The sequence below is a fragment of the Nelumbo lutea genome, chromosome 1, assembly GCF_056320005.1.
Source record: "Nelumbo lutea isolate HS-2025 chromosome 1, American lotus-T2T, whole genome shotgun sequence".
NCBI classification, from domain to species: Eukaryota; Viridiplantae; Streptophyta; class Magnoliopsida; order Proteales; family Nelumbonaceae; genus Nelumbo; species Nelumbo lutea.
Window position 1 is genome coordinate 187,270,687 of NC_142684.1, and position 72,089 is coordinate 187,342,775.

At 36.7% G+C, this 72,089-nt stretch overlaps 1 protein-coding gene, 1 long non-coding RNA gene and 1 other non-coding gene across 5 annotated transcripts; 1 reads left to right on the top strand and 2 right to left on the bottom strand.

Moving 5' to 3' along the window:
- Window positions 1-17,254: 17,254 nt before the first annotated feature.
- On the bottom strand, window positions 17,255-17,361 carry LOC148879879 (small nucleolar RNA R71). Its single transcript, XR_016106224.1, has one exon. It is a non-coding gene; the product is annotated as a small nucleolar RNA R71 (small nucleolar RNA).
- A 28,748-nt stretch (window positions 17,362-46,109) lies between these two features.
- Window positions 46,110-49,827, bottom strand: LOC148879880 (uncharacterized). 2 transcript variants are annotated; one of them, XR_016104379.1, is made up of 3 exons: window positions 49,481-49,827; window positions 48,331-49,285; window positions 46,110-46,412 (listed from the first exon to the last, which is right to left on the bottom strand). It is a non-coding gene; the product is annotated as an uncharacterized LOC148879880 (long non-coding RNA). The 2 variants fall into 2 exon arrangements; XR_016104378.1 differs by having other exon boundaries at window positions 48,901-49,285; window positions 49,481-49,826.
- A 464-nt stretch (window positions 49,828-50,291) lies between these two features.
- LOC148879881 (protein DETOXIFICATION 35-like) lies at window positions 50,292-61,707 on the top strand. 2 transcript variants are annotated; one of them, XM_088961607.1, is made up of 8 exons: window positions 50,355-50,898; window positions 52,998-53,623; window positions 53,733-53,789; window positions 54,089-54,327; window positions 55,037-55,155; window positions 56,046-56,132; window positions 57,445-57,558; window positions 61,396-61,707. In XM_088961607.1, the coding sequence occupies exons 1-7, from the start codon at window positions 50,587-50,589 to the stop codon at window positions 57,514-57,516; spliced, it is 1,512 nt and encodes a 503-aa protein (XP_088817733.1). In that variant the 5' UTR covers window positions 50,355-50,586; the 3' UTR covers window positions 57,517-57,558; window positions 61,396-61,707. The 2 variants fall into 2 exon arrangements, with proteins under 2 accessions (XP_088817732.1, XP_088817733.1); XM_088961606.1 differs by lacking the exon at window positions 61,396-61,707 and having other exon boundaries at window positions 50,292-50,898; window positions 57,445-57,755.
- Window positions 61,708-72,089: the final 10,382 nt, after the last annotated feature.

Below are 72,089 nucleotides of genomic sequence, written 5' to 3' on the forward strand. Positions count from 1 at the left end.
ACTTAAGGAAGCCACTGTGCACTGGTAGGTTTATCCTTTACCATGGAAAACTAGTGTGGCTCTGATTTTGTTACAAACAGCTTCCACACATCTACATCAATTGTGGGCTAGTTGGACATATCTAGAACAACTACAAACGACTAGACACATCAATAGAAGATCACCGCCAGCACTTCGAAGAAAGAACAATAGATTACCCTGGCAAATGGCTTAGGGTAGAATACAGCTCTATTTGGGGACTACTGCAACTGTTGCAGCCACGGCCATAGGAACCGTGGAGTTAATTTTTAGAGAATGAATAATTGTACTGAAAGATTGTCTTTATGTACAAAATTTAAAGAGAAATTTGATTTCTGCTTCAAAACTGTGTGCAAATGGTTATTCTATCTTCTTTAGTAATACGATTGCTATTAAAAGAAATAACAGATTCATCGCATGCGGGGAACTGGAGAACGGTGTCTATGTTCTACATCATTCTCTAGAAACTAACATAACCGAAACTACATCGGCTGAAATCCCCAAGAAGAGAGCCCGTGATACAGTTAATCCCACATGTCTGTGGCATTACCGACTTGGCCGCATCGATGTTGACCGAATCACAAGGTTGGTAAAGGATGGTCCTTTGGATTTTCTAACTGTAGAAGATCTTCCCACCTGTGAGCCTTGCCTACAAGGCAAGATGATGAAACGACCATTTAACGGTAAGCCTGAAAGATGTACAGGCACACTTGACCTAATACATACTGATGTATGTGGTCCCCTGAGTGTTAGGACACGAAATCAACACGTGTATTTCATCACCTTCACAGATGATTTCTCACAATATGGTTATGTGTACCTAATGATACACAAGTCTGAATCCTTTGAAAAGTTCAAAGAGTTTAGACAAGAGGTCGAGAAACAGTTAGGGAGAGAAATTAAGGCCCTTCTATCAGATCGAGGTGGCGAGTATCTCTCTGACGAATTCAGGGACTACTTAAAGGACAATGGGATAGTATCACAATTAGCTCTTCCTGCTACACAACAACTTAACAGTGTTTCAGAGAGGAGGAATAGGACCTTATTGGATATGGTCCGGTTGCTTCTCATACACTCAGAATTACCCACATCCTTTTGGGGTTACGCATTAGAGACTACGATCTACGTGCTGAATCGGGTTCCAACCAAATCGGTTCCGAATACTCCATATGAACTTTGGACCAGAAAGAAACCAAGTGTCAGACACTTGAAAATTTGGGGTTGTCCAACACATGTTAAAAGAACGAGTGCAGACAAGTTGGAATCCAAAACCAGTTGTTGCCTATTTGTAGGCTACCTAAAAGGCTCTGTAGGTTACCTATTATATGACTCAAGTGAGCAGAAAGTGTTCTGCAGTCGAAATGCACAATTCTTGGAAACCGTACATCTTGGACACCCATCATCAGGAAGTTGTTCTTGATGAGGAGAGCTCAGGAGCAGTGGGAGATGTCCCACAAGTTCCAGGTAGTGACCAACCTAGAAGATCCACTCGGGAATCTAGGCCACCAGTCCGTTATGGTTATGACCAGGATAGTTACCTGGTGGAAACCTTGACTAGTGAGGAGGATCCCGTGACTTATGCGGAAGCTATGTTGGACATAGATTCCCAGAAGTGGGTGGAGGCCATGAGAGCAGAGATGGTCTCAATGGAGACCAATGGAGTCTGGACTCTATTAGAACCACCCTCTGGGGTAAAAGCAATTGGTTGCAAATGGATTTACAAGAGGAAGAAGGGCCCCGATGGTAGGGTTGAGACCTTCAAAGCTCGTCTAGTGGCGAAAGGGTACACTTAGAAAGAGGGCATTGATTATGAGGAAACCTTTTCGCCTGTGGCCATGCTTAAATCCATTTGAATCCTACTAGCTATAGCAGCATACCATGATTATGAGATTTGGCAGATGGATGCCAAAACTGCTTTCCTGAATGGAGATCTTACTGAAGATATCTATATGCAGCAGCCGCAAAGCTTCATTGCTACGGGTTAGGAAAACATGGTATATAAACTTAATAGATCCATTTATGGACTTAAGCAGGCTTCTAGGAGTTGGAACATCCGTTTTGACTCTGCTGTCAAATCGTTTGACATCGAGCAGAATCCGGATGAACCCTGTGTCTACAGGAAGTATAGTGGAGATAAGGTTACCTTCTTGGTTCTGTATGTAGATGACATTCTACTCATTGGGAATGATGTAGGAATGTTAATTACGGTGAAAGTATGACTTTCACAGCAATTCTCCATGAAAGATCTTGGAGAAACCTCCTATATACTGGTCTTCGACTCTATAGAGATAGATCGAAGCGGATAATAGGATTATCCCAATCTGCTTACATTGACAAAATAGTCAAAAGATACAGCATGGAAAACTCCAAGAAAGGAAATGTTCCTTTCAGGCACGGAGTCACTCTCTCCAAGAAGATGTCTCACAAGAATTCTGAGGAGATTGATGGCATGAAAGACGTTCCCTATGCCTTTGCCGTAGGGAGCATCATGTATGCCATGCTATGCACTCGTCCTGACATTGCTCAGGCAGTGAGTGTAGTAAGCAGATTTCAGGCCAACCTAGGGCAGGAGCACTGGACTGCTGTGAAAAACATACTTAAGTATCTTCAAAGGACAAAAGAGTTTTGTCTAGTATTCGATGGTAACTCACTACAGATCCAAAGGTATACAGATGCCGATTTTCAGTCGAATCCAGATGATAGAAAGTCTACATCTGGATATGTTTTCACGATAGGATCGTGTGTTGTTTCCTAAATGTCAGCAAACAGGGGTCCTAAGTAGCAAATTAATAGTCCACAACCCAGGCCAAACGCATTGCTGTAAGTGAGGCTGCCTTAAGAATGAAGGAGTTCATTCCTGGATTTAGAATTCAGCACATCACCCATTCCACTGTTGTATGACAACGCTGGACCTATGGGAGGATGATATTATGAGGTAGCATCAGTGGAGAATGTGGTAGACCCATTGACTAAGCCACTGACACAGAAAGTGTTTATGAAACACATGGAAAGTTTGGGACTCCGACTTGTACCTGATTGGACCTAAGTGCAAGTGAGAGCTATCAAACAGTTTTGTATGCCCTTAGCTTCAATCAAGATGATATACTTTATGAGTTTATTATAAACGAATAAAAGTGCATATTTGATTCATGGTCCCTTGGTATGTTTCTGTGTAAACTCCTTAAACTGGACACATAATGAGACTCGTGTTAGTTTAGAATGTCCACAGCCAGTGGATCAGTCTGGGGAGACCTATCCTGACAAGGCTGGCACTTTGGTGCCACCAAGTCGGTTGGGGTGGCTTGTCTCAGCTGCCAGGGTGAGACCCTAGGCACATACAGTGTAGGATTGATTGAATCTATGAACTGGACCAGATTTCCAGTATTGCCCTGGACCTTGGAGATTGATGGGCAAAACTGGAAAGTTACACCCCACCCCTAGACTCGATTATGATACTGCACTAGGTGTCGGACTGGGCTGTCTTTGATATACCAATCAGTGAGATCCTTAGCGGGGGTCAAAACCTGGGTATGTTGGGACTGTCTGAGAGTTCATCTGAGTGGGTGATCATATGACAGGATCAACCCCTTTGTCGGACAAAGGTAATGATCGGGGATGCACTCTCACTAATGGAAACCAAGACTGCTGGCAATCGATTTCAATCGTTGAGATTTGTTTTGCAAAATATATTTTATATGAGATATAAAAGTATATATATTATGGTTTCTAAAAGGTTTGCAAAAGGTTTTAATTCCTGAGATCCATATAACCAGAGAGTGCAACACTGTTCCTTGCAGCCGAGGGAGAGGTCCTCTATTGTCGGGCAGTGTATGATCATTATGAGCTGAGAGGTTAAGTGTAAGACCATTGAGGATAATACTTGATGGGCTAATCTTGCATCTGCCCACAGTCCATGGGTGTTATAAGGTGGCTTGGCCCAAGGACCACTTAGGGTAAGTGTTGGGCCCTTAGAGACCATGAGATGGTTTTCAGGGGGTGCACTGTCCATAATAGTGTATTCGACCAGGCCTTATAACAAAGGCTAGGCCGAGCCCATGTGGCTGATGTATAGGGTCCCATGCCATACAAGGAAGCCCAACGGGGCAGCAGTTTGGAAGGCTAAATGAATATATAACCTTAAATGGGCCTTAAGCCCATTTCGAACTGGGCTAATTTGATTAGTCACTTAAAGGGGCGAATTCTGAGATGGATCAGCTGATAGGATTGGGCCAAGACCCTATCCACTTAGAGAGTCCAAGATCTAAATCTTATTTAGATCTAGAAGCCTCCTAATTAGATTAGGAGATGGGTGATCTGATCTGCAGATAAGATAAAGGTTATCCCTTATCACTTAAAGGGACTTCCGATCCAAATATGATTTGGATCAGCAACTCCTAATAGGATTAGGAGGTAATCCCTTTTGAGACTATAAAAGGAGAAGGGGGCCACAGCCTTTAGACATGCAATCCACATTCTTGTCTTTAGAGCTAAAATCACAAGAAGAGAGAATCTGCACCCTGCGAATACTCTCTTACCGCCTTCTTCCTGCAGCCACCGCCTCCAGCAGTTCGATCTCCAGTTCTTGGGAGAAATCAAGATTCGATTTTAATACCAATCTTTTGGAGTTGTATTCACAAGCCATCCAGTTGATTCTTGCGAAAGGTCAAGTTTTTTTGGAAGAACACTGTTGATTCTGCTCCACCCTGCACTACGCCATCTTTAGTGGAAGCAGATTTTGGATCCTTCCTTGGGCATGAACACCTCCATTGGGAGATACTGCTTCTCTGTATCAGGTATTATCCCTCACTACTCCTTTTGGTTCAGATCTGGTTCAGTTTATGGTTCAAGAATGATCATTGAAAATATGATTTTCTAAATAGGGAATGCGATTCCCAGTTGAAGGGAGAGAAAAATTTTTGAAATTCGCCCCCTTATTCCGCAATCTTTGGGCGTCCATGAGATACAGCTTTGGTTCTACCGGGTAGAGCAGGAGGAACCAGGACTTAACTGGGACCAGTTCAAGTCCTACTGCCTCCTCCGGTTCGGGCCCCCATTGACAAGAAACCCATTGGGGGAGCTAATTAATCTCAAGCAGACTGGAACCATAGCCAAGTACCAGCGGCAATTTTAGACCCTTCTCGCCAGAGCCTCCTCAGTGTGCCCAAATCAGCAGGTGGATATGTTCACCGTTGGATTAGCCGAGCCCCTGAGAGTCGATGTAGAAAAGCAGAGCCCTCCCAACCTAGTCACTACCATGAACCTAGCTCACGCTTTCGAGCGCAAGCTACAAATCAGCCGAGGGTCTTTTAGCATGGGGCGTTCAACGACTTCATGAACAAACCCAAAAACAACTGGAGGAGGGTTTTCTTTGGCAGCCAGCAGGGTACAAAGGCTTCACACAGGTAGCACTTCCAGATGGGCACCCAGCATCGGAAGCACCATGACGACACCTCCCATCAAACGCTTATATAGAACTGAGATGGCAGAGCGCCAGGCAAGAGGCCAATGCTTCAACTACGACGAATTGTACTCAGATGGGCACTGATGCAAGCGGCTATTCTCCCTCCTGGTAGACGAACTGGAGGAAGACGAGGAGGAACCCACAGCACTAGAACTCGAGATCTCCCTCCATGCCATCACCGGGATACATAACTCTCAAACTGGCAGGAAAACTAGTATGTATTCTAGTGGACTCGGGAAGCATCCACAATTTTGTCAGCAAGCAAGCGACACTTCAACTGAAACTACCGGTGGAAAGCAAACCACAACTTCAGGTAGCCATCGCAAATGGGGAGAGAGTTCACAGCCCTGTAATCTGTCGAAACATCCAAATACAGGTCAAATCCGAACCCTTCTCCACTGATTTATTTGTACTGCCCCTGGACGGGTTTGATATAGTGCTTGGAGTTAAGTGGTTCATCACTCTAGGCCCTATCCTATGGGACTTCAGTGCCCTAACCATGTCATTCCACCTGAATGGAAAACAAGTCACCTGGCAGGGAACCAGGGTAAAGGAAAAAAGACTGCAAGTGCATACTCTCCATGGTGAAGTCATGCACACCGCAGAGATGGAGAGACTTCTCACCAACTTCCCGGGCGTGTTTCAAGAACCCAAGGGACTCCCACCTACTCGATCGTGTGACCATCAGATTCCTTTAACACCAGGTTCAGAACCTGTCATCGTCCGGCCATACCTCTACCCGCATTTGCAAAAAGATGAGATAGAGAACCTACTCGAAGCATGACAGCACTTGGAGGTTTTGTGTGGATTACAGAGAACTCAACAACGGAATTGTCAAGGACAAATTTCCGATTTCCATGGTAGACAAACTACTGGATGAACTCTACGGGTCTCAGTATTTCTCAAAGCTGGATCTCAAATCAGGGTACTTTCAGGTTTGGATGGCCCCCGAGGATGTGGAAAAAACAGCCTTCCTGACACATCATGGCCACTTCGAATTCCTAGTCATGTCGTTCGGCCTCACCAACGCTCCATCCACATTTCAGTTATTGATGAACGAGGTATTTCGACCCCACCTTCGCAGATTCATCCTAGTATTTTTTGATGACATCCTAGTTTACAGTACATCATGGGTTGAGCACGTTCGTCACCTACGAACTATTCTGGAACTACTGCGCCGACACAAACTCTTCCTGAAGTGGCCCAAATGTTCCTTCGGGGAGCGTCAGGTCCTTTATCTGGGACATGTAATCAGTGGGCAAGGTGTCTCGGTAGATGGCTCCAAAATCCAAGCAATTCAAGAGTGGCCCAAACCTCAGTCCACCAAGGCTCTCCACGGGTTCTTAGGACTGACCGGATATTACCGCAAGTTTGTAAAGAATTACAGACTCTTGATTGTCCCATTAACCAAGATGCAAAAGAAGAACGCGTTCCGGTGGGATGAAGCAGCGGACGTCGCCTTCGCAAACTTAAGGGATGCACTCTCCTCCACCCTAGTGCTGCAGTTACCAAACTTTGACCTAGAATTTATGGTTGAATGTGATGCTTCCGGTATAGGCATTGGAGCAGTACTACAACAGCAAGGGCACCCCATAGCCTTCTTTAGCCGCAAATTAGCTGACCGGCATCTAAAGCTACCGGCCTACGAGCGCGAGTTGATTGGACTAGCCAAGGCCATACAACACTGGAGGTCATACTTGTGGGGAAGACCCTTCGTCGTCAAGACGGACCACTACAGTCTCAAGTACCTTCTGGAGCAACGGCTTACCACTCCACCTCAACAGCACTAGGCGAGTAAGCTGCTTGGGTTTGAGTTCCAGGTAGACTATAAGGCAGGGACCTTAAATCGGGCCGCAGATGCACTGTCCAGGCGTGATGAAGATGCTATACACATTTGTGCAATCTCTTGGCCCCGCGTCACCCTATTGGAAAGCGTTAGAAGTATGCTGCCCCAATCACCAGAATGGAGGGACCTTGTTCAGAAGATACAGTCCAGAGCAACCAACCCAAACTGGTCCATTCATGATGGGCTAATACTATACACGGGACGGGTATATCTCCCAGCCGATTGCCCATTAATTCCCTCTGTCATCTCCAGCATTCAGAACTCCACACATGAAAGCGTTCGGAAGACATTGCACCGCGTTCACACCAATTTCCATTGGCAAGGTATGCGGGCTTCGATTCGGGATTTCATCCTGAATTGCTCCATGTGTCAACAACAAAAATGGAAAAACTTACACCCGGCGGGCCTTCTCCAGCCTCTTTCACTTCCAACACAAATCTGGGTTGATATCTCCATGGACTTCATTGAGGGCCTACCCAAGTTCGGCGGAAAATCGGTCTTATTCACGGTGGTGGATCGTTTCTCCAAGTATGCTTATTTCATTTCCTTATCCCATCCGTATAGCGCAATTTTGGTTGCCCACATCTTCTTCACACATATTTTCCACTTGCATGGGCTACCCGAATCCATCGTCAGTGATAGGGACCTAGTTTTTACTAGCACTTTCTGGAAGGAGCTATTTCGATTGCAGGGTACAACCCTAGCCTTTTCCTCCGCCTACCACCCGCAGACGGACGAGCAAACGGAGGTAGTAAACCGTATCATAGAGATGTACCTCCGTTGCTTTGTGGGTGACCAACCACGGCGTTGGGTGGATTGCCTTCCGTGGGCTAAATACTGCTACGACACGGCCTATCACTCTTCTCTTGGCATGACTCCATTCCGGGTCATCTATGGTGGGAACCCCCCCACCTATTGTCCTACGAACCCGGTTCGACATGGCTGGAAGAAATTGATCGTAGTCTACAAGACCACGATGCCCTCCCGGCCGAAGTCGCTCTCCGCTTACAGCAAGCTTAGACACGCATGAAGAATGGCTACGATCAGCACCACAAAGAATTAATTTTCGAGCCCGGACGATTCGTGCGGTTGAAGCTCCAACCCTATCAGCAACACTTTCTCAAAGGAAGATCTCCCCCTAAACTGGCTCCCAAATTTTATGGGCCCTTCAATGTGTTATGGCGAATCGGGAAAGTTGCATATCAGCTTGAGCTACCAAAGCACAACAAACTCCATGATACCTTCCACGTGTCCTTGCTCAAGCCATTTACAGGTACTCCTCCTGATGAGGCACCTTCCCTACCACCCTTAAGGGACGGCAGACCCATTCTCCAGCCTCCTCTAGTCCGATCCCGTGACAATCGGGGTACTCTCGAAGTCCTAGTGGAATGGGACGACCTACCATCAGCTGAGGCCATCTGGATCCCTTGAACCGTTCTTTAAGATGCCTACCCAAATCTTGAGCTTGGGGACAAGCTTGTCGCCCAGGAGGGGTGTAATGTTGTGGATGCGTTCGTGGGGAGGACGTACAACCGTTGGCAACAGCAGTGAGGAGGGGCCCACAAGGCGGCAACTTATCTTATCAGCTCTCATCTTATCTTATCTTACCCTTAGTAGTTTTCCTTATCTTCTAGAGTCTGATTTATCTATTAGAAGTAGGAGTCTGATTGATCTTAAAGTGTGATTTATCTTTATCTATAAGTAGTCGATTCTACAGGGAGTCCTTCCCACCTCTTGTAATCTACTATTTAAGGAGATGTGAATTGAGAATAAAGACATTTAGTTTTTAGTCAAGGAAAGAGTTAAGAGAGTTAGGGTGATCTCTTGAACAAATCACCCTTAGGTCACCATGATAGGGTCTGCACGCAAAGGGAGGGACAAGGGGAAGCTAGAGGTTCTCCCTGTGGACTGACCCGTGACGAGATCCTATGCCCGGGCCCATAACAAAACTCCAACGCCCTCTACAAAGTCAAAAATGGCCAAGTCTCGGAATTCTTCATGAGTCAGGTGATATCACCTGAAAGCCTTCTAACCAAAACTACAATCATATGCCCATCCATGACACATTTGAATAGCCCATTAGCTACGGCAACATTAACAAAGAGTTTCTTCTTCGAACAGTTGACCACCCCACAAATGGTAGCAGCTACACTTCCAATGAGTCACTGTGTAGAGGACTACGTCTTCACTGATCCGGATACACATCTCCTGCCAATAACTCCATTTCACTTCACGGACCAGGTACTACAACCTCTATCTCTCTTTTATCTTACCATTAATATCATAATTTTATTTATTCAGCATTTGACCAACATCATGAAAATAATATCATGGAACACCCGCGGATGTAATGATCCGAAAAAAACCATTGAGCTAGTCAAGCTCTTCAAGAAAGAAAAACCAGACATACTCTTCCGATCCGAGACCAAATTGTCAGCAAACAACAGCACCAGTCTGGCCAACAAATTGAAAATAAAAAATTTTGTCTTCCATGAAGCCATCGGCCTGTCAGGAGGTCTCTTTTGCTGCTGGATTGATTCACTGAGAATCAACCCACTCTCTGTATCCAACCACCTGATCCACTTAGAAATCGCAAATCACCTTTTGGAAAATACATGGCAATTGCTATTATACTCTGGGCACCCAGTTCGAAAACAAAGAAAAGAGTTGTGGCAGCAAAGAACCCAAACCCAATCGACAACCTCAGTACCTTGGATCCTAATGGGTGACCTGAATGACATATACAAGCAAGAGGATCACAAGTCATTTAAGAGAAAGAAGCCCTCTCTCTCTAAACATCTTCAATAAATTTGAACCAGTAGATTTTGACTATGTGGGACCACCATTCACCTGGACCAATAGACAACATGGGTTATGAAAAGTGATGGAAAGACTGGACAGATCCCTGGCCACCACCAACTAGTGCCAAATTCTATACTACTACATCATCATCCAATAACAACTTTAGATCACGGGCCCATCTCAATCAGCACCCTCCCAACCTAACCAAGAAGAAAACCCCATTTTCATTTCTTACATTTTTGGACTGAACACCCTCAGTGCAAGCAAATCATTGAAGAATCCTGACAACAACAAATTTATGGTTCCCCTGCCCACCAAGTTCTCACCAAATTAAAGTCCTGTAAAGCATAATTAAAAAAATGGAACACAAACCAATTTGGGCAAGTCCAGTCCCACATCCAAAACCTTGCACAACAGATATCTATTCTGCAAATGAAAACCTCGGAGGATGACCAACAAAGGAAACTACTGTCCCTCCTAAAACAATATCAATATTGGCTTCTCAAGGAGGAACAACTCTGGAGACTGAAATAAGGGAACTCTTGTTAAAAGAGGGAGACAAGAACACAGTTTTTTCATCACATTGCAAGCCACAAAAACCTCAAAAAGAACAACCTATAATGGCTTCAGACCCCATCATGGACATCTAATAGAAAAATCATAGCCAAAATGTTCAAAGAAGCCATCCTAGACATAAATGGCCAACCAAAAAACTTTGATCCCAACCAGCTCAATGATGTGCTTCTCCCCACATTCTCAGATGAGCAATAAAACCTACTCCTCTCCCCACCTACATAAGAAGATCTGGCGTCAATGGTCAAACAATTCAACCCTCACAAAGCACCATGTCCAGATGGATTCACAACTTTTTTCTACCAACGTTTCTATGAGCTAATTACACAGGACATATACTCCATGGTTCTCACATTCTTTCACACTGAGTACCTACCAAAAGAGCTCAACAACACAAACTTGGTCTTTGTACCCAAAAACAGTGCCCCAACTGATTCTGCAAGCTTTCAGCTTTTCATCCTATATAATGTATTGTACAAAATAATCTCCAAATGGTTGGTGCTTAGATTGCAACCAGAATTGTAGGATTTAATCTCTCATTGCCAGTCAGGTTTTCTCAAAGGAGGGCAAATCACTAATAACATCTTACTAGTGACGGAGTTATTGCACAAGATGAAAGATCAGAAGAAAGGTAAAAAGTACATAGCACTCAAGATAGACATGTCCAAGGCCTTTGCTAGAATGGGCTGGTCATATCAATTGCAAGTGCTAAAAAAGATGGAGTTTCTAGAAAAATGGTGCAATCTGCTACATCAGTGTATGCCCACAACTACTTTCTCCATAAAACTAGCAGGAGAAACCCATGAACATTTCAAACTAAATAGGGGGGGGGGGTAAGATAAGGGGATCCTATATCCCCTTACCTTTTTATCATTGGAATGGATGTATTAACCCAGTTGCTCAATCAGGTTGAATCATCTGGACAAATTGAAGGAATTCAGGTCAGCAAAGAAGCAGCTCCAGTCACCCACTTATTCTTTGCAAATGACTGCATTCTATTTGCAGAGCAGATCTGGTGCAAGTCAAGGCCTTGTTAAAGGTCCTCAACACTTTCGAATCCATGTTAAGGCAAAAGATAAATTATTCTAAATCAATTATCTTCTTCAGCAAAAATGTGCCTCAACATCACCGCAAGTTTCTCTCACATACCTTCCATGTGAAGAAGTCATTAGTGGGCTCCAAATATCTTGAGAACCAAATTGGTACAAACCCTTGTTTATGTTCTACCCACAAAGAAGTCATTAGCAAAGTATCAGCTAGAATAAATGCATGGAGCTCAAAGTTGTTGTCCCAAGCAGGCAAAACCACCTTAGTCGAATTAGTGTTGTAGCCCATTCCAACATACTCCATGTCCACAACAATCTTCCCAAAAGCCACAAATTCAAATTAGACAAACTCAAAGAAAATTCTGGTGGGGAGATACAACAGGGAGAACCACACACAGTATTTCTTGGGGCAAGATATGTAGGCATAAACAACAAGGAGGATTGGGTTTCAGATCTATGGGATTATGAACAAGGCTATATTTGGGAAACAAATATGGAGGCTCTTAACTGATAACAAGGGTATCTGGAGCAAGGAAATAAAAGACAAATACTTTCCTCACACCTCTCTATTTGCAGCTCCAAAAACCAGAAGTAGCTCATACCGGTGGCAACAAGCTCATTCCATGTTACCGCCGTTAAAGCCAAATTTACTATGGCCAACCAAAGATGGCTGAGACATCCTAGCAATTACTGACCCGTGGATACCCACTTTACCGGGTCACATTCCAAATCTGAACTAATTGATATCTGAACCTCAAGTTAAGAACCTCAAGGTTTCAGAACTTCTCACCCCAGAAGGTTCTTGGGATACTCCCAAACTAAACCTTCTCTTCCAGGAGTCTACCATCCCTCACTTTTTATTAATAACTCCTGAGACAAACCAGTCAGCAGATAAAGTAATTTGGAAGAAGAACAAATCGGGTACATATTCGGTGAAATCAGCCTATCAACATTTCTCCTCATTTAAAGGCTCTAGTTCTAGTTCTCATTTCAACTGGAAGGCTCTACTAACAGTAGAAGTTCGAGACTGCTATCAATCTTGAACCCTAATAGATTTTAGGTTCGAAAAAGGAGAAAAATGTATAGAGGAGAGAGGAGAAAGAGTAGAGAGAGAGCAGTAGAGCACAAGAATTGAAAGGAAGGACAGAATCTGAATGCTCTGCTGCCGCCACTTCTATTTAGTATTTATAGGTTATGCTAGTTACATGAAAGGGCAAATCTGCCCTTGGTATTTACATAACACATAAAATTGAAATATAAATAACAACTGGAATAACAGATTGACCATCAGCTAACCCTAGGATGATTAGAGCACATTCTACCCTATGAACAGAGTGGGACCACAACTATGGGGACCACATCGGTGTTCTCTACACTCCCCCTCAAGTTGGGAATAAATGTTTATCATTCCCCACTTGGATAGATCCGCCTCTAGCTTCTTTCTTGATACGGCTTTAGTGAGGATATTTGCTAGTTGCATACTGGATGTGATGTAAGGGAGGCATACTTCTTGAGATGAGACCCTCTCTCGTACAAAATGTTGGTCAACTTCAATGTGTTTGATTCTGCCATGCTGCACTGAATTATGTGTTATATTAATAGCTGCTTGATTATCACAATACAGCATTAGGGGCTTCTCATACTCAATACCCAACTCCTCAAATAGTGATCTCGATGAACTTACAATTTATCTATAATTTTTGAGGACTTTAGCATGGATTTTTATGCTGGTTTTATTAATTTTTGCCTTAATTTAGCTTAATGCTAAGAATAAGTTCAGGGATAATCAATCCAAGAAAAGGAAGGAAAAAGGCAAGAAAAGAAGGTTCAAAAAGACCAATTTCAGTCCAGCCCGGTCATGGAAGCAAGAGAGAGCACTTCGGCCCAAAAAGAGCAAGTGAATTCCTTGAGAAAACCCAAGAAAATAAAGCCTAGCTATGAGGAGAATTCGGCCCAGCAAGGAAGGCCCATTTTTAGCCCAAATAACAGCCTAGAGTGTAGCCCACATGAGCTCAAAAGCAAGCTAAGTTGTAGCCCAAATAGCAGCCCAAAGGGAGCTAGGGGCGGCAACTTCTAGGAGTTTCTTGAAGAGAAGGAGGGAGCACTCTAGAAGGTTCATGAGGGGTGTAATACACCCCATTCTAGAGGCTTCAAGAAGGGGCAAGAGCCCCCTTGAAAAACTATATAAGGAGGCCTCTAGGAGGGGAGAAAGTGGTTCAATTGCTTGAGAGGAAAGCTCTCCCACTCTTAGAGGTTCGGCCACCTTGAGAGAAGAGAAGAGAAGAAGGCTAGGCGCAAGGAAGAAGAAGAAGAAGGGCTGAAGGAAGTTCAAGACAAGCAAGCTAGAAGAAGAAGGTGATTTCGAATTGAGAGTTTGTGATTCAAAGATCTTCTGTAATAAATCATTTGTAGTTTCATTCTCTTTTGATTTGAATTCAGTTTCTTAGTTATATGTTCTTTCTTCTTTCTCCTTGTTTCCATTCTTCCTTGATGTATTTCAGCTTGTAAAATTTCAGTTCAGCAATCTAATTCTTTTTGATTCATTCAAATGGTCATGCATTGTATTTGAAGTTTCTTGAATAAGGGTGTGATTGCAGATTAATTCGGCCAACTAACCTTCAAAACTCAGATCTGAATTCTCAGATCTGAGATTGCAAGATCTGAATTGCTTGAAAGAGAATTCAGATCTGCAATTTTCAGATTGGGCGAATTAATCTACAGCTTGGAATTCCTAGAGTGCTTGAGAGAGACTCTAGGAATTCAGATCTACTATTCAAGAACTGAATTGAGTGCAAGGTTAGAGATAACTTGCACAATTCAGTTGGTGATCAATTCAGATTTGAATTGATGCCTTAGAAGTGTTTGAAGAAATGCATGCATGGGGATTAGATTCTTGCTAGAGATAGAAGAACCGTCACTCATGCATAGGATGAACATGCACTTGAGAGAGGCTGTTCATGACCTTGGGGTTTCACCAAACCAAGGCTCAATCATGATTCATTCGAATGATCCAAATTGATAGATTGCTGAATTCTGAGATTGACATTTACTGCTTACTCTTCTAACCTGAATTGAAGGCAATTGGACCAATGATTTAGATAGATTTTAATTTAGGATTTCTTAGCTTTCATTAGAGTTTTGATTTATTTGTTGATCAGATAAGAAATGTTCAATTTAGTATTGGTAATTGTTTCCTAAATCCTCGTGGGAACGATACTTCACTCACTACTTTATTACTTGAACGGCTAGTGCACTTGCTAGTGTCACAATGAGCCACACATCAAGTTTTTGGCACCGTTGCCGGGGATTTAGAGAAACAATATTAGGAAACATTGAGCATTCTTAATCTGATCTCATTCAGCATTGCATTCATAGTTGGGTTAATTTGCTAACTTTTTCATTTCAGCTTGGATTGCAACTACTGTACTACTGTAGTTATGTTTCTTCTTTCTTAAGTAGATTACTTTCTTTTTTTTGGTTTCAGTTTCATTTTAATAAAGGCATATTTGATTTCTATTCAATCTTGATGTTGTTCCCTTCAAAAAGAAAAAAAAAAAAAATTCACATAAACATGAGTGTTGCAGATCTGAGTTGCATTCGGCACTCAGATCAGAAGATTTCAGATCTGCAGCACTCAGCCGAAAAGAGTTGCTTGTGTTTCAGATTTTATTATTCTTTTCTTTCATTACAAAAAGAAAAAAAAAAAAAACAAATGAAAAAAAAAGGGGGAGATCTTTTGAACAACCAGAGGAGCAATTGAGAATTCGGATCAGAACTCAGATCTGAGTTCAGATCTGAATTCTGCTATTGCAGATCTGCAACAGTTCAGATCTGAGTTCCTCTGAACTCAGACCTGAACTGATGAAATTTTGAGGGGAATTGGGTGTCATCACCACCCCAATTCACCCTAGGGCACTTCTGCTATTCCCCAAAAACAATTTGGTAGCAATAACTGAAGGTAAGGCAATTGAGAATTCAGATCCAAACTCAGACTTGAGTTCAGATCTGAATTCTGCTGTTACAGATCTGCTCAGTTCAGATCTGAATTCCTCTGAACTCAGATCTGAACCGATGCAAGTTTGAGGTGAATTGGGTGCCATCACTACCCCAATCCACCCTAGGATACATCCAACCTGCCTCAAGGGTGAATGGATAGCAAGGAATGAGAGAAATTCAAATCTGAAATGCAGTTGATATGATGTGAGGACTGAACTGATACAGAGCATACTATGAATTCTGGGTGGACTGAATTCTTGGCTTTACCCACTTGTAACCGAGCTACATTAGCTAAGGAGGTGTATGTTTGGATTGAATAATTGTTATGCCTCAGATATTTAAGAAAAATTAGCACTTTCCAAGTATTTCTTTTAGCATTCAGATCTGTAGCAGGGCTGCTATAGTGCAACAGTTAGCAGACCTGATTTCAGATTTCTACAAAAGTTGTATGGGCCGAATAGCTTGCAATACCAAACATTGCAGACCCAATTTTCAGGTCTTAGCAAGTGTTTGATATGCATCAGCTATACAGGTTTGAGCTTCAATTGTAGAGTTTTTAACCCAAGCCTAACTCAGGACTGGTTTTAGTTTATTTCAGATCCTTTTAAATTTTTTTTTTTTTTTAGATCAGATCTGATTTCAGCCCTAAAGCATCACAGAATTGATTCCAACCTTAATGGATGTATATTGTAGTGTATACCAATGAGTGTGTATGAGATATCCAGCTCAGATCTGAATTATTATTTATTAATTTCTCTAGACTAACAATACCAAAGACTTGTAGATCTGAACTCAGATCTAAATTGGGTCTGAATTCAGATGTTGCAATCGATGGATGTAGATAAAGGAACCTTGAATAAGATGATTGGTTTAAATCTGCTTTTAGTATAATCGGCTTCATTTATTCATGATAGGATGTAGGTTTTGTATTCCAATACTTCACTTTACATTTTCAGTGTGATAGGATTAGTTATTTATTTTCTTTTGTGAATATTGGCATTTTTATTGCTTTGACTTTAACAATTTATGACAAGCAGACCTGAACTGGAAGAGATCCTTTACGACCCAGAGATTGAACGGACTCTCCGTGTCCGTTTGAGAGCTGCTAAGCAAGTCAGACAAGAAGCACAAGAAATGGCTGAACAAAGAACTATGATGGATTATGCCAAGCCTACCCTCACCGGGACTGTCTCCAGCATTATCAGGCCAACTATTGCTGCCAATAACTTCGAAATTAAACCGGCCATAATCCAAATGATACAAAATACGGTTCAGTTTTGTGGTATGGCCCATGAGGATCCGAATGCCCATATTGCTAACTTCTTGGAAATCTGTGACACCTTCAAACACAATGGGGTAAGTGATGATGCCATCCGGCTGAGGTTATTCCCATTTTCTTTGAAGGATAAAGCCAAAGCTTGGTTGAACTCATTACCGGCAGGATCTATAGCCACATGGGACGAAATGGCCAGCCGTTTTCTCTCTAAATATTTTCCCCCTTCTAAAACTGCTAAAATGAGGAATGACATCACTACTTTTTTCTAGCAAGAGGGGGAATCTTTATATGAGTCATGGGAACGATACAAGGAGCTGTTAAGGAGAGTTCCTCACCATGGCCTCCCCATTTGGCTGCAAGTGCAGACTTTCTATAATGGTCTTACTGACTCAAATAAGACCATATTAGATGCTGCAGCCGGAGGATCCATAAATAATAAAACTCCTGAGGTTGCCCATGCACTTATTGAGGAAATGGCAGCCAACAATTATCAATGGCATTCGGAAAGGACTCAAACTAGGAAGCAGCAAGGCTTGCATAATGTTGACACTTATACAGCACTAGCTGCACAAATAGGAGCACTCAGTAAAAAAATAGATGAAATGCAGATAGCTGCCATGCATGTGCAGCCTCTTAATTGTGAATTGTGTGGGGGAGGCCACATCAGTACAGACTGCCAAGTTGGCAATCAGTTCAGACCATCTACTGAACAAGTTGACTATGTCAGCAATTCGTCAAGACAGCAGGGTTACCAGAGTCACCATACTTTTCATCCAGGATGGAGGGGACATTCAAACCAGTCCTGGCCAAATCAGCATATTTCCAAGCCGTTCCACCAGACTTATCATCAGCCTGAACCGAAATCCAATTTGGAGGAACTGATGACAAAATTTATAGCAGGTGCAGAAACTAGGTTCCAGAACCAGGAAGCCTCAATCAAAAACCTAGAAAACCAAGTGGGGCAATTGGCACAATTAATCTCTTCCAGACTGCCGGGAACTCTTCCAAGCAACACTGAAGTGAATCCACGAGAGCAGGTGCAAGCTATTACCTTAAGAAGTGGAAAAGAGTTGCCTGAGGTAGAAAAGAAGAATTGGGCTGAACCCAAGGCAGAAACAAGCCTTGGAACCAGACAACAGAAGACGGAACAACCAGAAGCACAACAAGGGATGCACCAACAACCACAAGTTCCATTCCCTAACAGGCTGAAGCAACAAAAATTGGAGAAGGAATTTGGTAAGTTTCTTGAAATATTTAAAAGTTTACATATTAATATTCCTTTTTCTGATGCTTTAGCCCAGATGCCACACTATGCAAGGTTTTTGAAGGAATTATTGGCAAACAAAAGGAAACTGGGAGATGTGGCTACAGTTGCATTAAATGAGGAATGTTCTGCTATCCTTCTGAACAAGCTGCCTCAGAAACTCAAAGATCCAGGGAGTTTCACTATTCCTTGTACCATTGGCAGTTTAAAAATTGAAAACGCTTTATGTGACCTGGGAGCTAGCATCAATTTAATGCCATATTCTATCTTCAAGAAATTGGGGTTGAATGAACCCCAACCCACTAGAGTGGCATTACAATTGGCTGATAGATCCATTAGACATCCTAGGGGGATCATAGAAGATGTGTTAGTTAAAGTTGACAAATTCATTTTTCCAGTTGATTTCATTGTGTTAGACATGCAAGAAGATGTGGAGGTCCCGCTTATCCTAGGGAGACCTTTCCTGGCTACCGGGAAAGCAATGATTGATGTCCAACAAGGACAACTCAGCCTTAGGATACAAGATGAGGAGATAATTTTTAAAATGTCTGATGCTATGAAACATGCACCCTCTAGTGATGATTCTTGTTTTATGATTGATGCCATTGAATTGACAATTGATGAATGCTTCCAGGTAAGTAGAATAACTGATCCTCTTGAACTCTGCCTCCAACAGGGAGAACTTGAAGAAACAGAAAATGAAAAAATAAACCTCATGATAGCATACCTGAATGATAAGCCTCAATTCAAGGGAAAGGGGTTTCTTAAATTAGAGAACTTAGGCAAATTGCCCGGACCATCAGGAAAGCCATCACCCCAAGAACCCCCCACCCTTGAACTGAAGCAATTACCATCCCATTTAGAGTATGCTTTCCTTGAGGAACCATCAGATCTCCCCGTGATAATTTCCGCAGTACTGAATCCCTTACAAAGAGAAAAATTATTAAGAGTGCTGCGGGAACACAAAAATGCTATAGCTTGGAAGGTAGAAGATATCAAAGGCATTAATCCATCAATCTGCACTCACAGAATTTTGATGGAAGAGGACAGCAAGCCTTCCGTTCAGCCCCAAAGGCGCCTGAATCCCAACATGAAAGAAGTGGTAAAGGCTGAAATAATTAAGTTGTTAGATGCTGGGATCATTTATCCTATTTCTGATAGTTCTTGGGTAAGCCCTGTGCAAGTTGTGCCCAAAAAAGGGGGTACGACTGTTGTTCCAAATGAGAAAAATGAACTCATCCCTACTAGAACCATTACCGGATGGCGTGTGTGTATTGACTATAGAAAATTAAATGAAGCCACCCGGAAGGACCATTTCCCTCTCCCATTTATGGATCAAATGTTGGAGAGGCTAGCCGGGCATGAGTATTATTGTTTCTTGGATGGATATTCAGGGTATAACCAGATACCAATTGCACCAGAAGATCAAGAAAAGACCACTTTTACTTGCCCATATGGAACCTTTGCATACCGAAGGATGCCCTTTGGGTTATGCAATGCCCCAGCAACCTTTCAGCGATGTATGATGTCTATATTTTCTGATATGGTTGAAAAATTTATTGAGATCTTCATGGATGATTTTTCAGTTTTTGGCTCTTCATTTGATGCATGTTTGAATAATCTGGAACAGGTGCTTACTAGATGTAAAGAAACACATCTTGTGTTGAATTGGGAGAAATGTCATTTTATGGTGCAAGAAGGCATAGTGCTTGGACACAAGATCTCTCAAAGAGGTATAGAAGTCGACAAGGCCAAGGTGGAGGCAATTGAAAAATTACCAACCCCAACATCTATTCGTTCTTTGAGAAGTTTCTTAGGACATGTCGGATTCTATAGAAGGTTTATTAAAGATTTCTCAAAAATTTCCAAGCCATTATCTACCTTGCTTCAGAAAGAAGTGCCTTTTGAATTTTCAACTGAATGTCTTCATGCTTTCAACATCTTGAAAGACAAATTGATCCATGCACCTATCATGATAGCACCAGATTGGACCCTCCCATTTGAATTGATGTGTGATGCGAGTGATTTTGCTATAGGAGCTGTTTTAGGACAAAGAATGAACAAACATTTTCAGCCAATTTACTATGCTAGCAGAACCTTGACTGGACCCCAACTCAATTACACCACCACAGAAAAGGAGCTGTTAGCAGTAATATTTGCACTTGATAAGTTTCGTTCATATTTGATATTATCCAAGGTTGTTGTCCACACAGATCACTCGGCATTAAGGCACTTGCTTACCAAGCAAAACTCAAAACCAAGACTGATCAGGTGGATCCTTTTATTGCAAGAGTTTGACATTGAGATTAGAGACCTGAAGGGTGCTGCAAACCTGGCTGCTGACCATCTCTCCCGGTTGGACACGGTAAGCTCAAAAGAGGAGATAACCAGCAACATTCGAGAAGAATTTCCGGATGAGCAGTTGTACTCAATACAGAAATACTCATATCCTTGGTATGCTGATTTTGCTAATTATCTAGCTGCACAAGTCCTTCCTCCTAACCTTTCATATCAACAGAACAAGAAATTCTTTTCTGATGTAAAATACTATCTGTGGGAGGAACCCTTTTTGTATAAATTGTGTGCAGATCAGATCATAAGGAGATGTGTCCCCGAGGAGGAGATGGAGTCGGTACTCCAATTTTGCCATGATAAAGAAGCAGGAGGTCATTTTGGAGCTAGTCGCACAGCAGCCAAGGTTTTGCAATCAGGTTTTTATTGGCCCACACTCTTCAAAGATGCCCATCGGTATGTGTCCACATGTGACAAATGCCAAAGATCGGGAAACATTTCCCGACGGAATGAAATGCCCCTTTCCAATATTTTAATCTGTGAAATCTTTGATGTTTGGGGTATAGATTTCATGGGACCTTTCCCGAATTCTTTTGGGAATAAGTACATCCTCGTTGCAGTTGACTATGTATCCAAATGGGTAGAAGCCATGGCTTTACCCACAAATGACTCAAGAAGGGTAGTACACTTCCTAAAGAAGCTATTCTCCCGATTTGGCACTCCGCGAGCTATAATTAGTGATAGGGGAACTCACTTTTGCAATAGCCAATTTGAGAGGTTAATGCAGAAATATGGAATTACACATAAATTAGCTACCCCTTATCACCCTCAAACCAGTGGCCAAGTGGAGTTGGCTAACAGGGAACTCAAAAGAATTCTGGAAAAGACCGTAGCATCCACCAGAAAAGATTGGTCCATCAAATTAGATGATGCATTATGGGCATACAGAACTGCATTTAAGACACCTATTGGCATGTCCCCCTACAGATTGGTCTTTGGTAAAGCATGCCATTTACCAGTTGAATTGGAACACAAGGCCTATTGGGCTCTTAAATTCTTAAATTTTGACATTCAGGCCACAGGGGCTAAAAGGCGGTTGCAATTGAATGAATTGGATGAATTTAGACTTACCACCTATGAGAATGCCAAAGTTTATAAAGAAAGAATAAAAAACTGGCATGATAAGAACTTGCTGAGACGGGACTTTTATGTAGGCCAACAGGTATTGTTATATAATTCCCGTCTCCGCTTGTTTCCAGGTAAGCTGAGATCCAGGTGGTCTGGACCCTTTACCATTTCACAGGTTTTTCCCCATGGGGCTATAGAACTCACCCACCCAGTTCAGGGCACGTTTAAAGTAAATGGTCAGCGCCTGAAACCATATTTAATGGGCAGTACTGTACCCCCTCCATCCACTGTTTATCTAGATAACCAATAATCTCTTATGCTTGCTCATGAACAAGTTAAGGAATCTTTTTGTCATTTATCTTTTTAGAATATTAGTTAGTAAAATAAAGATCTTTTTCTCAAAATTCCAATTCTTTAAGGACTCAGTTCATCATTTTCTTTTCTTCAGTTTGCTCTAGCAAGTGTGACTCCCTAACACTACGAACATTGAGGACAATGTTCATCTCAAGTGTGGGGGAGTGAGCCCGAGGCTAGGGTATGGGGGTTGAAACCATGCACCTCATGCACCCCAACACACATATGCAAGCAATGACATCACAAAAAAAAAAAAAAAAAAAAGACTGGAACCCCTCAAGTTCATTACTATTTATTTGATGATTTTTTTTAAGAAGGAATTCAATGAGTTGAGGGAGACTGATGTACTTGTTAAGTTTTTATTCTTGTGAATGACCCAATTTGATTTATGCAGGAGAAAAGGGGAGATGAATATGCCTTTCAGCATGACTAGCCCTAACTTCCTTCATGTGTATGGAAGCCCTTGATTTCATTGTTAATGGTCAAGAGAGCTAGTGCACATCTGAAGTGCTAATTCTTGAGGTTCAATAATTGCAAAGAAGGACAAAAGCCCAAATTGACTCCGCTATTCTGAGCTGAATAGTAAAACTAGCAGCTTAGAACATGAGTCCTATTTACCTACCTCAAACAAGTGACCAGTGTGAGATGGAGCATAAGATGCACTCACACCAAAAAAAAAAAAAAAAAAAAAAAAAAAAAAGTGTGAGATGGAGCATAAAATGCACTCACACCGAAAAAAAAAAAAAAAAAAAAAAAAAAAAAAAGGTGAGATGGAGCATAAAATGCACTCACCCTTAGAAATAAGTAATTGTGGTGACAACCGAGGTTCAAAGGGGCACTCTAAAGTTGAACTCTCATAGAGATTTAGTTATAGATGTGAAACTTAGTGAAATTTGATTATTAACCTTGACAATTAAGGAGCTGATTTATATATGAATTAGGAGTGAAGGCTAGACTATGATGAAATTCATATTCTCCTTTCCTCGGATCTGATACATATCTTAAATGGTAATTTACAAGAATAAGAGTTGAGCACTTACAAAAGTTCCCCGACTACTCAATGCATTTCTATCTTAAAAAGTTCACCAGGTAAATGGTGAGAACAGAAGGGGGGAATGTTAAGTTTATGGCTGATGTCTTTGCTTGAGGACAAGCAAAAGCTTAAGTGTGGGGGTATTTGATGAACTTACAATTTATCTATAATTTTTGAGGACTTTAGCATGGATTTTTATGCTGGTTTTATTAATTTTTGCCTTAATTTAGCTTAATGCTAAGAATAAGTTCAGGGATAATCAATCCAAGAAAAGGAAGGAAAAAGGCAAGAAAAGAAGGTTCAAAAAGACCAATTTCAGTCCAGCCCGGTCATGGAAGCAAGAGAGAGCACTTCGGCCCAAAAAGAGCAAGTGAATTCCTTGAGAAAACCCAAGAAAATAAAGCCTAGCTATGAGGAGAATTCGGCCCAGCAAGGAAGGCCCATTTTTAGCCCAAATAACAGCCTAGAGTGTAGCCCACATGAGCTCAAAAGCAAGCTAAGTTGTAGCCCAAATAGCAGCCCAAAGGGAGCTAGGGGCGGCAACTTCTAGGAGTTTCTTGAAGAGAAGGAGGGAGCACTCTAGAAGGTTCATGAGGGGTGTAATACACCCCATTCTAGAGGCTTCAAGAAGGGGCAAGAGCCCCCTTGAAAAACTATATAAGGAGGCCTCTAGGAGGGGAGAAAGTGGTTCAATTGCTTGAGAGGAAAGCTCTCCCACTCTTAGAGGTTCGGCCACCTTGAGAGAAGAGAAGAGAAGAAGGCTAGGCGCAAGGAAGAAGAAGAAGAAGGGCTGAAGGAAGTTCAAGACAAGCAAGCTAGAAGAAGAAGGTGATTTCGAATTGAGAGTTTGTGATTCAAAGATCTTCTGTAATAAATCATTTGTAGTTTCATTCTCTTTTGATTTGAATTCAGTTTCTTAGTTATATGTTCTTTCTTCTTTCTCCTTGTTTCCATTCTTCCTTGATGTATTTCAGCTTGTAAAATTTCAGTTCAGCAATCTAATTCTTTTTGATTCATTCAAATGGTCATGCATTGTATTTGAAGTTTCTTGAATAAGGGTGTGATTGCAGATTAATTCGGCCAACTAACCTTCAAAACTCAGATCTGAATTCTCAGATCTGAGATTGCAAGATCTGAATTGCTTGAAAGAGAATTCAGATCTGCAATTTTCAGATTGGGCGAATTAATCTACAGCTTGGAATTCCTAGAGTGCTTGAGAGAGACTCTAGGAATTCAGATCTACTATTCAAGAACTGAATTGAGTGCAAGGTTAGAGATAACTTGCACAATTCAGTTGGTGATCAATTCAGATTTGAATTGATGCCTTAGAAGTGTTTGAAGAAATGCATGCATGGGGATTAGATTCTTGCTAGAGATAGAAGAACCGTCACTCATGCATAGGATGAACATGCACTTGAGAGAGGCTGTTCATGACCTTGGGGTTTCACCAAACCAAGGCTCAATCATGATTCATTCGAATGATCCAAATTGATAGATTGCTGAATTCTGAGATTGACATTTACTGCTTACTCTTCTAACCTGAATTGAAGGCAATTGGACCAATGATTTAGATAGATTTTAATTTAGGATTTCTTAGCTTTCATTAGAGTTTTGATTTATTTGTTGATCAGATAAGAAATGTTCAATTTAGTATTGGTAATTGTTTCCTAAATCCTCGTGGGAACGATACTTCACTCACTACTTTATTACTTGAACGGCTAGTGCACTTGCTAGTGTCACAATGAGCCACACATCAATCTCAGCCATAGGATTTCAGCCACTTCGTTGGCCATTGACCTGTATTCTGCTTCAGCACTAGATCGGGAGACAACACTTTGTTTCTTACTTCTCTAAGAGACAAGATTACCTCCCACAAGAGCACAATATCCTCAGGTATACCTTCTATCATCAACACTCCCAGCCAAATCGGCATCCGTATAGACCTCCACCTTCATGTGGTTATTGTTCTTGAACAGTATACCCCTACCCGGGCATCTCTTCAAGTATGCTAATATCCTTTCTGCCGCAAGAAAATGTGTAGTTCTAGGAGAATGCATGTACTTGCTGACAACACTAACATCATAAGTAATATCTGGCCGAGTGAGGTAGAGATATAGGAGCTTTCTTACCAATCGCTGGAACATAGCCTTGTCTTCAAGAGGCTCCCCACTCTCTACACTAATCCTGTGGTTCTGTTCAATGGGTGTATCCGTAGGCTTGACACCTAACTTTCCAGTTTCTGCCAGCAAATCTAGGACATATTTCCTCTAAGAGATAAAGATCCCCTGTTTGGATCTATCAACCTCAATACCCAAAAAATACCGAAGTACACCAAGGTCTTTCACCTCAAATTCTTGATGAAGGAGCTATTTAAGGGACTCAACCTCATGGCTATCATTCCCTGTCACCACAATATCATCAACATATACTGCAAGTAGTGTCAAGGAGGACTCTACCCTCTTGATGAATAGAGTATGATCTAACTGGGCCCGTACATAACCGAACTTCACAAGGGCTAGTCTGAATCTATCGAACCAAGCCCTATGTGACTGTTTCAAACCATACAAAGCCTTGTTGAGCTGGCAAACCTTCTTACCTGTTTCTACATCATAGAATCTAGGAGGCAAACGCATGTAAACCTCTTCCAACAGGTCTCCATTCAGAAAAGCATTTTTCACGTCCATTTGGTATAATGGCCAAGTGTGACTTGTTGCAAGGGATAATAGGACTCGAATGGTGGTCATCTTGGCTACCAGGGCAAAGGTATCCAAGTAATCTATACCATAAGTCTGGGTGAATCCTTTTGCAATTAACCGAGCTTTATACCTCTCAATGGATCCATCTGCATTGTGCTTCATGGTAAATACCCATCTGCAGCCCACTGGCTTCTTTCATTTTGGCAGATCAACTAGCTCCCAAGTGTTATTTTTCAACAGGGCATCCATCTCAACCTGCATTGCATCTTTCCATTCCGGGACGGATAAGGCTTCTTGCACTGTTCTTGGAATATGGACATTGGCAACGGAACTAAGGTAGGACCTGTAGGTAGGAGATATGCGATCATAGGATAAAAACTAGGAAATACAATGGGTTGTAGATGTGGTACAATGTTGTTTCCCTTTATGGATGGCAATCGGAAGGTCAAGGTCATTTGCAGGAGGTGAAATAACAACAATAGAGGAGGTCTCTATGGGTCTTGGGACTGTAATACCTGGACTTAGAGCTGCAAATGAGATTGGAGCTGGCCTGGACTGCTGATGACCGGGATCAACCTGCCTGCATCGCCTGTGATAGACCCTCAACTCCTGATCCCTCTGACCACCCTCACCATTGCAGCTCTCATCGCCCAATGGAATAGGTAAAGGAACTGCCCCACTCTCACTACTCTCCCCCTGAAGAAAAGGACTCAAACCCCCACTCTCATTGCTCTCCCCCTAAAGAAAAGGATTCAAACCCCCACTCTCACAACTCTCCCCCTGAGGAGAAACCCAAGGATAATAGGGTGTTTCCTCAAAGAAAGTGACATCCATGGAGACAAACTTCCTCCCTGAGACAGGATCATAACAGCAATAACTCTTTTGAGTTTGTGCATAACCAAGGAAAATGCATTTGGAGGCCTTGGGTTTGAACTTGGAGTGATGGGGTCCGAGAAGTTGAACAAAGCATGTACAACCGAACGTTTTAAGGGGAATAGAAAACAACTCCTCACTTGGGTATAGAAGAGAAAAAGGAGATCTCATATCAAGGACCCGGGAAGGAACCCGATTAATAAGATATACCGCCGTGAGGATAGCATCACCCAAGAAGCGAATAGGGACATTGGAGGTAAACATAAGACTTCTAGCCACCTCCAAGATGTGCCTATTCTTCCTTTCTACAACTCCATTCTGCTAAGGTGTATGAGGGCAAGAACTCTGGTGTATAACCCCATGATTAAGAAGGTAAGATGCCAATGGTTTAGCAAAGTATTCATTTGCATTATCAGATCTAAGAACTTTGATCTTGGCATCAAATTGGGTTAGGATAATTTGGTGAAAGTTTTGGATCAGGACAGGAACCTCATCTCGTGAACGCATGAGATAAACCCACGAAAAACATGTATGGTCATCAACAAATAATGAGAAATATCTGTACCCACCCATGGAAGGGATGTGATAGGGCCCCCAAACATCAGTATGCACAATATCAAAAGAATTATTACTCATTTTATTACTCAATAAATAAGGTTTTCTACAATGTTTAGCAAACTCACAACTTTCACACTGCAACTGAGACAACTTAATAGACTCAAATAAAGCAGGAAACAAACTCTTAAGAGACCGAAAGGACAAATGACACAATCGGTTATGCCAAAGCATAACCGAACTCACACTCTGAGAAACAAAAGACATCTTCTCAACTGACTCTTCCTGATGAGACATCTCCCCGAGCAGATAGATCCCATTCGTCTCACGGCCAGTCCCAATCACATTCTTCGTCTCCAAGTCCTAAAAAACACATCAGTCAGGGAAGAAGGTTACTGAGCAGTTCATATGCTTGGTAATACTACTGATTGAAAGAAGATTAGTATCAAGCTTGGGAACGTGCAAAACAGATGACAGGGAGATAGTATCTGATAACTTAATGTTACCTTTCCCAGAAATAGGGACCAGGGAGCCATCAGCAATAGATACTTTATCCCTACCCGAAGAAAAATGGTAAGTGGTAAACAGTGAATGCAAGCTAGTCATGTGGTCGGATGCACCTGAATCTATTACCCAACAAGATTCAGTAGTACCTGGAACTGAGGCATGGTAGGCTGAAGGTCGAGTACCTGAATATGCGAAGTCTGATGTGGCAGGAGCTGATGGTGACTGCGGTGGAACTACCAACTTCCTTTTCTAACTGTATTAGGGCAGCCCGAACTATAGCTAAGGTCTCTAAAGGTGTTCCTCTTGTGCCAGATGAGGATGTTGAATCAATGTTCATGGCCACATGAGCATTGCCCTTCTTGCTTCTCAACTTTGCCGGAACCAAGTGGAGATGCAGTTTCTAACATGTTTCTTTTGTATGTTTGGGTTTGTTACAATGTTCACATACCACATCCTTTTTGTCTTCCTTCCTCCTGTCCTTCTCTGAATCACCCCCTGATTTGGGTTTGATAGCTACAAAGGCCAGTGTGAGAGGCTGAGGTTGCATCATAACTTTCCTTCTGGTCTCTTCACTATGTACTAAGGAGTATGCCTGAGAGAGAGTCACACTTTCTATTCAAAATCTATTGCCGCACAATATCATACTCTGAATTTAGGCCCGCCAGAAACTCAAACACCCGATTTGTCTCAACCTACTTTCTATATATCTGTGCATCTTTGAGACTCTCCCACTCAAGAGTCTCTAAATGATCAATCTCATGCCACAGAGACTGCAAAGTAGACAGTATACTGAAATCGGTTCCTCTCCTTGTTTAAGGTTTTTCATTTCACATTTCAATTCATGTGCTCTTGCAACATTAATGGGTTGGGAATAAGTTTCTTTCATAACATCCCATATCTCCCTAGCTGTCTTTGCCCACAAGTAATTTCGGCTAATATGAGGTTGCATAGAATTACACAACCATGTCATAACCAAGTAGTTTTCTTGGATCCACTTGGTATACGTAGGGTCTCCCTTGGGGGGTTCTTTCACATCTCCCAAGAGGTAACCTAATTTACCTCTTCCCCCAATAGCCATCACGACTGATTGGGCCCATTCCAAATAGTTTGATCAATCAAACTTTACGGTTGTAATTTGACCACCTATATCAAAAACACTACCATATCTGTTGTTCCCAAAACTACCTTCTGCCAGATTTTTAAACTTCATCTCGGTCAAGTCTCAAAAACAACACTTGGACTACCAATCACAATCAAAACAGTGTAGGACCTATCTGTATTCACAGTGTATGTGCACAAAACAGGTAGAAATCTGATCTAAAACCAACTAGCAAAAACAACAGCAGCTGTCCGTACAGCTTTCACCCCTTAAGAGAGTTCGAAAACCCCAAAAGGATATGAAAAATCAGCTTAGAAGCAGGTCTGATATGCTTGGCTGAATTAGGGTTTTAATCAGTCCTTAAAGAAAACATTTCAGTTGGACATTCCAACCAGTACTGTAGAGATAGACTTGCAATAGGGTTAATATGAAACCCTAAAAGCTGATCAATGCTAACAAAACTTGAGGACAGGTCTAGGTAAATCGCAAGGTTCAATCTAACATTAGGGCTTACCGCAAGATCACTTTCAAAGCCTAGAGTAGGAGAAAAGAACCCTAAGGAAGTTCGGCCCAACAGTAGGGTTTGCTGTAAAACCCTAGAGAATAGAAGGGAGAAAACCCTTGGATGGTTCAGCTGCCCTTTCCAGATAGGTCCAACCTATCCTCTCTGATAGTACTTCTCTTAGAAAATAGATAACTTACAAGAAAAAAACTGCCTGTTGCCTTCTAAGGTTACCCGAACCCTAGTCTTCTCTGATTCTTCCTGATCACCAACACTCTGCAACCGTGACACGTCTTCAACAGCTGCTAAACCCTTTGGCGATCTCTAAGAATCAGTCAACGAACTCCACTTTCTCAGCTTCCAGCCTTAGGGGATTCTCATGTGGTTGGCTGGACTAGACTCACATGAGAAACCCTAAACTTGCTCTGATACCAAGTAGAAGTTCGAGACTGCTATCAGTCTTGAACCCTAATAGATTTCAGGTTCGAAAAAGGAGAAAAAGGTATAGAGGAGAGAGGAGAAAGAGTAGAGAGATAGCAGTTGAACACAAGAATTGAAATGAATGACAGAATCTGAATGTTCCGTCGCCGCCACTTCTATTTAGTATTTATAGGTTATGCTAATTACATGAAAGGACAAATCTGTCCTTGGTATTTACATAACACATAAAACAATATAAAACTGAAATATAAATAACAACTAGAATAACAGATTGACCATCAGCTAACCCTAAGATGACTAAGGCACATTCTATCCTACGGATAAAGTGAGACCACAGTTGTGGGGACCACATCAGTGTTCTCTACACTAACCAAACGGAAATGTTCGGCTTGACTGCAACAAGAGAACCGAATGTGTACTTTTTGTAACATCAGTGGGGAGACAACCCTCCACCTGTATGCAACTTTGCAAGAGCAATTTGGTGTGAAGCCCAAATTGGGCTGAATCCGACCACAATATCGGAAAATCAACCCCACACCATCATCCCCGAATGGATTACAAGCTTAAAATCAATACTAGGTGAGCAGCAAGCACTCTTGTACCTTAGCAAGTTTAGTATTATCAGCTACTTTCATATGGAAAACAAGAAATAAAAGCATATTCAAAAACAGACAGCCAGATCCATATCATGTCATACAGTCTACATCTCACTTCCCTCACACATATCATCCAGCCCATGCAAAGCTGCCACACTACCTCATCACCATCACCACAGTCCATGCCAACCCTGCATGTTGACGACTCCTTTGATCCTAATACAGGCTATGCAGGACGAGGGTTCATCATCCAACATGCGCAGCGCCAACAATCAGCAATTATGTTGTCGAAACCAGAGCTCTCCTAGGAGGACTACGAGCAACACAATCACATGGTATCAGCCATCTTTTGGTATTCTCAGACAGCGCAGCCTTAATGGAGTTTGCTACTACAGATAAGCCAATCCAATGGTCTAATCATCCCCATAGAAGTCATTTGCAAAGACTAATCTCATCTTTTGACGTTATTAATTTTGTACGTATAAGTAGGAACAACAATCAAGCGGTTCATCTTTTTGCTTACATCTCATGTAAGGGCCGCATATCATTGCACTAAGATTAAGCTAATTAACTCCCCTCATGTAAGACTTCTTTAACTAATACAAGGCTGCTTTCTTTGCATTAAACAATGAGCAAATTTGCATCTAATATTTACCAATAAGTCACATAGATCTTAAAGGTCCATTTGGTTCATAGTCAGAATTAGAATCAAAATTGAAATGTTTTATTCTTTTTGCCTGTTTGGTCAGATGAGAATCAGATCAATTGAATTGGATTCTTATTCCCTAAAAAAGAGAAAAGAATAACCATTCCTTCAAATGGGGGAATTCCATTCCACAAGAAATGGAGATGAGATTCTAATGATTCACTCTGATTCTGATTCCAGACCCTATTCCTAATGCACCCCGGTTACATCAGCATTAAACATTAGTTGAATAAATGGTAATGATAAATGTGTTTGTGTATGTATTAGTATATGGGCTAAATGGTCCTCTCAAGTACCTATACATATCTTGAATACCTAGTTACCAACTTAGGCGGTTAGGCCTTTGACCCATTCGAGCGGATAGGTAGGACTGTCAATGTGTTGGGTTTGTGTTGGAACCGGTTGAAACCGGAACCAACCTAACATGAAATGTTGACGACTTGGACCTAGACCCAATAGGGTCTGTAATTTTTGGACCTGGAATCAAACCAATCGATTCTCGGGACAATCGGGTCTGACTCAACCAGCCTGATTATAATAAATATAAATAAATATTTATGTTTAATATATATTAAGTATTCTATATATATATATATATATGTATGTATGTATATATAAAACTTATTTATTTAATATATTGTACATTATATATCAGGTCGAGCCTGAATCGGTTTGGGACTAGGTGGAACTAGTTCCAAACCGATAACAATCAAAACCCTATATTATGACCCGAACTGACTCGTCAATTCTAATTCCCAGAACCAGAATGACCTAATCGGTTCGAGTCCATCGGGTTTGTCATATTGGACCCTTCCCATTGACAGCCCCACGGATAGGCAGGCCTTATACCAACCCCCAACCAATCTAACCAATCTTTGAAAAAAAGCTTAAAATATAAATGGAGGGGTCAAAACACCCCAAAGTAATAAAAGAAAAAAGCGGAACAACTAATTCTACGGCTTATTGAACTCCAATTTCCAAATGCAAAACAAACTGTATAGAGGAGCTGCAATAGCAATTTGCCATTCTTGCCAGCCCGAGCTGGTTAAAACCAAACCGGGACCTGCTCCGAAATTTGGAACTGTAGTTGAGGATGTCAGCAAATTGGGTTCAGTATGTACTCTTGACTAAAACGTAGCCAGATCCACTCCCACTCCAACCTGAATCCGACCCATGCATGAATAGACACTTTTTCTTAGTGAATACCTAGCGGGCCGCACGATGATGCATTGGGTAGGGCACTCCTCCTTATCCCTCACCCACACTCTACCCAATTCCTGCCCTCCTATCCCCAGTAGTGGGGTGGGTTCAAAACGAGGCACCTGTTTTCATCCTCTGCATAGTGCAGGGGGAGATGTTCCCAATTCACGGGGGGTGGTGTGTTGTGGGTAGGCGTGGGCAGATTTCTCGTGGGCAGGAGATCCGGAGTCCAATGGGGAATCTCCAAAAATACTCCATTCAAAGTAATCACCTAAAAATAATCCAATTTATGGATATTTTATAAATATGATTACAAGAAATGGAGGGTATTTTAGGAATTAGATTATGACAATTTGGGAGTATTTTATAAATGGAATAGTGGGACCTTATGATTATAAGAATATGAGGGTTCTTATTTAAATAATAATAATAATGGATTGTTATTTAAATAAATATGAAACAATTTTTGATAGATTAATTTCCTAATTTAATTTTCCTTATTTTTTAATAATTATTTATTTGAATAATAATAATAATTGGATATTATTTAAATAATTTTGTAGAATATTTTTCTCATATACTAATTTCCTAATTTTTTAATAATTATTTATATAAAAAATAAGGATTATTAGTTAAAGAGTTTCCCTGAATTATTTGATAATTGTTAGCTATAATTATTAATTTTATAGAAATTAGTAAATTACACCAATTAGTAATATCTTTTATGAATAAATAATTGTTGTAAAATTTTAATTAAGTTTTATTAAGTTACCATAGTTAATGTAAATTACGCTAAACATAAAAAATGTGAACATTTATTAATTAACCAATGGTTAGTTTTCACTAATTATTGGTCAATTGGTCTTGAGTGACCAACTCCCAAACCCGACCATATCAGTTTGGCTAGCCAAACAATCTCCAATTGAACTGAATTGCCTAGTGAGTTTTCCTAATTTCAGCTAAATTAATAGTCTAATATCTAACAAATAAAAATAGTTTAATCTCCAATAATTACTGAAAATTTATAGCAAAAATACACAATTCCTGAAAATATATTTATAAAAAAAATATAATAAATAATTAATAAAAACTAAAAAGCTTTAACACCTCTAAGCTATTTAATATACTTCCATTATTTCAATAATATTTATTTTTTATTTAAATATATTTTACATTCTTATTAAAGTTACTATAGAATTTTGTTATTTAATCTATTTTTTATTTAAAAATAGTATATAAAACATAAATAATTATAAAAAATAGTATATAAAACATAAATAATACCCTACACCACCCCAAACGGGGTAAGTTTTCTCAAATCTTAAATGGGGATGGGGAAGAGACAGAGTGGGAAAGGGGAAAATATCTTTGCTCCAAATTAGGGACGGGGTTTGCATATAATTCCCTAAACCTAATGGTAAATTAGAAAAATATCAGTAGATTTAATTATGACTTTTAAAATATCTCTAAGTTTTTTCTCATATCAATAATCTTATTTGCAAGGGTCCCACAATTCCATTTATAAAATACTCCCAAATTGTCATAATCCAATTCCTAAAATATCCAAAATATCAATAATCCTATTTGCAAAATATCCACAAATTATATTTTCTTAGGTGGTTACCTCAGGTGGGGAAAATTTGGGGAGTCCCCATCCCCAATGGGGAATGGGTGCCTTGCCTCCAACCTGCCCTATCACCAGGGACGGGGTGAGGGACAAGGAGGGGTGCCACATTCCATGCATCGCACTAGGCCCTGGTAGTTATAATTACTTTTGTTTTTTGATAAATTTTTAATGTTATAACTTAATTTTGTTATTTAATTTATTTTTTGTTTTTAAAATAACATATAAGATATGATTTAGTTATTAATATTATTTAATTATTTAAAAAATACCATTATTTAAAATTTTAAAATATTATTTTTTTATTAAATTTAATAATCCATGAAATTATAATTTATACTATTATTACAAAACTGTAAATAATTCTGTAAAATATAAAATTATTATTAATTCAAAAGTTATGAAATCTATTATAATAATTATTCTACTCTTAAGAATTTTTTTTAAAATTTATTTCATAATTTCGTTATTTTAACCATTTAAAATTTAGTTATGTTAAATATTCCATTATTTAAATATTTAAATAATGTGTAAATTATTTCATCTTTTTTTATTTAAATTTTATTTCTTTAAAGTTATTTTGTTATTTTAAATATTTTGTTGCATAGTTATTTAGCTATTTTTAATATTTTTTTTATTATATATATATATTTTTTTATTTATGTTTTTAAAATATTATTTAGTTATTAAATTAAATAATCCATAAAATTATAATTTATATTGTTATTACATAATTTCATTATGAATTTCATAAAATAAAAAATTATTAATAATATGAATATTATTAAACCTACTATTTTTGTGTTTTTAATAAATATTTTAAAGTTATTAACATAATTTCATTATCTATTGACCATTGATAAAAATGGGAATAGTAATCATTTCATTATTTCTATTTTCTTTACCATTTTTTAAAAGTTTATTAGTTTTTGTCTTGGAAACTTTGATTTTTTTTTCCAAAATTACACTCACTATTTATTAATTACCATCTATATGCTTTATTCCTATCACTGTATTTATTAATTTATTTTTCTTGAAAACCAACAGAATATTAAAGGGTAATAGATTGGAAAAAAATAGACGAACAAAAATAATAAATGTTATTAGATATTTGGAATGCTTCATTTTCCATCATACTTAGTCTTTTGCCTTTTATCTCAAGAAGTTTTAATAGCAATATATGCCAAGATTTCTTTATCACAATTGCAAAATTCTATTATCTCTTCACTCTTTTAAGTTATGAAAACGCAGTACAAGTTTTTAGTTTCAAATCATGCTTTAGTTTAAAACTGTGTTTCTTCGATAATAATTCATGTTTAATTAATTTTAAGAAGTTAGGATTTTGGTTTAATAAGTTTGGATTTATAAATTTTAAGCATTTTTTCATCTTTGGGTTTAATTCATTGTTTGATTATGTGTCTTTAGCAAGTCTACATTTACCCAAATCAAGTTTGTATCTGTAAGTTCTAAGCATTTTTTTCTGGTGTTTTGTAATTTGTAAGTTCACACACCTGATTCTCCTAACTATTATCAAAAGACACCTTAAAAATTTTACCAAAACTTAGTGCTTGTTCTACATGAAGATCCAAGTTGTTCACTTTCAACATCCTACACTTCCAAGCTAAGAGCAAAACCCTCGTGTTGGTTTGCTTTTGGCATCCTCTAGGTCTACTTTCAACCTCTTGCATTGGCAAGTTGAGAGCAAAACTCGTTACTGCTAGGCTCTCTAATAGAATTGAATCTATGCCACACCGTTCCAACTAGGATCAGCCTTGGGTTTTAATTTATGACTGGCACGGAACATTATGGTTGGTTCCACAACCCTCTAAGCCATTTGCTGTATTAATCTGAGTTAAATGTTTCAATATTGGAGATTATTCCCCTTTAGAAAAGAAGGAAAATTACAACCCACTACTCTGTACTCTGTACTTGGGGTGTGGTGATACTTAGTCCCCAAACTTTGCTTTGCAGCAGTTCAATGATTGTAAGACATTTTCTCATTGTTACATAATTATAATTTGAGGTGTTATTTATTTATTCCTTCTAAATGAATTTCTTAATTTAGGGTTGTTGGTATAACTGAATTTATTTTATTCTTCTTTTCTTTGATTCTAGAAAGAATTCTAGACTTTTTAGAAAGGGGCATGTTGGTTCTTTGCTTTTCTATTCTTACAACATAAATCAGTGTGGTTAAATATGCTCAAAAACTTAGCCATTCTTTGAGTAAATTTTTACCTCATTTAAGCTTTTAACTTCAAAAATGGTGAAGAAGTCTAAAGCATTTAGTTTTTCAGCATTTTCAATTGTAGCTTTGATTTATTTCACTCTCTTGGTTAAACCTACTACTTCTTTTTTCTCCCTATATAGATCAAAGATAAGGCCCTTCCAATTATTCAAATACTCTTTGATAGGCTGCTTTGCAGCATTTGATATCCTCCTAAATGATTAGTTTCTTATAATTGGGATATCACTGGAGTGTTTCCTATGTGTAAATTGAAGGATCAATAATCTTCTATTTATTTGAGTATATTTCCATTAGTTGAACTATCTATCAAATTAGATCAATTCCATTCAAGATTTTGTTTGATCTAAAAATTAAATTAAAGGTTCCTTTTGTTTATTTTTTGTTTGCTACTTTTGCTTTCCTTTAAAGGAAATATATCACATAATTGTCACATTTTTCATTTTCTATGAATGTTCACATGGTTCATACATGTTCTTGTGGAAGGGCTACTCTTATTGAAATTACCTACAAATATAGTAGACATGATTGACATGATAGTTTGTTGAATTTTTCTTAATTTATTTCCTCCTTGTATGAGTATACACAAAGTACATGCACAAACTAAATACAAATACATCAATTGCAAGCAGTTGTTTACACTTTTTGCATATTTATATACACACACATTACATTATATATCATGGAATCCTTGATCAAATTTTAAGTCAGTTTTGCTTTCTTAACATTATAACTCCTATTCAATTAGGATAAAGAAATTGAAATATGATTTCATTTTGGGACAATCAAACATATTGGCACTAACATAGGCAATCAAGAATCAAACAAATGGCTACACCCCACTTGGTTAAGATTTATACCTGTTTGTGGTATCATTCATTGGTTCAATTATCCCGTGCATCGCATGGGCTATTTTACTAGTAATATTTAAATAATTGTTAAATGTTTTAATTGAAACTTTCTTTAGATAGATATAGATGAAAAGTGGAGGAGAGGATAAACAAGAATTAGAGATAACTTAGGAGATAAATAGGAATTAGGGAGAGAGAGATAATTTAGGAGAATGTGGGAGATAGTTACTTTCCTAATAAAAATGAGAAGAAAAAAGGAGATAAACCATGTTAGGTGGCAACTCTTAGTGCTTCTAGAGGGAGTCTTGCAGCCCATCTAGAATTGCTTGGTTTGGGTAATGGAGCAAGGAGAGGACTATTGACATGGCATGCTCTACTTTAGTATATACTAGCGAGATCCCATGCAATGCACGGGATGGGGCACTCCTCCCTATCCCTCGTCCTCATGGCCAAGACACTCTACACCATCCCCGCCTCATCCTTAGTGGTAGGGCGAGTTCGAGGTGAGGCACCCATTCCTTGTTGGGGATAGGGAATCCCAATTTTTCTCCACCTGAAGCAACTACCTAAAAACAATCTAATTTGTGGATATCCTACAAATAGGATTATGGGAACTTGGGGGTATTTTAGGAATTGAATTATGACAATTTGAGGTATTTTATAAATGGAATTGATGGATCCAAGGATTATAAGAATATGAGAAAAACTTAGAGATATTTTAAAAATCAATATTAAATCTACTAATATTTGACTAATTTGCCATCGGGTTTGGGGAATTATATGCAAACCCCGTCCCTTCCTCATCCCTAATTTGGAGCAAAAATATTTTCTCCATCCTTGAATTGGAGCAAAAATATTTTCCCCGTCCCTGATTTGCAGCAAAAATATTTTCCTCGTCCCCACTCTATTTCTTCACCATCCATATTTAAAATTCAAAAAAAATTGCTCTATTTAGGGTGGGGCAGGGTAGGGCCCTAGTTTTACAAAGAAAAATTGCCATCCCTACAATTCTAATAATTTTTTATAACTAATTAACTAACAATAAATTACAATATTTTATGATAAATTCCAAAAATTATTGGAATTATTGTTGATTAGCAAAAATGTATAACAAATCAGTTATTTACAATATCAATAAATTAATTTGAATTAATGTAAAGTATTTACTTTTTATTTCTAAATTGTTTACTATTAATCAATGTGATGTAATTATAGTATATTAATGCAATTATGGTAAATTGCATTAATTTTAATTAAAAGTAAACCATGTGCCATTAATTAATGTAATGCCAAGAGTGGTTAAAGCCAACCAAGTGGTCTACATCGGTGTGGATAGACTTAATAAATTTCCTAAATTATTTCATAATTATTTATTAAAATAATAATAACGATTTGTTATTTAAATAAATATGAAACAATTTCTAATAGATTAATTTCCTGATTTAATTTTCCTAAGTTTTTTAATAATTATTTAGTTGAATAATAATAATGGACTATTATTTAAATAGTTTTGGAGACTATTTTTTCTAGATTAATTTCCTATTTTTTAATTATTATTTATTTTGAAAAATATGGATTATTAGTTAAAGACTTTCCCTGAATTATTTAATAATCGTTTCCTATAATTATTGATTTTTAGTAAACTACACCAATTAGTAATATATTTTGTGAATAAATAGTTGTTGCAAAAATTTAATGAAAACTTATTAAATTACAATGATTAATGTAAATTACGCTGAACATAAAAATGTGTACATTTATTAATTAACCAGTGGTTAGTCGATCGGTTTTGAGTGACCAACTCCCTAACTTGACTAGAACAGTTTGGTCAGCCAAACAATCTCCAACCGAACTGAATTGCCTAGGGGACACTCCTAATTTCAGATAAATTAAGAGTCAAATCTCTAACAAATAACAACTGTTCAATTTCTAATAATTACTGAAAATTTATAGCAAAAATACACAATTGCTTAAAATAATATTTATAACAAAAATACAATAAATAACTAATAAAAAGTAGTGTTGCAAGTCGGGTTGGGTTAGGTCAAGTTGAGGCCAGCCCTAGCCCAACCCTAAGTTCTAAACCCCCAATCCTAACCGTAACCCAACCCAACCTTCAACCCGACTTACCCAACCCTAACCCAAACCCAACTTGAAGTTTGGGCTGGGTTCGGGTTGGGCCCAACCCAACCTTCTTCCCATCCCTTAAAATCTCATAGAACTTCTTAATCTCATAACACAACTTTCACTACATATATTAATCCTATGTTTTATTAGCATTTGCTTGTTGATGTTTTTATTTGTTCTTTAAGTATAAACTTTAGAAAAAAAATGTTTGGAATGACTATAATTTATTATGAGTCATGACTTATAATAGATGTTTTATGGGTAGCAAGCTATGGGTGGTAAACAATAGAAAGGAGATAAAGAATAAAAGTAGGATTAAGTGAAGTGATAATCTTAAAAGAAATAAATGATAGCATGTGGTGGGGACTTTACAACTATCATGCATCTAAACAAATCAATGTATGACATATCAATATACAATATATTTATATTTACATATGATATGTACTATAGAGTTGGGTTTGGGTTGGCTCGGGTTGCCCGAGGGGCAAATCCTAACCCAACTTGAAGTAAAATCGGGTTCATAAATTTCAACCCGACCTTTTCGGGTTGGGTTAGGATTGGGTTCAGGCCAACCCAACCCAAGTTGTAGCCTTAATAAAAAGCTTTAACATCTCTAAGTTATTTAATCTACTTTCACTATTTCAATAATATTTATTTTTTCATTTATTTATATCTTATATTCTTATTAAAGTTACTACAAAATTTTGTTATTTAATCTTTTTTTTTTGTTTTTAAAATAATTTTTAAAATATGATTTAGTAGTCGATTCTTTATATTGAAAACATTTAAAATTTATTTAAAAATAGTACATAGAACATAAATAATCCCCTGCCCCACCCCAAACGAGGCAAGTTTTATCGAATCTTAAATAGGATGGGGATGGAAAAATATTTTTGCTCCAAATCAGGGACGGGAAAGGGACCAGGATTGCATATAATTTTCCAAGCCCTATGGTAAATTAGTAAAATATTAATAGATTTAATATTGACTTTTAAAATATCTCTAAGTTTTTTGCGTATTATTATAATCCTAGGAGCCCACAATTCCATTTATAAAATACCCCCAAATTGTCATAATCAAATTCCTAAAATACCCTAAATTCCCATAAATCTATTTATAAAATATCCCCAAATTAGAATATTTTTAGGTGGTTGCATCGAATGGGGAAAATTTGGGGATTCCCCATCCCCAATGGGGAATAGGTGCCTCACTTCCAACCCACCCCGCCACTAGGGACGGAGCGGGGAAGGGGTAGATTCTAGAGTGTTTTGACTACTGAGGCGAGGGACAGGGAGGGAGTGCTACATCCCGTGCATCGCACGGGGCCTGCAAGTTATAATTGTGCTTTTGATAATTTTTTTAAAGTTATAACATAATTTTCTTATTTAATCTATTTTTTGTTTTTTAAATAATATATAAGATATGATTTAGTTATTAATATTATTTAATTATTTAAGTTATACCATTATTTTAATTTTAAAATATTAATTCTTTATTGAATTTAACAATCAATGAAATTATAATTTATACTATTATTACATAATTTCGTTATTAATTTTGTAAAATATAAAATTATTATTAATTCAAAAGTTATGAAATATATCATAATTATTATCCTACTCTTAAGAAAATTTTTTAAAATTTATTACATAATTTTGTTAGTTTAACTATTTAAAATTTAGTTACGTTAAATATTTAAATAATATGTAAAATATTTAATATTTTTTATTTAAATTTTATTTCTTTAAAGTTATTATGTAATTTTCAATATTTTGTTACTAACTATTTAGATATTTTTAATATTTTGTTATTTAAATAATGTTTTATTTATGTTTTTTAAATATTAATTAGTTATTAAATTGAACAATCCATAAAATATAATTTATGTCATAATTACATAAACTCATTATGAATTTCATAAAAATATAAAATTATTAATAATACGAATATTGTTAAACCTATTATAATTATTTTTTTGTGCTATTCATAAATATTTTAAATTTCTTAAAATAATTTCATTATAATATTTAAATAATTGTTAAATGTTTTAATTGAAACATTCTTTAGATAGATATAGATAAAAAGTGGGGAGAGGATAAATAGGAATTAGAGATAATTTTGGAGATAAATAGGAATTAGGGAGAGATGGAGATAATTTAAGAGAAAGTGGGGGGATAGTTAGTTTCCTAAAAAAAGGAGATAAGCCATGTTAGGTGGCAACTCCTAGTGCTTCTAGAGGAAATCTTGCATCCCCTCTAGAATTGCTAGGTTTAATTAACAGAGCAAGGAGAGGACTACTGACATGGCAAGCTCTACTTTAGTGTGTGTATATATATATATTAGACCTAGCAAAAAGTTGAGCCAACCCGCAAACCTAACCCAACCCAACCTGAAAAAAATAGGGTTAGGGCCTCATATTTAGCTATCCGAATATGAAAATGACCTAACCCGACCCAACATGAAAAAAAACTGGGTTGAGTTGGGTTGGGTCATTGGTCAACCCGCTGACCCGATTGTCAAGTCTAATTGGGACTATTTATGCATTGTTAGAAGTTTCAACTCTTTATTTTTTTTTTTTTTTTGTTTAGTCTTCACCTTTTATTGTTTACTCTTTAAATTGTCAAATGTTCAAGTTTTTTATTTTATATTTAGAATTTTAAGGTTATTTCTTTTTATTTTGACATTTTTCATGTAAGTTTTCTTTATCTTTTAAAATTCAATTATTTTTTGGGATAACCCGAATTGACCCATGGGTCAACCCTAACCCGAGCATTTAGGGTTAGGGTCTAGCATTTGACAACCCAACCCGAAATTCAACCCGACCTGAAATCAACCCAAAGTACCTTGACCCAACCCGAACCCGACCCACCAAACTCAATTGCCTGGTCTAATAGATAGATAGATAGATAGATAGATAGATAGATAGACAGATAGATAGATATAAAGATATTGGGGACAGCCATTAGCTTGAGCCAAACTGGCATTGTGGTTTATCATGTGCCACCTGTTTGGGCTTTACCAGGGCTGGATGGGCCCAAAATTGACCCTAAATCTAGTTTTGATGGACCAACCAAATGAACAATATGCAATTCTTATTGGACTTCTTGCAACCTCCATCAGTCTTGGTATGTGTAGGAGGTGTCCAGATCTATTCCTCACAAAGTGCTCATCACGCCAACCTCATAGCATGTCCTAGCCGCACAATAGGAACATTTTTCATACTTGTATTTATTATTCATGAGGAGATGTTCCAAATACACAATGAGATGTGGTTATGAGGTAGGTATGAGGAGCGCTCTACGAATAGCATAGCCCAATTCATATAGGAGATCCATACTCAAGATCTGTTACAAACAAAAAACATGTTGGAGGTTTCGTAATCAACCATGAAAACGATAATATCGCCTTTTCCCTTAAACCAGTTTCTTTCACAAGGTTCCAACAGATAAAGATTGGTTGCAACCAAATATCATGGTCATCCAATGTGTCACAATGACTTAGGGCTTGTTTTGTATTGTGGTTGGCAAAAGTGTGATGTGTTCCAAAACACACCACTCCACCATGGTGTGTTTTAGAACCATGGTTATGGAATACACCAACTGGTTCTTTAGAATGTGGTGTGTTTTAGAACACACCATCACAAAAAAAAAAAAAAGTGTTTTATACCGTGGTTTTGAAAATTGGACCAGATGGGACAATTAGATTGGTTGACCTAGGAATTGGTCAAGTAATCGATTCCATTTCACCTTAAAACTACTTTTTTGCCAAAAACTATTGATTTGGTTAGTGACCTGTTGACTTGGGTGATCAAACTATCGACCCGTACAAAAGTTTTGGTATTTTTTTATTTTATTTATTTATTTTTTAACATTTTATTTTTTAAGTCTGAATGGGTCATCTGTTTGAACCAAGCGGTCAGACCGTTTGACTCGAGAATGGTCCCCATAATGGTTTTGTGTCTAATTCGATTTCTAAAACCTTGTTTTATATTCTAATGTGTTTTTAGAAGAGAATTTACCCTGTATGTGATTTGTGATTAAAGTACATTTTAATAAAACAATAAATCAAAATTAAGTAATAGTAGTTCATAAAGTTCAATATAAAGTAGTACAAATAATAAAATTAATGAAATAAACAAATGAATAATAAAATTAATGATGAGGTGAGAATGGGCCGATTGAGATGAAATTAGAAGAGAAACTTATCAAAATATGGCAGGGAACATGAATTGCAAGAGTGATTACATAGGCATGTCAAAATAAATAAATGCATTTTTCAATCTACATTCAATTAATATTTGGATCATATTTGGATTTTGCAATTTGTATTCGATTAATAATTGGATTGGATTCAAACTTGACTCATCTAATTCAATTAAAATTTGAATCTAATTATATTATAATATGTATTGATTTTAATATATAAATACTATATTCATATTAATTTATCATATGTAAAAATTGAAATATAACTAACTTTTTAATTTTTGTATTTAAAAAAATTAAAATGGAGTCAGACTAAATACAAATTTGATCTAAACCCAATATCTTTAAATCCAATCAAATTTCGGACTAAACTCAAATGCAAATTTTCAATAATCAGATCGAATCTGATTTAATTACAACCCTAGATGTACATGTAGTATTAAAATCCCCAATAAACTATTTACAAGAAAAGAGGGGTGGGGAAAGCCATTATTTCCATTTACCCGTGTTACTATACAGCCCCTATTTTGGAGTGAAGAATACCCCCTTGATTTCAAACAGCACTGGCCGCGTGGTCATAATGGGAGCAGAGTTTCAAATCGTAGGTCATAATGGTGGGTTCTAAAATCAAATGAAATTCACGGTATAGAACACCCCCATACTGATTCATCAAACCTAAACTTAAAAGGTCAAGGAGCTCATTTGTTGTTAATCATCGCCTTTACCCCCACAAAGGCCATATATCATTTTTAATCGACATAATATATTTTTTTTTTTCAACAACTCTTCTCATGATGGTAAGAGCCGACAGCATTTTTGCTAGGCATATCATTGCATCTAGACATCAATTTTGCTAAGCATTTTTGAATTATGATGTATTGCAGTGATCCCACTCCCACCAATACGTTATTTCATCATAAAAAGACAATAAAGTCGTTCACTTTATCGTTTCAGCGCGGGATAATAGACATTATAATCGTAGCAAATGTGAATGTGGACCACCTGAGTCTAAACTACCAGTCCACAAACCCTTACAAGACCGTGGAATGACTGGTGACTGGTGTGTCGCTTTCAATTTCAGACTTGAAAAACACAAATTCTTTCTTGATCTCCTACCTTTCTTTAATTTGTTTTCGAAACACAAAACCCTCTTTGACATATGTTTGGTTTGAAGGAAAAGGTAGAGAGTGGAAGGAAAATGTAGGAAAATTTTTACAAACCTTAAATAGGTTTTTTTGCCTTTCCCTACTTTTTCCTTCAAACCAAACACAGCCTAAAGAGCACCAAAATGGTTCAAAATATCAAATTCTGGATACGCAAAAATCATGTATCCTTAGTTTTCAACAATTGATACTGTTTCTCTTATATATATATATATTTCACAAACAGATATATTAGCATCTCATTGACCCTGAAAATTGAACGATCGATGGGATCGGATCATTCTAAAACAATCTTTCAGTTGTTTTAGATATTGATCTAAACCATGCATGCATGTAAATTAATAAAATCAAGAATTTGGTTCAAGGGTCAAACCAAATAAAATTAATAATTTGGCTTAAATCCCATTTGGGAAATTGGGAGGGATTTCTGCGTTGACCAAGTGTTAGCCATGGTCTACACAATTCCCAAGTTTGATTTTTATGAAGAGCATTAATCTTCTTCTTCATGGCATTTGTTCATTCGGGACATTTTAAGGCTTCTACAACATTTCTGAGAACATGGATACAATCAACTGCAGATACAAAGGCTTGGTATGAGGGGGAAATGTGATCATAGGAGATAAACTGGGTAATGGGGTGTTTGGTAGTGCATGACCTAGCTCTCTTTCTTTGAACAATAGGAATGTCAAGGTTATCCACAGTAGGAGTAGCAGTATCAATAGGTGTAATAGGGATTGAACTTACCTCCTGGGAGTCTAACGGTGGCGGTTGCTCAATGTTTGGTTGTTCCACATCTCTATCACATTGTTGTTCTCTACGACGTGTACGTTGGAAGACACAAAAGGGAACAAGGTCTAGAATAGAAGGAAGAGAGACTTGGTGGACTTGAACCTATTTCTCCTCTTCCACACTACTACTCTCCCCCTAATGAGAAGCAGGGAAGAATGGCTCAAACTCAAAGAATGACACATCCATAGACACAAAAAACTTATGACTAACGGGATCAAAGCATCAATACCCTTTTTAAGATGAAAGATACCCCAAAAAGATATAAGGAATGGACTGAGGGTCTAACTTACCTCGAAACAGAGACAAATCATGGACAGAAGCACAACAACCAAAAACACTTATGAGAATGAAAAATAAAGGGGATTGAGGGAACAACAACTGATGAGGGGCCATGTAGTTCAATACTTTGGAGGGCATGCGATTGATGACATAAGCAGCTGCAAGTATAGCATCCATCCAAGACTTTTTTGGAATATTCATGTGTAACATCATCCCGCGAGCTACATCAAGGAGGTGTCCATTTTTTCTTTCTGCAATACCATTTTGTTGTGGTGTTCCAGCACATGAGCTCCTATGAATAGATCCGTTGGAGGCAAATAACTCATTGAGCTCACCATGGAAGTATTCTTTTGCACTGTCATATTGGAAGAAATGTATTTCAACATGGAATTGCGTAAATACCATCCTCTGGAAGTCTTTTACAATCTTTGGAACTTCGTCTCTACTACGCATAGGAAATACCCATGTATAGCGAGAGTAGTCATCGATCAATGTGATAAAGTACTTATATCCGCCCTCAGATATTACAATAGTAGGCCCCCATACATTAGAATACATAACATGAAAAGGAACACTTGATCTTTTATTATTTGAGTGAAAAGTTGTTCTACATTGTTTGCTCAAATAACACGTTTGACACTAAAGCTCTGACACTGAACATGACTTAAATAAAACCATAAACAAAGACTTTACTATTTCAAAAGAAACATGACCTAACTGACTATGCCACAAAAAAAAAAAATTGACTATTATTTGACTGACTATGTGACTCTGAGGATGACACCGAGAGACCAGCTTTGTTGTCAAGAATGTAGAGACCATCCACGAGGCTCCCTCTACCAATTGTCCTCTCAAAAGTTAGGTCCTGAAAAACACATGAACCAGAAAAACCATCACAAAGTTGATTTCAACAGTTTTTTGTTTTTTTTTCCACATCACAGAAGTAAATTTCTTGAGGGTTGGTATTCTGTTTGTGGTTGTTGTGTAATTGTGTGGGATTTGGACTGATTTCAGCAGCAATATATGGCAAACTATGATTCAACTTCATCGAGGGTTACACTGACCCGCAGCACAACTGGTATGGGAGATGAAAACATGATGTTTCTCATGCCCATTACCTCTTTAAATGGTCTAAACTACCTAGAGTGGGCTAAAAGTGTAAAACTTTATGTAATGACAAGGGGAAAAGCTGGTTACAAAAATGGAAGGGTGAAAGAACTCAAGAATGAGACAATTGAACATGATAGGTGGGACCAAGAAAAATAGTATGGTGATGTCTTGGCTCCTTGCAGCCATGGAACCTGATGTGAAGAAGAACCTTATGTGGGCAGACACCGCTAGTGATATCCAGGAATAGGCCAAAACTACCTATTCTGAGCAAAGACATTATGCCAAGGTTACCAGTTGCATGCTGAATCCTCAACCTGTAAACAGGGAAATCGTAGTTTGTCTTCCTATTATTCAACCCTTACTTCCATATGGAAAGAATTGGATCATTATCAGGCTATAGAGTTGAAACATGATGACGATGCTAAGGCCTACAGAAAGTTGGTTTCTCAGCAGCGTGTGTTTGCCTTCTTGTTGGGATTGAACCCTGCTTATGAACCCTTGAGAGTTTAGATCTTAGGAAGCAAAGAGTTTTCGTCGGTTCACGAGGTATACTCCCTCATTCAATCGGAAGAAAGTAGGCGAAGTGTGATGGTTGCAACCGAGGGGGAGCAATAAGTTGCTTTGGTTGCAATGAATAGTAACAACATGGGGAAGAAAAGTGACACCAAGAAGGCTGATGATAAAGACAAGTTGTTTTGTACCCACTATCGGTGCTCAGGACATACACGTGACACATGTTGGGATATTCACGGGAAACCCAAGTGGGTAGTGAAGAACCAAGAACAGGGTAAAGGGCAAGGTCAGAAGAAGATGAACGCAACATCTTAAGCGGACAACCCACTAACAACAACTATAAAATAACAATTAAATAATCCTCACAACATGTCAAACCAAATAAAATTTACAATTTGGCTTAAATCCTGTTTGGGAAATTGGGAAGGATTTCTGCATTGACTAAGTGTTAGCCATGGTCCACACAAACAGGTGGAGTTGTGGGCATTGAGCCTGTGGTTGGTGTTGTTATTACGTTAACCCAGATAAGAGCGTAGAAAACCTTTCTTTCTTAAGTTATGGGAAAGTTCCCAACTAGTACCCTGTATTTTGGGTCTAGTGTAACTTTGGTCCTCGAATTTTAAAATGTAATAATTTAGTATGTGTCAGTCCAGTATTTGTTGTCAATCAGTTCATTAACCAACTATTTACTGGCATTTGAAAAGGCACAAATGTCCTTTGAATGTAATCTAGTTCTCTTTATCAACCATCCAAATGTTGATTAAAGTGAACAGTCCCAAATCCTTACCTCTTCTATTCAAGAAATTGGGATCTCCAGAATAGAAGAGGCAAGGATTTGGGACTGTTCACTTTTTATCAACGTTTGGATGGTTGATAAAGAGAATTAGATGACATTTAAAGGGCATTTGTGTCTTTTCAAATTCCACTTAATGGTTTGTTAACATACTCATTAACAATAGGTACTGGATTGATATATTTTGAAAGTTCAGGTACTAAATTATCGCATTTTAAAGTTTGAGGACCAAAGTGACACCAGGCCTAAAGTACAGAGTTCTAATCGGGGAATTTTCCTTACCTTTAACTACTTATGATTGGCTAGGGCAGGATAGAGAAATTGTTTAAAACCCACCATCACTTTTTAGGAATTCTCTTAAACTTACCATAACTTCTCAAAATGTCCAAAATTCACCATGTCCAAAATTCAGTGACCCAAATGGTCCATGTCAACCTAAATGCATGTTTCATGACCAAACTGCCCCTGCTTCGCCAAGCAAGTTGACTTACGAGTCTTTGAATCATGGATGTTATTTTGTTGCAAGGTTCTAGCTCCGGATTCCTTTATGTTAGAACCTCCTCCTGAGTGGTTGCTCCAACCGTCTTGCTATCCTTTATGTCCACTAGTAAAGGTTGCCCTCTCTTCAATTTATAAGATTTTTTCAAGGAACTAGTACTTCTTCCATCTGCAAATGGTCTTGGATTGTCTTGTGGAAATAAAATTGTAGAAAAGAGAAAATAAAAAATAAAAGAAAATAAAAAGAGAAACTAAGAATTTTTGCTTGACCTGTGTACAAAGATTTATAATTAATTTTTGCTAATTAATTCTTCTTTCTAATTTAGTGGTTGTCAAATCTGTGTGAGAGCCTTCATTGTTAACCGGAGGAGATCTCTCATTCGTAATTACTAAAGATCATTAGAGCTTCCATTGATAATTGCCATTCTTGTGAAATTACCTTCTGGAGAGCTTTCCTTACTATGTGGGAATGCAGCTGGAGCTGTTGGATAGTTAGTAATCTTGGTATCGTGATCCATTGCGGTCACATATGAAGTGGACAAGACTCCGTTACTCGATCGTTTTGGAGAAGACCGTTGCAGTGGTTGAAAAGAACGAGGATTTGCTGAGACGAGGGAAAAGTTAGAACCTGGAACGGAAGCAAAATCGTGAGGTTTGGAGGAAGCATAATTGCATCTGGCAGGAATTCCTTGAAGCAATTTGGCGTCGAAGCTGACGTGCTGCAACTCAACTCTTCAACCATAGCTCTGGAGCTGTAGCCATCAATCACACAATATTCAACTCAAATCGTCCTCGCAAGTAAACGAATCAAGACAGGGATTCTTCTGTACAGGAACAAGCAAGAAGGGTAATTCAGAGGGGGTAATCTTTCATGGCTAGAAAGTAAAATGAGACGCTTCAGAGCTCGGAAAGGGAGATTTTTTTCTCTCTTTTTTTTTAACTTTTCAGAAAAGGTCTTAAAAGATCGGATCGAAACAGGAGAAGGGAGCAGTACTGGAGCTGAGAGAAGAGAAACCTACCGAATTTATGTTATTCCGTCGTCACTCGTCTTGGAGAGATTAGACGAAACAAGTCCAACTCCAGAAGACACCAGCAAGCAAATCAAGGCAATAGCAAATGCAATGCAAATCAATCTGCCTTTATCTTCTTGGATTTGGAGTTCTCTCTTCTCTCTTCCTTTTGATTTTCTTTTTTTCTTTTTCTTTTTATTCTCTCGTTTATTTTCGGCTCTTCCTTGATCTTCTACAGTCTACACCCAGTCACTAGCAACAAAGCGAGCGAGAGAGAGAACTCCTAAGAAGACTTAAGACCGAAGGCTGAAGAGAGCGCCTTTTACTAAAAAAGAAAAAGAAATATACATATTATTTCTCACTGTTAATAGCGGCCAATGCTTTCTCAATGATAGTAAATTAGCGATGTCCGTTAGTCAAGTTATCGTTATCTCAGTTAGACGATGAATTTTAGACGTTTTAAAAAACTATGATGAGTTTTTGAACGTTTTGAAAAATTATGATGAATTTAAAAGAATTAAAAAGTGTTGATGGGTTTTTGTACAACTTCCCGTGAAAAGCGAAGACCACTGTTTGCCTTCAGAATTATTAATGCACGATATCGTATTCATCGAAATGAAGCAGCAAATATAAAAATTCTCGTGTTTGTCTGTATGATCCTGCTTCAACCACGTCTCTCTCTCTCTCTCTCTCGTCTCAATCCCCCCAACTCCCAAGTTTACCGCTAATTACATTACACCTCAGAGGTGACAGCTCACTGCACTAAATATGGCAATCACAAAACACAACGAATTTTACAAGTATAACCACCGCGTGGCGCGTTCCATACTCCCCACTGTTTAAGGGACTAACCCAGCAGCAGCATACTTGAAGCTTTATTATCTAAACTGTCCAACAAAAACACGAAAGGCAGAAGCTAACCTCCATCCATGTTGTTTCTTCTTCTTCTTCTTTCAATTAAATGAAAAAGGTATAACTGTACAATCATAAGCCTGACTATATATAATAATAAAAAGGGCATTTCATTACGGAGGGAGAAACATAACAAGGCCTCGGCTAGCTTCAGCAGCAGCATATCGTCGTCGCCCAGGGAAGAATCTGGTTCTTCACCGGAGATGGAGGAGCCGTTAATAAACGGCGCCAACATCGAGTCCGGTGAACTTCATTACTCGCCGCCAGCTATCGTCGAATCTGGTGATGATGAGGGTGACTATCCTCCGGTCAGGAGCTTCGCTGATGCCAAAGCTCTGTGTTGGACGGAATCAACGAAGCTATGGGTCATTGCGGCACCAATCGTCTTTAACATACTCTGTCTATATGGGGTCAACTCTTTTACGCAGATCTTCGTCGGCCATCTTGGAGACGTGCAGCTCTCCGCCGTGGCTATTGCCTTGTCTGTCGTCTCTAACTTCTCTTTCGGCTTTCTGGTAAAATCTCTTTAAATCTTTCTCTTTCCTCTCTCCCCCGGTGGCTTCTGCTTTCTCTGTTTTCGCTTCTCATAAACCAATCTTCAGCTTGACATTACTCCTTATACCATAGATATAGTGGTATTTTTTTGTTGTTTCACAAAGCTAGGCTCCAAAATCTGCATTTTTCGATGCTTGCCCAAAAGTTTCTTGGCACCCAATAACCTGCTTCCCACGAAGGATTCTGTTCTGTACGTTAGTCGAATTTGTCGGCCGAGTAACTCTCGAAAAGGATTTCTTTCCATGAATCTGATCGATGACCTTCATTGTTTTCTTTACATTGTTATTTATTTTTCCTTGTATTATTTTGTTTCTTTTTCCATGTTTAGTAGTGTTTTTTTTTTTTTTTCATGTTTAGTTCAGACTTTAGAAAAACTGAAGAAATCATTTTTTCCAGGAGTTTTTGAAGAATTTTTTGAATAAAATATTGAATAGTTTTCCATAATTGTCCCTTTTATATTAATTTTTAACAAATCAAACACACCTATTATTTACGCTGCGTTGTTTGCGTTGTAAAACCTCATCGGTGTACCGGTTCGGTTTTGTTGGTATTTATTTGCAGTGTAAATCAAGATTTATGTAAAGCGTCACCATCGTTTCAGAATTGTTGGCATCTGTATATGGAGTGGAGTTTTATATTTATATTGTAAATTAATGTAAGACGTCACTTATAACAAGGTTTTATATCAATTTCAATATAATATTGAATCGATAATCATGCTCAATGGTTCAGAGATTTTAAAAGATTTAGTGTGAAACTCCATTAAAGAAATTTACATCAATCAAGTTTTCCATCGCAAATAAACACAACCTTACTGGTTCATTGCAGATTTATAAAAATTTAAAATGTCAAATACCCCATTTTATACACTAAGTGAATTAACAATAATTAATTCTGAGATGGCACCTACCCGTCGTTCTCCTTACTTTTTATAACCTCTTTCCAACAACTTTTTTTGTTATCATTTTAGGAGATGTGACTGATTTGTCAAAAATGCATTGCCCATGTGTGAGTAACAGATCCCGTTCCACGTATATAGGTTTATTTGCAAGCTTTTTGTTACGAATTTATTTGCAAGCCCATGTTGAAAATGTAGTGTACTTTTAATGAAAATTAAGAATAAGTTCAATGCAGATTTGTGATTTCCAATACTAAAAGTCTGACCTTGAACCGTCAAATTCTTCCTATTTTTTATAATCTCTATCCAACGACTTTTTTTTTATCATGAGATGTGATTTCCAATAGTGTGCTGTGAGAAGCAGATCCCATTAGAGTCTCACGTAAATAGGTTTAAGGGAGTTCAGCCCGGTTTAAGTATCAGCTCGGAATTGATGTCAATTCATGAGCGGGCGTTGATATATACAGTGTTGGTTGTTGCTATTTTAGGGCTGTTCGTACTTCTCCGCGAATTTGATGCATTAACGATAAGAATTGGGATCTGTATTCATAGAGCGGCACATCTCACCCTGCATTAAGAATATCTTTCTATAAATATTATAAATACGGAAGATGTGTGATGATCTGTGCTTTGAAAGGTCGGTGTAAGGCGCGCTCTATGAGTAGCAGATCCTGACACGAACGATAAATCCAATTGCTTAGATTGGAGATCCGCAACGAGACTGGTGTTCTCAATGCGAGGCGCATGTGTGAAGAACAGGAGCAATCCCGTTTCATCTGCGACCGCCCACTGTGACTCCCCGACCAGCTGTCCTCAACTGCAGACTACAGTGAATTGATTACTCTCTACTCTCGTATAAAAGCCGCCGACCACCATAAATTCTTCTTGGGATTCTCAGAAAGGTGGGGTGACGGGTGAGAGAGTAGGTTGTTACCACTTACCATGGATTGAGATTTGAGAATTGAGACTAACGAGTTTTCGATTCGTAGAGTCATTAGAGTTGTAGGATCGTAGCAGCAAGCGATTTGGCATTTCGGGCATGGCGATAAATAAAGTTTGTTGTTTAATCGTGAGATTGCAGTTGGGGGGGTGCTTCGCAGTTTGCATCTCCACTTGTTTAATTCCGTTTCCCTATTGATTGTTATTGAAAACTGATGGCAGCTTGGCATGGGAAGCGCCCTGGAGACACTATGCGGCCAGGCGTTCGGCGCTGGGCAGGTGTACATGCTTGGCGTCTATATGCAACGCTCATGGATCATACTAGCAGTCTCATGCATCATCCTTTGTCCATTCTACATCTTTGCCACCCCAATCCTAAAGCTCCTGGGGCAAGAAGATGACATTGCCCAACTTGCTGGGAAATTCACAATCCAGATAATCCCTCAGTTGTTTTCACTTGCCGTTAATTTCCCCACCCAGAAGTTCCTACAAGCCCAAAGCAAGGTTACAGTCCTCGCATGGATTGGATTCGTGGATCTTATTGTACATTTATTCCTGCTCTGGCTCTTCATATATGTGTTCAACTGGGGCATTACTGGTGCGGCTATAGCATTCGACATCTCGTGCTGGGTGGTTTCCATCGCCCAGGTGGTTTATGTGGTGCACTGGTGTAAGGATGGATGGAAGGGGTTGTCTTGGTTGGCATTCAAGGAGATCTGGGCCTTTGTTAAGCTCTCTCTTGCCTCTGCTGTCATGCTTTGCCTAGAAATATGGTATATGATGACTCTGGTTGTTCTCACTGGCCATCTCCACAATGCAGTCATAGCAGTTGGGTCCATCTCTATCTGGTGAGCTTAATAAACTTTACTAGGTTTTTTTCCATGGCATTCATTCATCTTCTTACTTCTATCTTTGGTTGAAAATCTCATTTCTCTGTCTTTTTGCTCTCTATTTCAGCATGAATCTCAATGGTTGGGAAGCCATGGTCTTCATTGGAATCAATGCTGCTATAAGGTAAATTGTGATTTTATTTAATTGTCGCATGTACTGGTGGTATTTCCTTCCCTTTTTTTTTCTCCTGGTGGGTCGGGGAGGGTGCACAATTTTGGGAGTTTTGAGTCTGGGTAGACTAGAGAGTGTCTGCTTTCATTCGCTGGTGGAATTGGTCGAAGTGGGAAGTGTGTGATCTCCATATCTGTGTTTGTTCTAATAACATGCAAGTTTTCATGATCGGGGTTTCATCAATTTTTTGTGTTCAATTCTCTTATTATCTTTCTTTGTTACTAAACTCATATTTCTTTTCCAACTTTCAGTGTTCGTGTATCAAACGAACTTGGATCGGGACGTCCTAGAGGTGCCAAATATTCAGTCCTTGTTGCGGTTGTTCAGTCACTCCTTATTGGGGTTGTCTTCATGGTTGTTGTCCTCGTTGCCAAAGACTATTTTACTGTCATTTTTACTAGCAGCAAGGAACTGCAGCGTGCTGTCTCTCACCTAGCCTTTCTTCTTGGTGTGACCTTGTTGCTAAACAGCGTACAACCGGTAATATCAGGTACTTTTTCTCTTAAAATAGCAAGTGTTGGGGGAGGGGGTGCCAGGTGAAACAATGTAATCAGGCATTCCTACTATATATTTGCTTGTTAGCAAGATGCCATTAAACCCAAATCAAAATGCTTGTTGTACATGGTGGGTCACTCCCATTCTAATTTGCATATTAGCACTGGACACTAAAAAACTGTTTTGTTCAGAAATTAATGCTTACAATCTCCTGTTACATTTTATCAGGAAAGCCCTAAATTGAAATGATACTTGTTGAGTGGTAGGTGTTGTTGACTAATGGAAGTGGCCTCTAATTGATTACCGGTTGGGTTTCTTTTAAATATTTCAATCCCCCATCTTACAATGTGCTAATGACCCTACAGTTCATTTGGTTGCATTGACATCTATCCCACAGTGAGATGCAAGATCAAACCCATGGAACTGCAGACTCTCCATGGTCTGACTACTGGGCCTAACATGTGCATCCTGCCCTCTCTCCCCACCCTGTATCTTTAGCAACCTCTGACTCACTAAGCCACTAACCTAACTATTCCAACACCCAAAAAATCATAGTGTATTCTTTTTTTTTATTTTAAATTTTTAATATAACCACTGAAAAAGTTGGATCACTTTGGTTTTGCCTACAAGTTACTTCAATTACATTCTTTTTTTTTTTCTTTTTTTCCCAGTAAGATTCAATTATCTGTTATGGGCTCTTGCAGGTGTTGCTGTTGGTGCCGGGTGGCAGGCATTGGTGGCTTATATTAACTTGGCCTGTTATTACATTTTTGGGCTTCCTCTTGGGTTCCTTTTGGGCTACAAATTTAATATGGGAGTGAAGGTAAGTGCCATTTATTTTGATACCATTACCGTATAGGGATTAGGGAGAAATTGATTTGGGATCAATTGAAAGTTTTCTAGAGCAGACAATTACCCCCACCCCTGTCCCAAAGCCTCAAGACACACAAAAACATAATAATTAAATAAAATAAAGATCGGATGCTTAGCAAATTATCCATTTTTGCTAGTTAGAGGAAATTACGACTACATTTCTTACAAAGAAAGTTGAATGTGCAGTGCTTATTTGGTTATTAGAACCAATCAGGTACTAGCAATTGAACATACAAAAAGCAACACTATTTTCAATAGCAAAACAGTTCCAAGGATTCAGGCTATTGCTATTAATATTTTTCGAAATTCTAGCCAATCAGCTTGGTTCAAGTTTTGGCTTGCAGTTCACCAGTGGCAATTTGTACAAAGAACACAGTTTAATGAGTTTAGGCCATTTTATTCCTTCAGATTATTTATGCTTTTTTATTAAGCTCAAGCTGGTACTGCTATCTGTGTTATTACGTCAATCAAGATCTAAAATAGAATTAATATTCGTTCTATTTAAAGATTTTATTCTAATAAAGTTTTATGATTGCTTAAATGCTCTGCTATTGCTATGTTTCATATCTTAGTAAGGACTTTATGAAGAATCTATTTCTTGTGGTTTGATAGGAAATTTGGATATATCAGTCAGTTACTCATGATACTTAATGGAACTGACTTGTTTGCTTGGAACCACCAGTTCACTATTTTTCTTTCAGCTAGTGAATTAATATGATTCAGATTAATCTGTTCATAGATTTTACCTGTGGCATGTAATTATGAAGGCAATAAAAATTGTTTAGGCTGGTCTTCTTCTTTGGCTAACAGTTTCAATACTAATAGATGCTTTGGTTCTAGGGAATTTGGTCTGGCATGATTTGTGGCACGGCATTGCAAACATTGATACTCTTGTTTGTCATCTGGAAAACCAATTGGAACAAGGAGGTAATATTTATTAGCTATATAATATGCACATAAATTGTTTATGAATGATATATGAGGAATAAACATAGGTTTTATCATAAAATCTTGGGCTACCAAGCTTGAGAGCACAGATTTGAGTCTGAGAAGTGAGAACCTCTTTGTTCACCAAAACAAAACCAAAGGTTGGGTCTGTAATCCAGTCCGTCTCTCCCAAGACTCCATATAGATGTATAAAGCCTTACCCCACACGCACATAGAGGCTGTTTCCAAGATTTGAACCCTGGTCACCCATGTCACAATGGAGAAAACCAATCGTTGTGCTAAGGCCCACCCTCTAATGTCCTTTCTCTATACGAGGAACAAAAACAGTAATATGTTAATAACAGTAACAGCAGTCATCAACAATGTCAAAACCCTTGGAAAATCTAAATCTAATAATTCAATTCAACTTGATCAAATGTTTGAAACTAACCCATACCTGCCACTTCAAACGGGTACTCCAAACGTAGGGGAGAGTGAAATCATCAATGTCCTGAAAATCAGGCCAGAGTTTGAACAGGAAAGCTATCTGGTTCCCAATTGAATTACCATTTAGCTGTTTTGAAGCTATAACTTCTCCAGAACCGGGCTTTCCAGTATCCAATTTTCTGGGTTCAATATGTCTGACCTGATTTTTGAAACATCAGTGGGCAGATGGAAGGGCTTTCATGTGATGTGAGATCCCTAGTCCCTACTATATTTAGCACTCATTTTCTTGAAAATAAAATAAATTGGAAATTTATAATTTATTTTAGGCCAAGAATGGAACTCGGATTCAGTCCTCACTCCTCACAAGACTGTGTTCACACCGTCCTCACACAGCCAATTGTAGCTGTGCATTGAGAATATCTTTCCATGAATAAAAACATACAAGTACGGAGATATTCCCGTTTCCCAATACACGGTTTGCAAGCTGTGAGAACGGTGAGTACGGTCTTATAAGTACTGAATCCAATCCCCAAAGAATGGTAGGCAATGTAGGGTTTGCCCAATTTAGAGGGAGTACCATCATATCAGCCCATTGTAAAGTGGTTTCCTTGCCAGCACTTCGATATTTTTAAATGATCCAACAGTTTGCTTGTCCAGTGTCATTAGAATTTGGAAAAACAGAGTGGTCAAGAGAAAAATTAAAAATTCGATAATTCAAACCCAATCGTTCCTTCAGTTTTCTGCAAGAAATTATCAATCGATTGGAAGTTGTGTCCTGACCCCTAGATGTATACCATTTTATGGCTAAGATTTTGCCTAATTTAAAAAATGGTTCTGCATTTAAATTAAGAAGATTAAATTGCAGGCGGCAGAAGCATCAAAACGTGTGCGGATGTGGGGTGGACAAGATGGTGAAGATGTAAAGACATGTTATTAGCTGTCTTACCAAAGAAGTTGAATTTTCGGTGTCTGCTCTAGGGTAACAGTGCTTTCTTTTTTCTTTATCAGTTTTTCTTAATTCCTTTTTGTCTTCCTAATTTGAGGTTAAAATTAATTAGGTTTCCACAAATCACATGGAAATGTATTGTTGCAATTCTATTTTAGTTGTAAGATCTATATTACTTTAAAAAGCATGAATGGCTTCAAGAATATTTCTAGAATTTTTTAAGGACAAAATTTACCCCTCTATTTAAATTTATTGATAAAAAATGAGGGCAAATGGTAATCGGTTTTTGATATTAAATGAGTTGAAAAAAGGTAATTCAATTCTCTCTCATTAAATCCAACATTTAAGTTATTAACTTGTATTCATGTTCATTGAATCATATATTTAAGTCATTTTTGTTTCTTCTCATCATTACGTTTTATTAATTAAATCCATACTTAATAAATTAATAATTCCAATAACATAAAAGCTAAAACTTTTAAAATCTACATAGCACAAATAGTGCTTTCATCTAAGTGGTGGAAAAAAATTAAATCATTTTGGGTCAAATGGGTTAATCCATGTTGCCATAATTAAATGATAAAATTAAAAAAATAGATAAAATGAACAAAAATAGAAATTAAAAATAATTGAGAGCATTTTTAACATACATATTAAACAATAATAAGTATGATAAATAAGAAATGATTTTATTAATAATGAAAATGGAATGTAAATTTTAAAGCCAATTGGAAATGAAATTATTTTCCTATTCTCTCTCATTATATTTAAGATATATTTTTCTCATCATTAAATTCATGTAATTAAATACACAATATTAATTTTAATAGTATAAAAATAAATATTTTGAAGAGTAATTTGAAAACAAAACAATTTTCTTCCCTCCTAGTGGTGGATAAACAATTCGACCATTTGGGGTCAAATGAATTAATAAATATTGTCATAATTAAATAATAAAAAATTAAAATAAATAACTATGAAATGTAAGAAGTATTTTTATTAATTATAAAAATGGAATGCCAAATTCAAAATATACCTAGAAATGAAATGATGTCATAGTCAAATAATAAAAATTTTAATAATAAAAAATACAATAAATCACAAAAATAAAACAAAAGATAGAGAAAATTTTGGACACATATCTAATGTTATATGTTTATAAAAAAAATAAAATATTGGGTACATTTCTAATATTGTGCATTGATTATATTGAACAAAAGTAAGTTTTATACATAAGAAATAATTTTATCAACGATGGAAATGTAATACAAAATTTAATGAAAACTTAGAAACCAAACAATTTTTACTTTTAGATGGCGAGTTAGTGGTTTGAGTCAAATGATGCCATAAAAAACAAAAATTAAGTATGATAAGTAAAAATATTTTATATAATGTAAGTGAAATATATAATTTCAAAGGGAAAATTATAGTCAGTCAGTTGTACAATTAAAATTAGATTGTAGGTTGGTTTAAAAACCAACAAAACTCTAACAATCGGCTCTACGTTTCAAATTATAAAAACCCTTGCCATGTCATCGAAGGCTTATGTGGTTATTGCCAACATGGAACTCTTAGTCCATGTTGGACACATCAAAAAACTTATACTGAAAATAGTTTTCAATTTCCCTCCCACTCCTCTATCTCTCGATTTCCCTCCCTTATCTCTCACTCTCACAATCATCTCTCGATCTTTCATTCCCTCCATTTCTCCCACTCTCTCAACTTTGGTCTATAGCCAAATCAAAACCTCTCTCTCTCTCTATCGTTTTCCCTCAATCCTTCTCATTCTTTTCCCTCTCGGTCAATATCTCCTTTTCCCTCAATCTCTAACGTTCTTCAATTGGTATAAGTTTCAATAGCCAAGAGCTTCTTGTGAATGTTTATTAAATTGGTGTAATAATTTTTGAACTATACCAAGTTGGTATTATATTCTTTTATATGATCTGATTAATACCATATAAGTGTGTAAGGAAATAAAAAACCGAGAAATGGAGTGAGAGAAAAACTAAGGAAGCAAATTGATATAGAGAATGTAAATACAAAAGCCAAAAACCATTTTTATTTATTTTCAAATTACATAGTCATTGAGTAGATAAACATTGTGAGTGAAAGAGTGAGGAAGATTGGAGAGAGAGAGAGGAACTAAAAACCATTTTTTTTATTTTCTAATCACCTTATATTAAAGGGCAATTTAGTGTAAGCTTTTTGTTGTGTCCAACATGGATTAAGAGTCCTATGTTAGCAATAGCCACATAAGCCTCCAATGACATGGCAAGGGTTTTTATAATTTGAAATGTGAGTCAATTGTTAGAGTTTTGTTGGTTTATGAACCAACTTATAGCCTAACTTTAAATGTACAATGGACTTTGACTATAATTTTTCTTAATTTAAAACTAATCCTAAAGCAAAGCTATTTTCTTATCTAGATTGTGGGTCAGTGATCTAATTTTTCAAAGAAACCCATGATGTCATAATTAAACAATAAATATTTAAGTTTATTTTTAATCATATTATTCCTTTTGTTAATTTTTAATTTCTATCTTAATTATGATATATCTAAAATTCAAGTAATTAATATGACGAAAAATTTATCACGTGCAATGCATGTGCTTAATTACTAGTTGTAGTAAAATGGAGACTAGCTTTCCATATTATGCCAAGTAGAAATTCTGCACCTTCTAATGTAGAATGATCTAGAAAAATTGGGCTTGGGATGTTGGAATGAAGGGGATAGGATTCATTGTGGTAAGTACTTCAGGAGTTGGGCTCAGGAAAGCTGGGTCTATCAACTGACCAAACCAGTGAATTCAGCTATTTGGATGCCATTTCTTTCGTGTTCCCCCAGTCTCAAGGGATATCCAATGCCAATCAGGAACCTCCTCCGCTCTGAAAAAACTTTTGTTCATTCGGCTGTATTTGGTTGCAATGCGAATTTATTTGAATTGATGCAAAACCATGGTAGTACAAATGATTTTGATGCAAATTATGATTTATTTTTATTTCAAAATTTACCTTATTTTATTTGTCTGCAGTGCAAATGAAGCAAAATCAAAACTTGAAGTAGAATTAAGTAGAACCCAAAATAAAATTAAATCAGAATTTGCAACCTTTTCATTTATACTCCCATGCATTTGTATTAGTGCAAATAAAATTGCACTGAAACCAAACACAGCCTTCATTACTGGAGCAAAAGTAAACTCCATGAGGTTAACCAAGTTATCAGAACCGCCTCTTTAACTTCAAAGGTAGTCATGGCTCCATTTCTTTCATTCCACTTACCAATCTAAAACAAAGCAGGTTCAGATTGAATTCAATCCAGATCTTTTGTTCAGCTCATTGTCCTAAATGATTTTCTAATGAGTGGACATAATTTGAAGGCAAGAGCATATTATATTATGTCATCCCAAGTTTAGAAACGTAAACTCATTTTGGAAGGAGTATAAATACAAATATGTAGAGTGCAAAACCCTGCATTTTGTATTATTTTGTATGTATTTGTATTGTACATATTTGTATTTGTACTCTTTCCAAATTGAGCCTTATATTCAATTTTCAAGGCATCAATATACATGCCAAAACAAATTGATACACATTGATACCGACTCATACAGAAATATAATTGAGGCATGGTTTGGTCGTAAGTGTAAGTTGCCAATTCACTTGGTGTTGAGTTAGGTGTTGCTTGGGAAGTCTTCTGTAAGATTTGACAGTCAAAAGACATAGTGGGTTTTTACATAAAGATCTTGGCATCTTATAGTCCATTTAGTTGGAGGTACATCTTTCTGTGTGAAGATGAAATGAAATAAGTCGAAAAACTTCAAATGAAGCTTTTTAAAAATAGCCTGAAATGGGTTTCTCGTGTCTTTTCAGGGTTGCGTCTTTCAGTGACTGAATTTTTTTCCAACCAAATGAGAAAGACAAAAATCACGGGCCATTGGGCTTCTAAAAATTTGACAACTAGTGTGAAAAGATGTGTCAAACAGGGCCTAGTCACTAGGCATCCTCCGTGGATTCAAACTATGGAATACAAGCTATCCACATTGTGTGCCAGCCAGGCACATCACCTATACGGCTATACCTATAGCCAAAAAAACTAAAGATTTACATGTATCAAAATGTAATTTATATTAAAATTAATGTTTCTAGATTTAATTGAAATGTAATACAAAATTATATTTTGCAAACAGCTATTTCATAAGGTTGTAATCGAATCAAGCTCTAATATAATATTTCAAGTTCAAATTCGATTAGCCTCGATTCGAGTTTGAACCTTGGGGTAAGGTTGCATCACCTATACCCTAAGGTCCAAACTCGATTAATTATTTGAGCTTGAGTTCTAATTGAATAGTTCGAGCTCAAATTCAATTAGCCTCAATTCGAGTTCAATTCCATTCGAATTTGAACCTTGGGGTAAGTTTGCATCACCTATGCCTCAAGATTCAAACTCGATTAGCTATTTGAGCTCAAGCTCAACAAATAATAAGTTTGGCTCGAAAACTCTCAAGTTTAGCTCGATTAACACATTACATACTACATAGAATATAAAAACATACTTTTACATTCCATATAGTATAAGAATATATACTTTTACATTCCATATAGTATAAGAATATACTATATATTATAAAAATATCATATATATAATATACAATAATACAAGTATATTTATTTTTGAGCTTTCGAGTCGAACTCAAGATCGAACTCAAACCTAATAGTATTTTAGTTGAGCCAAACCAAAACATGCCAATGTTTGGCTCAGCTCAGCTCGATAGCATCCCTATTATCTCGCGCATTAAGTTAACTTCTTCTATGGGATTCTAGTTATATAATTTTAACTTTGGAAGCATTATGCATATTCGTGTAGGGATTTAACTATAACATTGAAAAGGCGTGATACCGGAAAAACTAATAACCAATCAATTAGTATCACAAAAGTGGTGACCTATCATGTAGTATTCATCAAAATTCATGAAGGATTTTTAGTGGTCAAAGATCATTTGATATCATACCTTTCCCACATCGTAAATTTTCCCAAAATTTTATCCACTTGAGGATAAAGTAGTATTTATTATTCAGTTCAACCACTTTATTCTTGAACCCGGGGAAAAACCCCTTGGTTGGAAACATTCTTGGGGATGATACCTTACCATGGGTGTGGGGCAAAATAGTAATTGTAGTAAATATACTTTTTGACTAAACAGACAGAGGGCTGAATGGGTTGATGTGGCACCCCAAGAACATTTAAGACATTGTTTGGTTAAAACTTTACTCTAAAGGATCCCTATTTGAAGAATGATTCTTGAACTAAAAATGATTCATGGGGGGTAGGAGTTGATTGGTAGTATTCTCAAAATGAGATAGTCCCATGTCTACCCACCCACTCTTGAATGAGTTTTGATGAATTTTCATTCATTAGTGCATGCCTCTTAAGAGATGTTAAGCATGGGAGATCCGGACTCATATGTTACAAATAGGATGGATCATGCATCTACAAAATCCAATCAGGATTGAACTTGTTTAGTTGCTGGTAAATCTGATAATTGTGTTAAGGCCCGTTCGTTTTGCATTACTTGGATTTCCCCCTAGCAAGTGATTCATGGGGAAAACTTACACAAATACAACATTGATAAGACGTGAGAAACAAGGCAATTGGCATTTTTGTTGGATGGGTAACTTATTCACCCTTTAGGTAATCAATACTCTAAGAAAAAAAATTATTATGGGCCCCATTACGTTCAAATATGGGATTACTACATTTTCCCCATTTTTACCGCAAAATGGATGAGGTCTAATTGAGTTGGACTAATGTTTTAATGGATTTTAAAACCCCTCTCTCTCTAATGTTGCCTTGTACGACTGTTTTCGCTTAAAACATTTAGAATTTATGATAAGCAATTATATTAACTAACAAAGTGACAATTTTTAGAATTTACAATATCCAAAAGCCAACTAAATTGATGATCCAGTCAAACCAACCTCGTGATCGAAATGCTAATTTTTCCAACAACAATATGAACTAGGGTTGGGATCTAATGACCACTGGTTATAAGATTCTGTAGCCACACATTGAAAACATCTCTTTGTACCCAAGGTTTTAAACATTCAATATGGGTGAATCAATCCATTATTTTAAAAGGTTTAAGCCTTGAGGTGAGACATAGAGACTTTGCCCCCAAGGATTAAGCCTCATAACTTTGATGTAAGGATTAAGCCTTTGTTAGGATGAGGCGTAAGCCTCAAGCCTCAAAGTGTGAGGTGTAAAAATGCATAAGCCTTGAGTATCAATGATTATTTAGCAATTTAACAACAAATATATATATATATATATATATATATTATATTTTATTCATTTTTTTAGTTTAAAATATATGGAAGAAACACTTCAAGAATTATGTGCCAAATAAATAAAAAGAGCAAAAAATGAAAAAACAATAGAGAAAATCAAGTTCTATGTTCTATTAGTTTCTCTTAGTGTTTTAGGTGAGTTTAATGCAAAAAGGGCCAATCAAATTCTTAGTTTCTCTTGGGTATATCAACTAGGATTTTTTTTCTAATTACTCTAATTATAGCATCCCAGGTTTGTTATTTTTCTCATTTCTTTTTCTAACGGATTTGTTTTATTTTTATTGATTTTTTTGCATGGATCAAATTAACTAGTCGTTTTCTTTTTTGTAAATTATTGAATGACCATAAATCTAATATCCAATTATATGGATGATTCTTCATATCTTTCTTTTCTTTTAAATTGGTTATTTGAATTGTTTGAAAAATTTGCACATTGAAGCATGGCATGTAAAATGTTATTATTTTATTTAATGCTTAAGTGCTTAAACTTATTGCTTACAAACTTTTATTTTTGTAGATATTTATACCTTATATCATTCTAACTTTGTATATTATATGTTATTTTTATCAATTTATAAACTTTAATTAATTTTATTCTTAAGCTTTAAGGCTTACCCCTTATCTTTTTGGGTTGTTATACCTCAACTATTCCTTTAGCCTTTGAAAACTTTGTCTCAATGTATCATATTAGTATTGATGCAAGGAAATGTATAAAAAATAAGAATTATAAATCTTGTAACTCATGTGTATTGGATTGATGCAGGTGTAGCTTTATCCCATCGCATGTGTCGATTGCATGATTTAAACCCAATATCTTTTTATTATAATATATGTCTGTATGTATGTATGTATGTATCATATTGGTACCAATGCATATATATATATATATATATATATAACAACCCTAACTAAAAATTAAAATAGGTAATATTCAAAATTAGCATTTTATAAACAAATGGAATAAATATATCTCAAATACACATTTATATCAAAAGATGATTTTAATATCAATAAACTTATATAGTAAAATATCAATAACAAAATAATAATTTTAGTAGTTAAAATTTATAAATTTGCACATAATATGTATCTTAATTTTTTTATATTTTCATAATTATTAATTAATATTTTAATTTACATTAAATAACAATACATTTATTTTTACAAAAAATAAAAATTGTTTACAAATTATTCAAGAATATAATATTAGAATAAATCTATAAAATCCACTAATCTACATTTATATCAAAAAATTGAAGGGATGAGAGATCCATCATATGGATGGCCGAACCCTACAGGAAGGTAGGGCGAAATTTCAAAAATTTCTCTCTCTCCCATGTGGGAATCGCATTCCCTGTTTTAGAAAAATTGCATTTTTCAATGATCAATCTTGAACCAAGAACCGAACCAGATCTGAACTAAAAAGCAGGAGAGAGATATAGCTGATATGAAGAAATAGTATCTCCCAATGAAGGTGTTCACGCCCAAAGAAAATCTCCAAAGACTGCTCCCACTGAATATGGCACAGTGTAGGGTGGAGCAGAATCAACAATGTTCTTCCCAAGAACCGAACCCTTCACAAGTATTCGATGGAGGCATTGAGCACAACTTCAAATTAGTCTTTCTCCAAAGACTGATATCAAGAACTGATCTTAATCACTCTACAAAATTGGAGAACGAACTGGCAGTATGGCTGCGACAGGTGGAGAACGCAGGGAGAAGGCGCAGTCACACTATATTCAACTTCTCTCTGTGCTCTGAGATCTTGTATCTCTGGAAGGTTGGAGTATTTGGGATGCTAAGGATGAACTGAATGGTTTACTCCCTCCTCCTTTTATATCCTTAAAGAGAGCTCATAATCTCATTAGGAGTTTCCTAATCCAAATATGTATTTGGATTATGAGTTCTCTTTAAGAGATAATGATAAATCCTTATCTTATTTGTAGATTAGATCAGCCATCTCCTAATCTTATTAGGATGTTTCCATCTGGACTCTCTGAGTGGATAAGGTAAGACCCTATACTATCTGTTGATTTAATCCCAGATCCGCCCCTTTATTTAACTAGTTAAACTAGACCAATTCGAAATGGGCTTTAGGCCCATGAAGTCTAAGTGCTCAAACTACTGCTCAGTTGGGCTTCTTTGTATGGCATGGGACCTAAGCATTGATCTACACATCAGTCACATGGGTTCAGCACAGCCTTTGTTACAAGGCCTGGCCGAATTCATTGAAAAGACAATGAACCCTTGGAAACCCATCACATGGACTCCTAATGGGCCCAACACTTACACTAAGTGGTCCCTTGACCAAACCACCTTATAAAAACCCAGGGACTGTGGGCAAATGCAAGATTAGCCCATCAGGTATTACTCTCAATGGTCTTACACTTAACCTCTTATCCCATAATGATCATACACTGCCCAACAAGAGAGGACCTCTCCCTCGACTGCAAGGAACAGTGTTGCACTCTTCACTCACATGGATCCCGGCAATTAAAACATTTTGCAAACAATTTGAAATCATAATATATATATTTATATATGTATATAAAATATATTTTGCAAAACAAATTTCAACGATAGAAATCGGCTACTGGCAGTCTTGGCTTCCATCAAAGAGACTGCATCCTTGATCATTACCTTTGTCCGACAAAGGGACTGATCCTGTCACTATGATCACCCACTCAGATGAATTCTCAGACTGTCCCAACATTCCTAGGTTTTGACCCCCACTAAGGATCTCACTAATTGGCATATCAAAGACAGCTCAATCTGACACCTAGTGCAGTATCATAATCGAGTTTAGGGGTCAGGTGTAACTTTCCAGTTTTGCCCACTAATCACCAAGGTCCAGGGCAATATTGGAAATTTGGTACGATTCAGGGTTTCAAGTAAACCTACACTACATGTACCTCGGGTCTTACCCTGGCAACTGAAACAGGCCACCCCAACACTTGGCGGCACACCAGTGTCATCCTTAACAGGATAAATCTCCCCCAGACTTATCCAACGGCTATGAACATTCTAAATTAACACGAGTCTCATTATGTGTACAGTTTAAGGGTATTACACATAAACACACCACAATAACATGAATCAAATATGTATTTTATTCATTTACAATAAATGTCATAATGTACATCAATCTGATTGGAGGTAAGGGCATACACTATCTAACAAAAATGTTTTTTTTTAATTTAAAAATTTTATAGAAATAAAAATATTAATAATTAAATAATTATTTTAGTAATTAAAATTATGAATTTTCATATGATGAACATCTTAGGATTTTTAACAATTTTGATATATTTTTTTGTAAATCATTAAATGATGTTTTAATTTACACATGAGAATTTAATATTTGGTTAGTTGATTTTTTGGTTAATGTTAGAAAGTAAAAATAGTAAAATAAAAAAGTGATATAATAATTAAAAGGGAAATTGTTTAAAACTCACCATGAGTTTTTAGCATTTCTCTTATACTCACCACAACTTTTCAAAATTTCTAAAACTCACCATGTCAGCAAGTTCTTATTTTCCAAAACTCACCTTCTTTTAGTGCACCATTAATGTTTCATAACACAGGTGTTCATGTCTGCATAATTAACAATTTTCATGACCAAATCACCCTTGAATGGTGAGTTAGAGGAAAAAGGGTCCTTTTCAGTTTTCAAATTTCTTTTTCATTTTTCACTTTTAGTGTTTTGTTATAATTTCCAATGTTTTTATAATTTCCTTTTTTTTACATTTTTCTATTTTCTACAATCTATAAAATTTCCTGTAGTTTTTGTTATTTATTTGCAATTTCTGTGTTTTTCTATAATTTTTGGTGTTTTTTCTATAATTTTTATTTTCTGATTTTGTTTTTCAAATTCTATAGTTTCTATCATTTTAAAATAATTTTTCATTTTGTGTGCAATTTCTATATATATATATATATATATATTTGTATTTCCTGTGTTGTTAAACACATGGTGAGTTTTAGACAATTTCCCTAATTAAAATATATTAGGTGCATATGTTTTGCATCTTGGACTCTTGATTGATGTGTTGTATGATATCTAAGCATCTCGCTATATTACTAAAATATATTTTTTTATCTATACCATTAAAATGTACATTTAATTCTTATGTATTTATACATTATTTATGACTATTTAACCTTCAATTTAGTGTTATTAATGTATTTATTAAATTTGTATGCATTTTCCTAGTGTATCCAAACATTCCTATTATCTTTTCATTCATATCCATGCATTTTCAAAGCATATTTGTTTCCAAGTTGTCTAATACGATACTTGATACCGATACTTTGATCCTTACTTGTACCTTATGTTATTATTCATGTGGAAATACATCAAATATGTACCCATAGTCTCTTATGCGCAGGATTAAGTTATCTTTTTTTGTGGCCAGTACATGGGAACTATATGAATTTCTTTGTAATTTCTCTAGAGAAATTGTTCAACCTGAAAGCTTAAACTGTTAAGTGAGGTCTCTTAATAGGTTTTTATTCTCTAACACACCCTATCATGCGAAATCCATCAAATTAAAGCATGGTATGTACAAGCCCAATCATATGTTTTGTTGAAATTTAATTAGTTATAACAAGGGCAATGAGGATACAATATTAGACCATTTTATCAAAATGGTCTCAAAGAACCATTAGATTGGACTCTAATACCATCTCAAGGAACCATTCAGTCTAAAAGCTTAAGTTGCTTGATGAGATCTTTAAATAGTTTTTTATTCCATAATAGTTTCTAACTAGAACCATTGGCTATAACTTGGAATTCAATGTAAAAAAAATGAATTAACCATCAAGGTGTGAGATTCGAAGATAGTCATTTTCCCTCTGAACTTTCATTATATAACCAAAACGACCTATAATTCTGTCTCAATAACCTTTGAATATCAACAGAGCACACCCCTACAGCTGAAAGTTAGGCCTCATGATCTAAATTGTTATAAGAAGTGGAAAAATCTATGATGACATCAAGGCTTTGACCAATCAAAACCCTCACCAAATTTGATCAACCAACTTGGTTGGTTACCACTTTTATGATGCTAGTTGATTGAAAAAATGCTATTAATTAATTTATTTATTTTTATCCAAAATTGCATGTTTTTCTAGAATAGGTGGCAAATTCTACAAGGCAAAAGATTTAACTAATATTTTTCTTTTTAAATTGAAAAAATTCCACCTCCTATACAAACAAATTATTATGGCTGTATTAACCTATTGTCCTATTCCATCTTATATACATTTATATTTTTTTGTTCTTCAGCATAGGTTTTGAAAACTATTTTCCATCTTCTATACATCTGAAAGTTTTCAGTTTTTTTTTCTAAGTAAAAAAAAATTAAGTCAATTAAAAGCAAACATTAGTCTATCTCCCCTTTCGCCAAATGGCAGTAATTACCAATTATAATACTGTTATCTATTTATTTTAACCCAGTTTTAATAATTACTAATTATTTAAGTAATTTAATAAATATATAATTAGTGATTATAATTAATAATTACTGTTATTATAAATATTGTTAATAAATAGATATTTACTTTAGTTTTACTTTAAATTAAAATTATAAATATAGTTACTAATAAATATTGTTAATGAATTTAGTAACTCGGTTTTAATAATTACTGATTATTATAGTAATTTAATAAATATATAATTAGTGATTATAATTAATAATTACTGTTATTATAAATATTGTTAATAAATAGATATTTACTTTAATTTTACTTTAAATTAAAATTATAAATATAGTTATTAATAAATAATGTTAATAAATTTAGTAACTCGGTTTTAATAATTACTTATTATTACAATAATTTAATAAATATATAATTAGTGATTATAATTAATAATTAATATTATTATAAATATTATTAATAAATAGATATCTACTTTAATTTGACTTTAAATTAAAATTATAAATAACGTTATTGATAAATATTGTTAATAAATTTAGTAACTATTGTTATATTAAAAATAATTAAAAATGTTATTAAAAGCAATGTTTTAAAAAATGTCCCAAAAACAGAACCATTCAGGTCACTAGTTTTTGGGTTGACGGTCCGACCATTCGGTTTGAACGGATGGCTGGTTTTGACAAACAAATTAAAAATAATAATAATAATTAAAAATAAAAAATGGTCAAAAACCATTGAACGGGTCAACGCTTTAACTGCCCAAGTTAATGGTTTGTTGACTTTTCCAATGGTTTTTTACCAAAACCAAGTTTTGGGTAAAACGAAATCGGTTGCCTGGATGGTTCCCGGACTGAACGGTCTAACCATCCGGGTCACCGATGGTTCAAAAACCTTGATTAAAAGTCTTGTCATTGATTATTTCATAAAATATTATAATTATTGACTATTACTAATAAATACTATTAATTTAATTTAATTTTGATTATTATTAATTTAATGGATTTTGTTAATAAATCCTATTCATAAATTTAATAATTATTGTTATATTAAAAATAACTAAATAATACTATTAAAACTATCATTACTGATTATTTAATAAAATATTATAATTACTTACTATTATTGATAAATGCTATTAATAATTAAATATTTAATAAATAATGTTAACAAAAATCAGCAAAAATAATGTTTGTCTTTTTGCTTATTAAATTTATTTGTTTTAAATTTTTGGGTTTTGTGCTTTGAAGATTGTTACATAATATTAGTTAAAAATGCTATTTGCATTTAGCTAGCTTAATGAATTTCTTAAAGGTTCTAAATATCGACGACATGTGTCAATGCTTTCTTTTTATGTTTTACTTAATTTTTTGAAATCGGTTCAGAGGGGCCAATTTTAGGCATGGCTACCCTCTGAACCAATGGCTGACTGAATACAATCCCCTGTAGGGGCATATCGGGAAGCCACTGGCACGATACGTATCAGTCGATACAGGCCGATATGTGTTGATATTTTAAACCTTGAATTGCTTTGGTTTACATTTATAGATTTTGTGCTTTGAAGATTGTTACATGTTGTAAGTTAAAAATATTGCTATTTGATTTTTTTTTGTTTGAAATTAGATAACTGTTATACCTAAAAATGTCAAATATTGTAACAATAACAATTGTTAAATAATTATAAAAATTATCAAATATAAATTAAAGGAAATTACCATTATTAGACATAAATTACCAATATTTATAAAAAATTACTAAAAATAAATCAAAAGAAATTATCACAAATTAGTAGACTTTAGGACGATAATTACTTGAAATTATCAAACAATATAATCCTAAATACATTAAAATAATTTGCCAAAAAATATCATAAATTAGTAGAAATTTCCAAAAATAGCCACTAAATTCCATAAAATTGGTAAATTACTATAATTTACCAATAAACTATCATATAATAAATATAATACATTAGTATATATTTCCAAGAAATTAGTATATAATAAAAATTACCAGAAATTAATATAAATTATATAATAGAATTAATTTCCACTAATTGACCAATAAACTATCATATAATAAGTATAAAAAATAAGTATATATTGACCAAGAATTCTCATAAATTAGTATAATAGAAATTACCAGAAATTAGTAGAACTTAGCCAAAAATAACCACTAATTTCCATAAAATATTATATTTACCAAGAATTATCATAAATTATTATATAATAGAAATTACCGAGTGATGGAGCGTGATCTGACTACTCCTAGCTAGAGGATGATCTGGACTCCAGGTAGACGGCGAGCTAGATTGGTCTACAAAACAATCTATCAGAGAACCTGGGGTAGCTAACCCGGCGAGATCGCTTCGATGCTTAAGTCAGTGTGCTGTAAATGCGAGCTGAATGCTTGAGAGCTTGAGTGCTAGAGAGTAGAGTAATCATACGTACCTTTGCCTTGTGGTTCCTGCTTTCATATATTGGAGTAGTCGTGGGTATTACGAAAGAGCTCCGGGATCTCCGGGGTGTGGAGATAAGGTTTGTTCCGCTTTTGAAGGAGCGGTATGTAGATAAGGCTTATCGTTTCACCTTCGACTTTGGCAGAGCCGGGACGAGTTCTCATCGTGATCTTTAAAAAGTTGGGATCTATTAGCTCATTGTGATATCGAGAAACTTGGGATCTGTTGGAGAGACCTTTGGAGTCGGTTATGTAGCGATTCGGGTCATTAGCTCCGAGCTGGTACTTCAATTCTTTAGTCTCGAGCTGGATTGGATGTCGAGGTGCCT

Bases quoted from the DNA above. Each gene is read 5' to 3' on its own strand.
- LOC148879881 (XM_088961606.1), top strand. From the start codon at position 50,587: ATGGAGGAGCCGTTAATAAACGGCGCCAACATCGAGTCCGGTGAACTT. The intron at 50,899-52,997 runs GTAAAATCTCTT...AACTGATGGCAG, and splicing joins ACTTCTCTTTCGGCTTTCTG to CTTGGCATGGGAAGCGCCCT. The intron at 56,133-57,444 runs GTAATATTTATT...ATTAAATTGCAG, and splicing joins AAACCAATTGGAACAAGGAG to GCGGCAGAAGCATCAAAACG.